The sequence below is a fragment of the Mesocricetus auratus genome, unplaced genomic scaffold (genome assembly GCF_017639785.1).
Source record: "Mesocricetus auratus isolate SY011 unplaced genomic scaffold, BCM_Maur_2.0 Super-Scaffold_100707, whole genome shotgun sequence".
In the NCBI taxonomy this organism is placed as follows: domain Eukaryota; kingdom Metazoa; phylum Chordata; class Mammalia; order Rodentia; family Cricetidae; genus Mesocricetus; species Mesocricetus auratus.
In genome coordinates this window covers 5952654-6015079 of record NW_024429269.1, presented here as the reverse complement: position 1 = coordinate 6015079, position 62426 = coordinate 5952654, and the positions used below count along the sequence as shown (strand labels likewise).

The 62426-nt window shown below is 44.6% G+C and overlaps 1 protein-coding gene across 1 annotated transcript; it reads right to left on the bottom strand.

Moving 5' to 3' along the window:
- Positions 1-9256: 9256 nt before the first annotated feature.
- On the bottom strand, positions 9257-50343 carry LOC101834990 (guanylate cyclase soluble subunit beta-2). Its single transcript, XM_013117241.3, has 13 exons — positions 50262-50343; positions 36099-36259; positions 31302-31401; positions 30243-30439; positions 28379-28487; positions 27083-27186; positions 25357-25573; positions 21394-21714; positions 17889-18037; positions 17172-17318; positions 15650-15804; positions 14166-14317; positions 9257-9568 (listed from the first exon to the last, which is right to left on the bottom strand). Exons 1-13 carry the CDS (start codon positions 50326-50328, stop codon positions 9423-9425), a joined length of 2025 nt encoding a protein of 674 aa, XP_012972695.1. The 5' UTR covers positions 50329-50343; the 3' UTR covers positions 9257-9422.
- Positions 50344-62426: the final 12083 nt, after the last annotated feature.

The window sequence follows — 62426 nt, the reverse complement described above, 5'->3', positions numbered from 1 at the left end:
CAAACTAACTGGCTCCAACCTTCTGTCTCCTGTTTCCCATTTATTTGTCTGCTATGTCCAGCTTTTACAGGGATTCTGGGAATCCAAACTCAGGTCATGAGGCTTGAGTGGTTAGCACTTCACTCACTGAGCCAACTCCCCAGTCCATGTAACACTTTGAATAGAAGTAATTGAGGATGGGAGTATAAATTGGAAGGAAAATGATTAAAGAGTAATTATTTTAATTTATTGTAGCGAACAACTAAGTGATATTTCTCCCTCTCTTACTTTCCTCCCTCTTCTGGAAATGTTCTTCATAAGCAAGTATAACTCATATCAAAACAGCTGAAAATTTCTGTTGGTTTTGCTCATGGCTTTGGTTCCTGGAAATGTCTTGCTCAGAATTTTTATTTTGACTCGAGTCTCATTTAGTAAGTTACTGGGAGAATCATGTGACACATACTTAATGCTTTATGCTTCCCACTCAAATATGTACCTAACAAATGCTATCAGAAACCAAATAGTTGGTCTTCAGCCCTGCAACTTTAACAGTCTCAAGAGGCCTTGGGTGTGATTCCTTGACCCTCTTCCTCAGTCAAGAATGTAGCATTGGCTTAGTTTGTGTCAACTTGCAGGTGGAGCCTGGGATTAATTTTGTGCTGAGGTTTTCTCCGAGCTTTAGAAGGAAGCTTTAGGCTGAGAGCCACTGCTCCTGACTACAAAGCAGAGTAGAGAAACACAACCAGCTCAGGAGAGCCCAGGAAGTAGCACTTACCTTTGCTGTCAGAAGTTACCAGCAGTTACTATTCCAGCAGATAGTAACAACATTGCTTTAGGATCTCAGCTCTCAGAGCTGCTGCTGCCTTGCTCCAAGGAGATCAATGGGGGTGAGTCAGGAGGCATAGTTAAGTGCTTTTGAAGTGATCTGGACCACTTGTGGAAGCAAATAAAATTGCATAATCCTATTGCACTTGATCTCATAGTTTGTAGGATTTGTTACACTACAGAAAATGTGTGAAGTTTCTGTATCCCTGATGTGCTGGGAAATCAGGCTCTCAAGAAACCAAGCTGCACTGGGAGAGGTAAAGAATTTGGTTCGTTAGACTATGTGGTGGTTTGAAAGAAAATGGCCCCCAAGGGGGAAGTGTGTCCCTGTGGAGGCAGGCTTTGGGTTCTCATATACCGAAGCCACACCCAGTGTCAAAGTTCACTTCCTGTTGCCTGTTGATGAAGACTCATGATTCTCAGCTCCAGCACCATGTCTGCCTGCACTCCACCATGTCCTGCCATGAAGGCAATGGACTAAATCTCTGAACTGTAAGCCAGCCCATTAAATGTTTTCCTTTATAAGAGTTGACGTGATCACGGTGTCTCTTTACAGCAATAGAAACCCTAACTAAGTAGATGGCTCATCTGAGCTAGTGCTCCAGAGAGAGACTAACCCAGAACAGCAATTATAGGCTTTCCAGTGGTGCTCACTAATTGCTGCAGCATTGTTGGGTTATGGACTTGGGAACATAAGTGTGGTGGTTTAAATGACAATGGCCTGCATAGACTCATGTATTTGAATGCGTAGTCACCAGGCAGTAGAACTCCTCGATAGGATTAGAAGGCCTTGCTGGAGGAAGTATGTCACTGATTGGGCTTTGAGGTTTCAAAAGTCCCTGCTGCCTACAGATTAGTATGTAGCTCTTGGCTACTTCTCCATCGCCATGTCTGCTTGTGTATCTCCATGCTTCCAACCATGATGATGATGGGCCAAACCTCTCAACCTGCCCCAAATGCTGCCTATAGCCCTCTTTCCCCTGGTTGGGATGTGCATCCAGCACACCATGGAATAAATATATATCCCAACTCCTTTGAGTTGTTACAGCAGATACTCAGCCATGAGAATGTCTTGGTTACCCTCCACACCCATGTCGCCTTAAAACCTTGTCTATGTGTGACACCCAGCGTGAAAATAAAATGGAAAGGACTGAGAGAGCCAGGGCCGTGTCTACCCAGTGGGACACCTAGAAGATCCAGAGCTATTACAGCTTACGACTGAGCTCTGTTAACTCACATAAGAATGCATGCTTCTGAGAAAAGCAAACAAAAAGTAGTTCTGGGAACCCCACACAGCCAAGCCCATCAGAGGCTTGTTCTCATAAAGATGGAGCTCCTGTACCAGAAGTGACTGTAGGGAGACATGAGCCAGTAACTTGGGTGTAAAGACTATAGTGGGCTTGCTGTTACCTCCTTCCCCATCATCTGCTCCTGTGGTTGTCCACTTTGGTCACAGAGTGACAGCTGGGTAAGGAGCAGGATCTGTGCTTCAGTAATGGTCATACAGTGGTCTGTGAAAGTTCAAGAAATCATAGCTGAGACCCCAGGCCTAGCCATGCTTCAATTATGTCAGGGGTGTGTTTGTATGACCCCCCATACTATCTCTATTCCCTTTCCCTCCTCCCCACACTCACTTTTGACAGACTTCACAAGATCCACACTTCCAACAGCACAAGTTTATTTGTGATATGTGTGTGTGCACACATGCATGGTACACTTGTGGGTGCACTCACCCACTCAGGCACATGTGAAGGTCAGAGGTCAACATTTCGATATCTCCTTCAATCCCTTCTCCACTTTATTTTATCTGTTTGTTTGTTTGTTTGTTTGTTTTTAGGCAGAACATCTCCCTTTACCTTGAGTTCAACCTTTGGGTTCACATGGGTATCTCCTGAGCCCTTGGAATGGACCCATCTCTAACCTCTAGCACTGGGGTTACACCACACACTGCCATACATGGCTTTTCTATTGGGATTCTGAACTCAGGTCCCGAGGCTTGCACAGCAAGCCCTTGCTTACTAAGCTAGATCCGCAGCTCTTGAATTTTTGAAACACTTCTTGAAGGTTTCTGGTTTCCTAGCTCACAGCCAGTAACCAGCACAAGCAGATGACCTCAAAGCCATGCCCACTGGAGAGAGAAAGTGCAAAGCACACCTACTCAGGAAGGGGCATTTTAACAATGGCTTAACATCCATGTTGTCTGTGTTAGCTTGGCAATATGTATACACATGGCATTCTTGTGGTGTGGAGTTAATTTATTCAACAGGCAAAGCTCTCTTCCATCTGCTCACCGTCTTCTCAGATTTCTCTGGACAAAAGAGCTGAGTGTGAGATAGATGGTCAAGGACTAATTGACAGAGCTGTGATCTCTCTGCTGTGTGGCACCCAGCATGGCTGCTCTGGCAATGGACTGTGTGCTTGGCAGCTTGGCAGTGACAACTGAGTGATGTAAGACTATGTAGGCCATCTTGGAACCAGGCAACATGGATGGAAATGTAGCCTTCCAACACAACAGTAAAGTCCAAAACAGAGCAACACAAAGTGGTCAGGGGAAGACAGGATCCCTATGGACAAAGTGAGACTATCTGAAATGAGTGGGACTCACCGGGAGGCCAGTGACATCTATTTCAGGGCACGCATTGGCCTGTAGTACAGTCTACTTACTGTTCCCCCACGCTTTGGAAGTAACAGTAATTCAGGAGGCAGACAATCTGAGCTTTCTGATTACACACTCTCTGGATACTTTTAACATTTTCTCTGCCTGGTGCTACAGCCTAAGCACACATTTAAAATTCCAATTCCAGTCATGATTGGGACAATAGTTGGCCAACTTGCCAACAGGGACACAGCCTGGTAGGCTGACAACTGTCTGGGGACCTTGACGTTGGACAGGTCTAGGCAAGGCGCGTTTCAAGTCAGGAGATTTCCTTTATTCAAGTGTGAAGAAAGGTGTGTCACCTTTAAACCCACACATTGCTTTCCACTCTTAACAAGGGGACAGAGTGACTAACGACCTAATGGAACCCAATTCCTTGGCTGCCCAACCCTCAGTGCTATCAACACAAATGCTGCCGTCTCAAAGTTTTGGGAATGTGCCTACGGTGCCCACTTCTTTCTGCTAACAGAGTTATAAGACCAAGAAAATCTGAAGACAAAAGAACTTCCCAGCAATGATTCTTGGGAAGAACATTTTGCTGTTTCTAAACATAAGGGTCCTGCACCAATGTCACCAATGAGCCATCAACGAAAGGCCAAAACCCAACATCTTTTCAAGATTGAATAAGAACCAATGTGTTTCTGTTTCCTTGCTTGCTTTGTTCTGTTTTGTGGTTGTTATTGTTGTTGTTGCTTTTGTTTGGTCAAAGTCTTGCCAAGTAGCCAATTAGCCCAGGCTAGGCTTATACTCAGGGCAGTCCTTGCCTCAGCCTTCAGAGATCTGAGAGTGAAGATGTCTGCTACCATGCCTGATGTGAATCTTTGGTTAGAGGAGATGTCTGGGTATGGATTCCTTGGGAATTCAAACGAAAGGTTTCCTGGAACTATTATCTTCATGTTTCAATAAATGAATGCTTCCCACTTGGAATGTGGCTTTCAGAGTGCTGTTTCAGTCACCATGGATGAGTAGTGGAGTGGATAGATTCATTTTTGTGAGTTAAGAGTCATGACTGGGGACTAAGTTAGTACTATGGGTATTAAAATGTCTTGGTTTAAATTAAATTACCCTGAGGATAGTATAGCAGCCAGGGGGACAGAGACCAGTAGTGTCTGGAAAGGCTACCATGGGTTTCACATGAGATAGGCCTACACACTACTGTATGCTTGTCAATGAAAGAATCCAATACTCACACCCAGAGAGGCCAGGATTTTAATTCTGACTCTGCCATCTTGAATAAGTTTTACCTATTATACCCTCATTTTCTGTGAGGAACTGGTAATGTATTTATCTCACAGGGATACTGGCATATATAAAGTTCTTAGCAAACAGTCAGCCATGCTATCATTTCTTAGGGCAAGCTAGTTCTCCTCTATCTATCTCAAGGCCCCAGCTTTTCTCCAAGCCAAACACCCCAAGCTTAAACCCCACCATTAGTGATCCATGTCTATGAGCTCAGCCCAAAATTGTCTACTGTGCATGTGTTGTTTAGGATCCTGTGGCCAAACTCCTCCATGGAAAAATGATGTCCAGAAAAAACTTAAGAGTTGGCACAAATGATAAGCAACATAATGCCTTCAATAGCTCAAACCCTCTCTAACACTTCACGGTATCTTTATGACCACACACTTTAAAAATCATCTCCCTTTAGCTTTCTAGCAACTCATGTGAAAAGTTTAAAGTCTTTATGTCCATGATTCTTACTTACGCAGATCTAGGAAGTATCCAGCAGACTGTGTGACCATCTCACTTACTGTTAGAAAATACTTTCTCTTGCCTTGAAAAGTTTTTACTTTTTTCCTTCCTTGAAATCACTCACAAAGAGACGAAGTCTTTTTTAAATTGTTTCTTTAGTTTCATTCCAGCAAGATTAGAAAATGAAAAAGCAACAAATAGAAGCAGTGTCTACACAAAACAGGGTAGCATCAGGTAAAAGAGGAAGGAAGGGTATCGACTGCAGAAGTCAGACCAAGTCAAGAGGAGCAGCCTGCAAACATGTGTGAGGTAAGGAGCAGGGTCTACATCCATGTTGACTCCAGTAGAAACAACATATGGACCAGAGCAGCAAGAGCTCTTCCACACCAACTTGCTTGTGGAAAGCAAAGGTGACAAGATTGTAAAACTTGCTGATGATGAGACAAAACCTTTCTTGTCAGACCCAGACAAAATTGGAGCCAAGAATTCATGAAGAAGGAGAGCTCATGCCTGCCTGTCTGAGACAGGTACTGTCTCAAGGACTTTGAAGGCCACAAGGAGTTCCTTCAGGGCCTACTTGCATGCCTTGCAGATTTCTGTAACAAACTTTACCATCCTTTGAGACAAAAGCAAGCCAGGTAAGATATTCTGACAAAGCACACGTTCAGAGGTGGTGCCGCCACCAAGAATCTAGAGTTATGTCTCTGACCTCCAGGCTCTAAAATTACAGACGTGTATCCAGCAGCCTATATGAGCACCTCACTTATTCCCACTAAAATCTTCCTCTTGCCACACCCTCCTTGACACAAAAAATTTACTGTGACGTGTGTACTCTCATTACAATGCCACACTCAATTAAATTAATTAACCTGTGGGAAATCTCTTTCTTTCCTTCTATCCTCCTTCCCCTCTGTCCTTCCTGTTTTTTTGAAACAGTTTACTAAGGTAGCTTAGTGAAAATCACCAAGCCTGACTATTTGAGTTGGATCCCTCAAAACCACTTGACAGAAGGAGAGAACCAACTACTGCAAAATGCCTTCTGATCTCCAGACCCCTGCTACGCAACAAGCACACATGAACACACAACACACACACACACACACACACATAAACTCGTGCATGCACATACACTCTAAAGAAAATTATACACATGCACAGTCTAAAGAAAAACACACACACTTTATAGAAAAGTACACACACACATACACTGGAGAAAAGCACACATACTTATCAGATCTGCAGTGATACAAGTCATGTCTCCATGGCAACAGAAAGACTGTTTTTTACAAAGCCTTAAATAGTGTCTGCAGTTAAATATTTTTTACTCTTTTCATCTGCTCTTTGATGTTTTATCTACCATTTCCCTTTCCTGAATGTTTTATTTCAGATCCTTTATCTTTGAACTAGCTTGGGATGACTCTCGGTAATTGAGTTTATGTTACACTGAGTATTTGTAGTCACATCTCAGCAAAGCAGTCTTTAGGAACCAGGGTTTTGAATGGGAATTTTAGATATATTTCTCCAAGACCAATGCAAAGACACTACCAGGATATTTGAAATGCAAGAAGTTGATACTAGAAGTTTATAGGAGAAAATAAATTAGGACAAATATTCAGGAAAGAGTATAAGACAAGGACTACTAGAAATATCTTTGCAATATCAGTGAAAGTCACTGTTTCAGTGACAAAGATTAAGAGTGTGATGCTGATATTTACTGACAAAGAAAAAAATCAGTTTTCTCCAGTGGAGTTTCACTGGGCATTAACCACACTCCACAACAGGTCCCGTGCCCACACCATATGGTGTGTGTGTGTGTATATGTGTGGGGGGGTTGCTTTTTTCTTTTTTCTTCCTGGTTTTTGTATTTGTTTTGATTTTTATTTGTTTTATGAGTGTGCATGTGTGCACGCACATGTGTGTGTGTGTGTGTGTATGTGCTCGCGCACTAGAGAGAGTGTGTGTGTGTGTGTGTGTCACATCGAGTGGAGCCTCCTGCAGGGAAATACAATGATTCAAAATGCAGACCCTCAGAGCAGCGCCTCCTCTGCTTCAGAGGGCATGGAGACGGATTTTTCTCATGCCACCTTTAAAGCATGACTCAGGCGGTTGGTTGATATATCATTATCACGTTTGGAAATTAAACAGCCACCGAATCTATGAATGCTCATCACACAGTTAATTATTCCTGAACTTTTCTGTGCTCTCAAAACAGATTCTATTTATTTAACGGTCCCTCGGGGAGCACCAGGTGCTTTTGTCCCGCAGACAGGGCCAGTTGTGTAAAAACCTCTGCATCTATCAGGTTCTCTATGTGGCACATAATTGCCTGATTTCCATTTGAAAGTGCAGCTCTGACGTTGAAGCCACAGAGACCCACCATTGCTAACAATGGCTTGCTGACACCTACAAGAGGGATGGGAGTGGAGAGAAAACGCATGTTCCCCCAAATGAACGCTTGCCTTCGTAGCGGCCAGGTCTGAACTTACAGCTGCAGATGAAGTGCTCCTGGCTAACAAACCAAAAAGAATAAAGAAAAAGAAAGCTACACATTAAGCACAAGTCTGTCGTGGCCAGATGGTCCTTTGCGGAGAACAAGTTCCTCTCCTTGCTTTCTAAGTCTCCAGGCTAAGGCATAGCACCGGCTCTCTGGGGACGACAAAGACCTCACCCCTCAGCCAGGCAACCAGGGAGTTGCTCTTTTTCGTTCTCGCACAACTTGAGCTGAAAGAAATCTGGAAGTGAAAGAAAGACACTAAGAAGGGACAGGGGGAGCCAGACATCTGTGAAGATTGAATAAGTCTTAGCCCGGGAGAGGGATAAGCCACCAAGCCTAAATGGAGCATCAGGAATTGTCACCATCTGGGCACAAAGAGGGCTGTGGAGGAGAAAGCAGCAGACAGAGACCCTAGAAGACTACCCTCTCCTCCTCAGTGCCCAAGAACTTTGCCCCCACCATCCAGGATTGTCATAGTATGCAGGACAGCAGGAGCAGGGGTGGTGTGTCTCTTAGAAACCCGGGTTTGAGCTCTGTGCCCCTAAGATGGGGCAGTAGAGACTGTATTCAACTTCTTATTTAGGAAACTGTCCCCTCCTTCTGTAGCTAGAGGCCACTGAGTCTGTCAGTCATCAGTCTGAGGACCAGCCATCTGCTACCATCTGGATAGGCCATGCCTGGGACAGTTGCCCTGAAGTGGAAGAAGCTAAGAGGAACTGGACCAAGGCAGGGTTATGGGGTAGCTGTAGAGGGGTGGCCCCTGGAATGTTCTGCTCTTAGAAGGCCTCTACCTGGAGTCATGCTGTCCCCCAAGCAGTCACTGTTTATGAGCAAGTCTCTTACTGGAGAGACAGCCCATGTCTGCTGGTAGCCATGAGGTAGACCACCAGATACTTCCATGGGAACACAGCATGTACAGGTGTGTGCTGGGGTGTAGACATTCCATGGGCTAGTCAGTTATGTAAGAGTTCATACAATGCTCCTGGACGATTCAAGACCAAATAAAGGTGCATTTGAGGAATGAGGGGCCCTATGAGCATTTTATCAGCTTGGTGAAGCTTCTCAAGTGTGACAGTTTGGATGAGAATGGGCCTCCATCCTCATGTGATGGTGATGGTCTCTTACCTCTCTGGTACCCTAAGCCCCAAACAAACCTTCCCTTGTGTAAGTTGCCTTGGTCATGGTCTTGTAACAAACACACCCAAGCACTGGGAAGATTGTCTCCAGCAGTGTTTAACAGAACAAATGGCAGCTCCAGGGTGATGTACAGAGCGTCTGGAAAGGAAAATGGCTTCCTTTCATCCCCGTGGCCCAGGGCCTTCCACAGTTCAGTTGTCTTGGTGGGTAACTTATAAACTTCAGGGCCTGGGTCTCTTTATTCCAACTTGTCTTCCTTTCTCCTCCCACTGCCAGTTGAGTGGCATGCTGGAGCCCAAGGTCAGGGTGTGAAAGTGGACCCTGGGGCACCTGTCCAGAGACAAGGATTGGGAAGTTATAGAGCCAAGAGCAAGCAAACAGAAAGAGACCACAGGCCAAGTCAACATCTAGAACAAATACAGCCCGTCAGTTGAGGGCTGGCCATGAACATGATTACAAAGCATTTTCCAAACTTTGCAGGCTTGTGTTTTATTTCTATCCTTTTTTTGTTATTCTCAAGGGGGTGCTGAGAAAGATACGCAATTGAAAACATTTCGAACTTCCAAATTATCCTAAGTTAATTGTCCTTTCTGCCATTGATTAAAAGAAAGGAATCCATAGGTTCATTTTTTCTCTTGATTACAATACAGCACAGAAGACAGATGGCACAGAGTCACTAGCAAGGAAACTTGTCTTGGTCGGATCTGGTGACGGCTGGTCATTGACTGCATCCCTGGAGTCTTGCCCTGCCGCAGGGCTCCCAGCAGGTGTGGCTTCATCAGAAGCTAAAACAAGACAGAAGTGTCAGTGGATAAAGCTTTGGGCTGGTTTCTCTGCAAGGGCACCCTGTTGGAGCCAGGCTTCTGGAAACACAATGTGGCCACTCCTTACAATAAGGTCTTCCCAGCTGCAAAGACACGCCCACACCCCCCACTCCTCTCTGTAATTTTGGTCTGCTGTGCTGTGCTACAATGTCACCACAGATCTTTTCCTCTGCACAACTCACATGCCCTTGCTAGCATGTCACTGTCTATGTGCCCTGACCACCACAGGAGATGAGGGTTAGACCTGGTGCCATGCACCAGAGTGTGTGCTTGCCTGTGACCGCCATGTTACTTACTCTCTGCATCTCTCGCATGCTTCCTCATCTGTAAAATGGGAGAGACTAATGATTAAATTAAATTGATGACTTGTATCAAGTGATTAATGCAATGCCCCACATGGAGAAAAAAGTCCTAACAACCAATTTGTCTACCTGTGGGAGGCCAGAGAGCAGGCTCAGGAACACAGCCGCCTCCGGGATGTGAGTCAGGAGAGGGGGAGTGAGTGGGGTTAGAGAACTCTGGCTGTAGGAGCCTGGCTGGCAGAGGCTGTCCCCACCCCTACTGCCTGCCCACCCTGCAGCATCTGAGATTCTGGTCACATGTAAAGTCCATTTTCTTCTCTATGGTAATCATTGTTCCAGACGCACTGAGGTTTAGAAAAGTTCCTGTGTTGGATAGAGGCTCACATACATCTAGAAGCAGTCAGTCAAATCTGCTCTCCCTCCTCAAACTCACAGAGTCAGCTTCTGTGGCACAGGATGGGGCTAGGGGCACCTCAGGCTCCTCCACAAATCTGCCTCATGATCAGTTTCTCTTTAAGAGCTGAAGAGCATTAGGCAGTTTCCAGCCACACCAGACTGTCACAAGCCCTGTTTGCTAAAGTATTTAGTGACTCCGAGGTGAGTCAGAAATCTGGGGCTTCTGGACCTGTGTCCAGTCTTGTGTCCTGAGACCCAGAAGCAAAGAAGGAGATCTGGACAGGCAAAGCTTGCCTGGGGACAACTCAAGTAGACAAGTTATGTGCAGAATTTAAAATGGGTCTAAAAGTGACAAGGAATGAAGGTTCACAGAACTCTCAAATGTACACATTTTTTTCGAATACGAAATTCTTATAGAACGTGACCTAAGAGGAGTGGCTACGTACAGATCCACAAGGTAAAGGTTCATCTCATAGTGTGTCCTTTCTCCTCTCCACAATCACCTGTCACACATGAGAGCAAATACTGAATCGTGTTCAGCCAGCAACTGTTATCTATTCAAGTATAAGGGCGCTTTTTCTTTTGTTTTTCTAATTTTATTCTTCTTAGTGCCCTTTATTTCTTTTTAATAATGGAGTTTATTGCACTACTAGGTTTCTTGGAAATTTGATAATTATCATAATTTTAAAAGTGATTAAATTTCTCAGAGATGGACTGTGCACATTGAATTAGAGAGTGTGTCTCAAAGGGTTTGGGTTCACTTTTATGCTAATATCACAGAGCAGAAATGCAGAACACAAACTCATTGTTTTGTCTGTTTGTTTTCTACTGAAAATGCTTGGGGTTTAGAAGATGACTCAGTAGGTGAAAGTTGCTTAAGTGTGAGGACCAGAACTGCAGGTTCAGTGAGAGACCATGTCTCAAAAAATAAGGGGGACTTCATCCTTTGGCTTCCACAATATATGTACTGTACCTGCACACAACACACACACACACGTGTGTGCATGTGCACGCACACACATGCACATGAGAGCACAAACACATGCACATGCATATGTGTTCGAACACACAATATAACTTTCTGATTAATTACCTTCCCTGATTCATTATGAGGGTTATCTTCTACGGATTACCTATATCCACCACCTGAGATAAACTAAAGAAAAAACTAAATTGAATGAACTTAATCTTTCCTGAAGGTTTTAGAGGAAACCTCATGATTTTCAAAATGTCAAGGTCACTGACGTTATACTGTAGATGTGCAGAGATATATGACCACTGGAATTTCCTTTTTATAGTGCAGGAATGTGAGCTTGGGTATGCAACAACACAAGTCATATGGGAACTAAGGTGCCATGTCAAGCACGCTGTCCTTTTGTTGAATTTCCATTCTCTATTTTAATATCTATTGCAGGGGCTGGAGAGATAGCTCAGCAGTTAAGAGCAGTCTGTCTTTCCAGAGGAGCAGGCTTTGATTCCCAGAACTCATATGGCAGTTCACGTCACTCTGTAACTCCAGTCCCAAGGGGCCTGACATCCTATTATGGCCTAAAATAAAATTTTTACTCAGTTTTCATTTTATATTTTGCCTATATGTATAAAATATAAAATGAAAACTGAGTAAAAAATTAAATTTATTTCAAGCTCTAAAGGAAAGTACAAAACAGTAAAAGATACTTATATGTGTGTATGTAATACTCCCATTTTCTAAGAGAAAGCATACACACATATACCTTTATGCACAGAACTCTGAGAAGATGTCCCCTCCACCATGCACACACTTTTTAAAACAATTGTCTCTCCAGGTGTTGAATCACACAGGGGAGTTCACTTCTTTTTTTTTTTTTTGGTTTATCAAATTTTCTGGTTTAAAAAATAAACATTTCTTCTCAAATATAAATTAATAAAGAAATCTTTGGTTAGACAAACCACATAACCCAGCACTAGAAGCAGCACAAAAACATTTGGAAATAAACTTAACGCACATAAATGGGAACAATGGCTGCAGATGATACATCCCATTGGACAGACATCCATTGTGTAGTGTGCACCATGCTGCCAGTTATGCAGTGTCTGCAAGGACAATAGCATTGATGTTGGGGAAATTCTGTTGCCTTGGGGAATAGAAGTTGGATTTGGACCACTGCTAGGTATTGGGGGCAGGACTCTGTGAGTGCCCTACCACCTAGACAGATTATAAAACTTGGAAGGTCTCACTTGGCTTCAACCCTGACCCTCTATGGCTGGGGCAGAAGGTTTGGGCCAAGTGTGGGCACAGACTCTTCCGTCTTCTCCTTCATCTGCAAGGCTTTGCCCACTTCAGCCTGACCCTAACAGAAGCTTTGCCCACTCTAGCAGTCAGCATGAGGCATACAGATGGCTCAACCCCTGGACCTCTGTCTAATTTGCCCAGTGTGGCATTAACCAGCTTTGACAGAAGGATGGGTGATAGGCTATATGCATGATTACTCATGTTCACCTCTGGATTGTTCTTTCTTGGCTCTGAACCTCAAGAGGATTGGATTGCCTACACCTTAGAGCCAGCTGAAACTCATCCACCATCCTCCTTACCACCACCCACCTTCCGATTCAGCATGTATGTCCCATGGAAACGTGGAAGGAAAGAAATGGGCTTGGGAAGAATAATCATCATACAGCAGTGTTTCTCCATCACTGGCTTTGAGAAATTCCATCTAACTGTAAGCAGATGGTAATGGTCACCGGGAAAAAAATGCCCAGCCCCCCTGCCCCCCAGGTTACTGTTTCCCTTAGGAATCAGACTCTGCATAGATGTCTCCTGAGAGCTCCAAGATTTTTCAGAGGCCTAACACTGTACTTCATACCAGGGTGCAACCCAAGAGACAGAAATGCCTTGACCTAGAGCCTAAAAGAGGGTTTATGGCAGGCAACCCAAGACTGCTGGGAGGGAAAGGGCCATGGTAGGGGCAGTGTGTGCAAAGAGAAGAAAGATCCCATCCGAGGACCCTTTACAGGGATGTGTTCTCTATCTGCATGATGCTACCTAAGCAAGGGGCTCAGGGAGGAAGTTGGTCCTCACCCAGAGGAAGAGATGTGCCGGAAGAGCCTGCCAGCAGAGAGAACTGGAAAGGAAACTTTTTAGTCAATGTTGAAAGGTGGTTGCTTAAATATCTAAGTAAACATACCTCAGCTTCTCTCTGGAAAGCACTAGGGGCCTCTGCAGGCGAGGGGCACAGACCTGTGCAGGGTCTAAGCCAGGCCATCCTCAGGAAGGCGTCTGCATCACACCACTCTCCCATTCACTTCACTCCACTCAAACACAACAAAGAGGAAAGGCAAAAATATTCTCTGTATTGTGAGAATGGCATGATGAAAGGGAGGGGTGATGTTGGTGGGAAGGCACCAGAATTTGTAAATGGGGCCCAAACAACTACGAGCATTGGTCGCAGTGATTTAAGCCAGGATTTGTTGTAGGGTTTTTTGGTTTGTTTTGTTGTTGTTGTTGTTAGATGCTTCCATCTCAGTGTCTCCTCCTAGAAAACAGTCTAAACCAAGCTCATCCCTCAAGGATGCTCAACTGAACTGCAGCCAGCACAGGAAGCACTCCGAGTAATTTCCTAGCACAGGAGTGTCTATGGGAAAACTATCTCTTGGATAGACAAGCACCATGGAAACCGATGCAGGTGAGACCTTGTCCCAGGATGTGTGTCCAGAGAAAGATGTCTGAGCTGGTCATTTAGTATGTCTCCACTGCCTGGATTGTAGCAGCATCCTGGAGGGTGTAATGCTACCTGTCTGACCCAAGGACCACGATAGACACCTCTGAAGAGCTCAGTGGGGGAACACCCGGCACTGAGGACAGGTATTGTGGCTTTGCTTACCCTTCTGATGGGTGAGAACTGTGGGTCGCCCCATGATTTCATCCTCAGTGGCGTTCAGATTCTGGATCAGAAAGTATGTGGTCATTTTCCCCTTCCCTTTCACTTCAATCTCACCTCTCTTGACAATTTCAAACCCTTTGTTTTCCAGGGCTCTACACAGAGAAAACCAAAACATGCCAAATATCAAAGACCAAGACAAGTCCTGGACCCACAGCAGAACAGGGAGGTGATGTCTAGAGCCCATTAGGAGGACATTGGGGAGGGACTCAATGGGGATGGGGGGAGGCATGATGGACCAAAGGGCACCCACACACCTTGTTTCTACCCCTTCTGCTTGGTCTTTATTCCCTAGAACCCCAGTTTTGTCTAAATCCATGTTCAAGATTCAGCTCGGGAATTTCCATAAAGCCTGCTTTTCTGGATATGGACCCCTCCCAACCTCCCATATCCCACACTCTGACTCTAAGGTGGGAGAGTAGAATGGTTACTGTGGGAGTCTAAACCTCACACAGTTCTTTCTGGCCTTCTTGGAGTTGAGGCCAGATGTTAACTGTTATTTCCTTTGTTTTGTTTTTAAGACTCAAAAGATTTTTCCCTTTGTTCTTCTTTTACTGAAAGTATTTTTTCTACAATATATTCTGATCAAGGTTTCCCCTCCCTCATCTCCTACAAAATCCTCCCCACCCACCCAACTCCATGCCTTATTTCTCTCTCTCTCTCTTTAGAAAACAGGAAAATTAAAACCAACAACAAACCAACAACAGAAACTCACTGGAAATTTTCTTACTTGTGTTTTATGTAAATAAGAGTGGCAGTGGCTTCTTATTCATGGAGCAGTTTATCAGTGAAGGAACTAACCAATGAGAAGGAACCCAGTTTAAGTGGGGCCTGTCCTAACCGCCCGAGAAATAGTGTACCTCTTTATATTTGTTCTACTTCAAAACCAACTATGAATTCTCTTTCCTCCTTTACAAGATTGTGTGTGTGTGTGTGTGTGTGTGTGTGTGTGTGTGTGTGTGTGTGTGTGTGAAAGACCAGGAAATGGCTGTTCCAAGCATTGTGAGCCACAGTCTCTGTCATGATTGCCTGACTCTGCCACTCACAGAGATACCAGCTATAGATAATATGTAAATAAAAGTGTGTGTCTTGTGTCATAGAGACCGCACCACTGAATTCTAGCTTCTGTTTTGGGTACCACAAACAAAACAGTCCAGCTAAGCACTGGTTTTTTTTTCTCCAAAGCCCTACTGTCTTGTCCCAATAAAACTATTTGGAAAAACAAGCAACGGATTGGATTTGGCCTGGGGGTTACAGGAAAAGACAAGTTATGGTAGTAGCCTCACACTATTTCCTGTCTGTAAATCAGTAGAGTCCAGAGGAAGAAACAACAGCTTCTTTTCCTGTCCTTCCCCAAGCTGCCGGGCAGGAAGTTGGTTTGGGGAAGCCAGAAGGACAAAGAAGGCAGGGGCAAATGGATGGCCAACCTGTAGGCTGTGGGGCTCAGATGTACTTTGTCAGGAAGCCCGTGACTTTCCATCCTTGAGGCTGTGTTTACAGTGTCACCAAACAGGCAGTACCGGGGCATCTTGTCTCCCACAACACCTGCTAAGACTGGTCCGGTGTGGATTCCCACTCTAATCTGTACAGAGAGAATGTCACTGAAAAGAGGGCATTGACTATTCTTGCCTTTGCTTTGAAGGCCTGGTTTAGCTAAAATGAAAATATGCCTATTAAAGCAGTTAGCTCCACAAGGTCTGACAAGTGCACATGTAACTGCGACCACCATCACAAGTGAAATGTAGCACAGCCCATTATGCTGCAAACTTATCTTGCGCCCTTTTCCAACTAGTTTTCCCCAACCTGCCGCATGGAGAACTAGAGCATTGTTTTCTGGGGGAGAAGAAGATCCTAAGTCTGAGAAAGCTAAAGCAGCATAAAAAGATAGTGAACCTCAAGAAGTTCTGAGGTTCAAAAGGCACCCCCCTCCCCAAAGACGGTAAATGCTGCAGGGATGGGCAACTGTCTTTGCTGTGTGCTGCCCTTGGATTCCGGGAGGTGGCCGCCATGAGCTGTCACTAATGCAGAGATGGGCTTCTTAGTGCTCCAGCTGTATTTGAGGCCCCTGTAAGTAACCCCAACAATCTCACTGGTTCACTAAGCTAGCCTTAGGCTCAGTTGCTTATTTGGTTTGTTGCTGGTGCCCCACATGAAATGATTCATGTCTCTCAGGAAACGTCCCACAACCTCACCCTTCCTCCAGAAGAGATTATTGATTTCTTCCTTATATCAAAGATTATTTTGCCCTCCCAGGGCATCACATGAATGAAATCAGAATGCTGGTTTCATTCATACAACGTATTGTTTTCAAATTTCTTCACAGTGTCCTGTATACCCATAGTCATAATTTGTATTGTGCACTAGGAAGAAAGTACCATGATTCATTCATCCTTTCTCCTCCTTGTGGGTATTTAGGTTATTTCCAGTTTGGAGCTGTGATAATTATGACAGCTATAAACAGTCTGTAGAGACACATTTGTGAACATGTTTTCATTCCTTCCAGGTAAAATACCTAAAAGTGTGAGCACCACCTAACTGCCCCGAGTTGTCCAAGGTTGATTCTCCAGTTCTCCATTCATATCAGTAATGGTACACGCCTCAGCAGAGCTCTAAGCTATCAGGGACATGCTGGGCATTCATTTCCCCAAGCAGGACTCTCTAGTTGCTCAGTAAAGCCATGCCACCTATAGTGATGCCTGAGCAAAAAAGCAGGAATCACAAATGAGGTGCACTCAGCACCATCCTATTACAAAGAGGAGTATCCAAGAGTCACAGGGAAATCTCAAGAGCCAACAGCCTGCTCTGGAGTCCGGGAAAGCAGGAGCGTAAACATTGATAGATGATGCAATGGACATGGTGCGGCATAACCCAAACCTGACCCGAGCAGACTAGAGCTTTACCCTTGTGTGTTCTATTTGGTCTCAAGGGAAGTGCTGCTTTGTTCCCTACCTGGATGGGCTCTCCAGTGACAGGATTCATCACTTCTTCTGCAGAAATTCTCATCCCCAGAGCAAAATTAGCGACTCTTTGAGCATGGCTCTCAACAGGCACTGGTACTCCACCTACCACCATGTAAGCATCACCTATTGTTTCCACCTGCGGGGGTGGGGGGGAGTGTTCAGCGAGTTTCCTTCAACCAAACACCTACACGTGCCTGCCATTTTCCATACTTTGACAACAAGAGCTTTTTAAGCTTTGATTCTTTGCTAGGAAAATGAGGAGCAGGAAGGAACATAGGGAAACGAACATAAGACAGCCAAGAGATCTTTCTGATTTTGTTTTGTTTTTCTTTTGGTATCAAGGATGGAACTCAGGGTCTAGGCAAACACTTTATCTCTGAGCCATACCCCCAGCGTCTTTTCTGCTTTTAGTGAAAATGAGTCCCAGAGAAGATGAAATTCCTGGGTAGTCATACGATGTCCTGTATTAGATAATGGAATATGTGGCTGAAACCCTGCTGAGCAGGAGACTGATACCCGGGGAAGTGGTGATTGCTGCTCCTGGGTACCAAAGCACCACCGGAGCATGAGCATCTAAAAGGGTTCCTATGCACTTCTCATTCCCCGTGAGCCTCTCCTTTTCAGACTGGTGTAGACGCAGTAAAGGCTCAAGTGCTATCTTCCTGGCCTGATTCCAGAAGCACCCCTCCCCCCCCAACACACTTACTTTGTAGACCTCATGAACATTGGTTAGCCTGTCAAACTTGGAGTACATGGCATTCAGCATATTCACTATTTGGATAGGTTCACAGGCCGCACAAATGTTGGTAAATGTCACCACATCACTGAAAAGGATTGTACACGTTTCAAATTCTCCTGCAACAGAAATGATATCAGTGGTCACCAGGGATACAGAATAATAATTCTATGAATTTTTAATTCAGTGCCTTTTGAAGACTAAGCCTGCCTGCACACTGGGGGAAAGGAACTGACGTCATCCACTGCTCCCCATCTAGTCAACAGATATGAGCACACACGTTGAGTCCCTGCTGTGAGATAGTCATCGTTCCACAGGAATCGTATTGCATGAAATAAGCAGAAGGAGCTCTGGTCCTTAGGGAGCTCCCCAGCTAGTGGTGGAGGCAGGGATGAGTAAGCAAATGCTCCCACGGAGAAGTGACAAGCACTGTGGGTGGAGAGAAATGGCCCCTTTGGTACAAAAGCAGAACCGGAGCTACAGAAATGCCAGCACTGGGTCTGGAAGAGTCTGTCCTGGTAGAGTGGCATAGCTGCCACATTCTCCTATTTCTTTCCCTCTTCCAGCCTGGTCCCCAATTACACCCATTTCCACATGGCAGACAACAGTCTTGTTAATACTCACGTTTTTATCCTTAGCATGCCCTACAAATGGGCCCCTGCTCTGTCCATGCCACCTCTGGCCTTATGTCTCCAGGACTCCTTGTGGCTTGCTCTAATCTAGCCATGCTGTCTTTCTTGGGGTTATCTCGCACAAGAAGCGCCTCCTGCCTGGGAGCCTGCACATCTGCTGTCTCTTCCCTGATGCACACTTTTCATCTCAGTAAGAACCAAGGCTGGAGACCATCAGTGCTGATACCTGCTGCATGCTAACATACAGAGCAGGGCTTGGCATGGGTAGATTCTCAGTAAATCTGTACTAAGCGACGGCTGAAACCCAGAATAGTGGGGTGCCTTCTGCACTGTTTATCCACCTGGCACTGACCCCCCCTTCTCAAGACTCCACCATTCCTTCCTCTGTTTTTTTTTCTTGTTCATTATGGCCATTGTTTTACATTAAAAGTAAGTTTTTTTTTCATACAGTACATTCTGGTCCCAGTTTCCCCTCCCTTATCTCCTCCCAGATCCTTCCACTTCCCTGCCCAGCCAAATCCATGTCTTCTTTCTCTCTCTTTAGAACCAAACAGGCAAATGAAAAGCAAATGAGCCAGAATAGAACAAAACAAGCAAACTTATTTTAGAAAACAAAGAACCCAGGAAACATATACACCCAGACACACTCACACACCCATAAAAACACAACATTAGAAACCATATTGTATAAGCAAAAGACCAGTGGGGTTGAAAACAAAAAGGGCCAAAGAAAGTAACATGAGACAAAACATCTCTGAAAATAGCACTGGGTTCATTTTGCTTGCTTCATGTCTGCGTCTGGTTTCCTCATTTTTTTTTTTTTGGTTTTACGAGACAGAGTGTCTCTGTTTTGGAGGCTGTCGGTCCAGCCCGGCCTCGAACTGACAGAGATCCGCCTGCCTCTGCCTCCCGAGTGCTGGGATTAAAGGCGTGTGCCACCGCCGCCGCCGCCACCACCACCACCTGGCTGGTTTCCTCATTCTTAAATGGTAGTCGTTCTCTACCATCTTCTCCTCTTACCTTGCAGTCTTTGTTTGCTTCTCTTTTGCTGTCATGAAACACCAACTAAGGTGGGAAGAAAGGGGTTGGCTCCTCCTACAATTCCCAGTTAACCATCTATCACTGAGGAAAGTTGGGTAGGAACTGAAGCAGGGGCCATGGATGAACACTGCGTACCTGCTTGCTTCCAGACTCACTTCCAGGCAACCTTTCTGAAACAACCTAGGGCCACATGTTCAGAGGTAGCACTACCCACAGTGAGCGAGGTGCCCTCCATTAACCAAGAAAACACACCACAGGCATGCCACAAGCCAATCTGATGGAGACAGTTCCTCAACTGAGGTTCCCTCATCCCAGGTGACTCTAGCTTGTGTTAACTTGACAAAAACTAACCAGATAATTCTACATCATACACAGGGTCTATGATTAGCTATCACCCACAGTTCAATAGATTCTAGACCTATATAGATCTATGTTAGAACCCTTCCCTTCAGGTCTGCCTACAATGCCTAACCACTTGCCACTCTTGGTATGTAAGTCCTGCAGATAATTCACACTCTCAACATTTCTAAACTGACATGACTGCCATTGCCTCAGGCCCAATCTTCTTTGCGGGGTGTGTGTGTGTGTGTGTGTGTGTGTGTGTGTGTGTGTGTGTGTGTTGCTTATGCATGAGAGTTCATCTATATGAGCCCACAGGCCAAAAGAAGGAATTGGCTACCTTCCTCTACTGCTCCCTGACTTACTGCCTTGAAACAAGGTCTCTTACTGGAGCATTAGTTCCCCTTTTCAGCCAGGCTGGCTGGCCAACAAGCTCTATCTGTCTCTGCCTCCTCCAACACCAGTGCTGGAGTTCTAGGTACATGCAGCAATGCCCAGCTTTTTATGTGGATGTTCAACATACTGCTTTTTATGGGGGTAATAGGGATTTGAACTCAGGTCTTCAAGTATGCAGAAGAAGTGCTCTTTCCAACTGAGCCATATTGCCAACTATCTATTCCATCTTGAAATAAATTGTAACATGTTTTGATGTTATGGCAACCTCAGAGCCCTCACCACTTACCCTCAGGATAAAATCTTGCTGGTCCCCTCTCACCCAGCCTCAGCATGGGCCTAGCTCAGGAGTCTCCCCTCCCCTTCTTCACTACATCACAATCAAAACCGGCATATGTTAAACTGACCATGCCACCTCTACCATAAGGAAAATGAATTTGAGAGTAAGGAGATGGCTAAGAGGGTAAGACTGCTTACTGTGTGAGCATAGGAGCCCAAGTTCAAACCCAACACCCACATAAAAGCCATAAACAACTGTCTAAATACCTGAATGTGGTGAGGGGTAGATACTGGAGGATTTCTGAGGCGTGCTGGCCCCTAGCATAGTTCTAGTATCAGTGAGAAGACGTGTCTCAGAGGAATAAGACGGGAAGGACTAGAAAGAGACAGCGATCTCTGAACTCCATGTATACAGGCACATGTACCAACATGCACACATGCCCATACAACACACATACACACACACTTCAGCGAATCCTCACTGTCTATAAAATAACAAACAATTTCATTTTCTATAAGAACCCAGAATCATCACTACCCCCCAGAGCCTCCTTGTCCTTCTCCTGCTCTGGAAATAATCTGCAGTCCACTCAATTATTTTCATTATTTTCAGTATAGAGAAGAGAAATGAAGGAGATGAGTGTTGACCACTTGGTCCAAGGTGACACCACTTCTAAATGATAAAGCCATAAATCAAGCCCATATCTTCCTAGGTTCAAAGTCCACACCCTTTAGCATGAGCACGACTCTCCCTATACTCCAAGGTCACTGAAGAAAGAAGGGTACCTTACCTGCAGCCACCTTTCTGCCCTCCTTGAGCTGGTTGGCCACATGTTCAGGCAGCATGGCATACAGCAAGGTCTCTGTCTTCTTCTTTTCGATGGCCAGGTGCTTGGAGAGGATGCGCAACTCCTCCTTCTTCATCTCCAGCTGGCGGGACAGCTCCATCTCTGCCAGTCTCTGTTGGTTGAGGAGGATGAGATCCCTGGTGGTATCGTGGGGAGCGATGTCAGAGAGATGCATCTTGCTCTCTTCCAGCTCTTGAAGGCTGCAGAGCTTTGGAGAACACATGAAGATCATGCACTGCAGAGAGTCCATCCAGATCATCTGGCCTGTCCATCACAGAGAGGAACGTGATGACACAGAGTGCCCAGCATGGAACGAGATGCAAGCATCACCCATACATTCATTCCACATGCCCTTGGCCTCTGCACAGCCTGCTCTCCTCTTCTCAGCCATGTTCGTAAGAATCATCTATATTCCTGTCTGCACTCCCTCATCTGCCACTCTATGCACAGCAACTCTTCTGTGGTTCTGTCTGAGCTTGAGGTGCCAACCCCAGATGCTACATCTCTTTTCTTTGCTCACCTACTGTCTTAGGTATCAACCTAACCTTCCCACAGGAAATGTTGCTTCCTGACGCTTTCTACCACTAATGATTTCTCTCCGGTCTTTCCCTACTTATTTGAAGTTTTTCTTTGGTCTGTGTCCACCCACTCCCCTTTTCTTACTTTCTTAAATGTTACGTTGTCTAAGACTTTGAGTTAAGGTTCTCTCTCTCTCTCTCTCCCTCTCTCTCTCTATCTCTGTGTGTGTGTGTGTGTGTGTGTGATTTTGTTTGCATGTAGGTATGTGTGTTTGTGTGCCCAACCTGAGTGTTGATGTGTTAGATGCCCTGGAACTAGAGCTACAGCCAGTTGTGGACCATCTGGTGTGGGTACTGGGAACTGAACTCAGGTCCTCTGGGTTATCTCTCCAAACCATTTATTTATTTATTTATTTATTTATTTATTTATTTATTATGTCAGGACATAACTCTGTAGCCTAGACTGGTCCTTCTCTCATGGCGATCCCCCTGTCTCAACCTCCCAAGTGTTAGTATTATACATATGAGCCACCACACCTGTCTGGGATTTTTCTTTTCATTATTCAGCTGTGTCCTATAGCACAATGACAATAAATCTGAGTCTCCCAAGAAATTTTGTTTCCCAGGCTCAAATTGTGCATTTCTTTAAGAATGTATATGATTATTAATGTATCATAAAAGCAGTGCCCATTCATTACATAAAAGGAAAAAGCGTAAGAGAAGAGAGAATGTCATCTATAATAATCATATTGAGATACATATTGACTCTTAATATTCTGTATTAATCAAAGAGGGACTATAAGCATAAGAAAATAGTGAAAATAATGACTTAATATTCTGTATTTCCCAAAGAGGGACTATCTGGTATCTATTTGCAATCTGAATTTTTCACATAAAATATATTTCCCTGCGGTATACACAGCACAACTTTTGCTGGCTATATTGGTTGTGGTGTTTTATTTAAATTATAAACCAGCATTGATTACATTATGTGTAGTGTATCTTTCTATAAACAATACTGCTACGAACAAGCTTGACACCTGCTTATGTACATCCGTGGCTGTTTTGTTAAAGGATACACTCATGCATATGATATTGCTACTTCTTAAAGCTCTTGATACTCGTTTACCGATCGCCCTTCGTGATGATGTGGCAGCCATGTTGGTTGTTTCCTCTGCTCCCCGTTAGATGCTTGTCTGTGGATGTCTGCATCTCATTTTCCATCATCTCTACCAATGCTCTCTATCATGGATTCTTTTGTCGCTTAAGTATGAAGTACCTACCATTGACCTGGGACACTTTAGGCATCAGAATACATGGTAATGTGAACTGACAAAATTCTTGCCCTCAGGGATTTTAGTCATGTCATTTCTCAGTTCATCACACATTTTTACCAATTCCCAAGCAAGAAAGATAGTACTTGTCCTAAATACTGTCTCATAACATCTAATAACCATGCCCTGCCTTATTATGTTGTAAGTTTGTCCTGACTGTCACCCCTGGACTCCTGCCTAAGCTAATCTCAACCTAACCTTCTCGCCTGCAGCACAGCAATGGCCATCACCCTGCCACACTCCATTTCTCTAAACCATTCTTTGATACACTTCTAGTTTTGCCATTCAAACCTCAAATAGTATCCACAAGAGAGCTTTGAAAGTGTTTCCAAATGCATGGCAGAGTTCAAGTCCTCATCTGACTATGAAGGGGCTAAACTCTCCTACTCTCCCAACTGAGTTTAGGTTTCAGTTCTCTGGGAAGGGAAAAATAGGTGTTTTTCACACAAAGGGTCATTTATCCACAATATCCTTGAATTCAGGACAAGGGAGAAAACAAACACAGTCTTAAGTCAGGTCAGCTCTACAGTGTCTCAAGGACAAGTCCAGCAGCCCCTTCTGAGACACGTCCAGACTTACCCAAGCTTGAGCAAATACAACCAAACATGATAAGACTAAATCTCAGCCAGTGGAAAGAGTACTAATGTAACTACTGTTGCTTAACCAGTCATACATGAGATGACCTAACTGTCCCCGAAACTCCCCTTAGCTGTGCTTAAAAGGAGCTTACACGCTCCTTTCCATGTTGTTACCATTTTGTACAGGTGAATGGTCCCACATATGCTGGTATAATAAATGCTCTTTGCTTTTACGTACTATTTGAGTCTGGGATCTTCCTTCAGTGTTTACTCTGGACCCTTGCAGCTAACTATGTCTCTTATCACTACACTTTATGATTAACTTGAGCTTTCAGAATATCTTTTCCTGTGGCTTTTTCCTCAGCTCAATTTATATATGCGTTCAACATATATACAGAGTGATCATGAGTCTAACAGGCAACTCAAGGTGCCCCTCACAGCAGGTACAAAAATGTACTCACACTGGACTGAAGACCTAAGCATAATAGTAAAACTATGAAATACCTAGAAGAAAACAGAGGAAAATGGCTTTGGTTGTGTGAATAATTTTGTGATTGTGACACTAATAACATGGTCAGGAAGAGAAATGTAGATGAATTCGACTACACTAAACTTTAAAACAGACTCATAAACCCTAGTGAAATAGAAGTAGCCACTACAAGTCTCCCAATAACAACAAAGCACAGGCTGGATGGATTTGGGGTAGAATTCTATCAGACCATCAAAGAAGAATCAACACCAATACCTCTCAAATAATTCCACAAAGAAAAAACTGAAGGAACATTTCTTAATTCTTTTTGCTAGGTCTCTAGGACCTGAAAGCAAAACCTCAGAAAAAGCCAACGTAAATTATTGGCCAATTTACCTTAAGAATATAGATGCAAATTTTCTCAATAAAACGCTTGCAAATCAAACCCATAAACATATCAAAAAGATTATCTACCATGATCAAGTTGGTTTCATCCCAAAGATGCAGGGATGGTTCAACATGCACAAATCAGTAAATGTAACCCACCATATAACAGGCTGAAAAGCAAAAACCACATTATAATCTGGTTCAACACAGAAAAGGCCTTTGACAAAATCCAACATCTCTTAATGATAAAAGTCCTAGAGAGACTAGGATACAAGGGACATAGATACTTCAACATAATAAAGGCAGTTTACAGCAAGTCCACAGCCAACATCAACTTCAACAGAAATTCAAAGCATATAGTGTTGGAATATGTATGTATTTCTACATAGCATGTTTATGGGCATATACAGTCATTTTATGTCTAAACCAGAAATGACTGAAAATATAAAATCTTATTAACTGATCAGGCCAAGTAAAAAATCAGAAAATAAAAAAGCAAACAACCCCCCCAAAAGACCTTGTTCTTAATGTAGTCCCTTTGCTGGCTTGGGGGAAGTTGAAAAGCTGTCCTCCTATTCTTGCTTATCTAACAGGCAGAAGGGAAAGACATGTACGCTAACCTCTGAGCTTGAGTGTTGGCTGGCTCTTCCATGCTTTAGGCATCATTTCTCTTCGTGTCTTCAAGACAAATTGACTGTTAATGAACTTGCAGATGCTGGAGATGCTGAAGGTAACTTGAGGGTGGATGATGGAGAAATATTCATCCATTCCAAACTTCTGTGTTAGGAGTCCAGGGACATACTTCTGAATATTCACTCCAGCTTGCTTGACCCTTAGCTATCCATAAAGAACACATGGCAGTCTGGGGGTCAGAAAGCAACTTCCACCATTGACTTTCCCTTAGATAGGACATTTGGTCTTTGCTTTGTGACTCATTGGGGAGAAGGAGAGTCAATAATGGAGTAAAAATAGCAAAACTATCATTTTCTTAAATAGTCAAATGAGCAGCTGATATTGGAAGAGGAATGAAATAGCACAGGGCTACTCAAAAGCATATTCTGACTGCCAAGAGACATTGAAGCTCTCAACACGACCAATAGTTCTTTATTCTGTGCTATTTCTCCCAATCCCTCACACAACCCCTGACCCCTGTCACTAACTAGCAAAATTCTGGACCTGTCACCAGTTCATCCTGGGATTAGGGCAATGTTTCTCTGCTCTCTCCAGACAATGTACAGATGGAGCATGAAATGGGAACCTTAACATTCCATGTCTGGCCCCAGTACAGTGTCTGGGAGCCTTTACTAACCATAAGAACTCAGGTAAGCTGCAGAAATCAACTTCATGTACCATTCAGTTTCTGCTATTCTATAGCCAAAAGCTGAAAGGGAAGGGAATATTTAGAGAAGTTTGGATTGAAAACAGTGGCATGAGTAGCAATAATTCTGTGACACTGGAAAAATGTTGGCATTCATTGGCTTGTAATTCTGTTTTCCACTTATGGGTGTTTATTTACTGTCGTGATGCTGTCACTTCTCTGAGGGAAGATACTATACTCAGGTCATAGAGTTCATGCTGAGCAGTCAGCTGGCAGGCGACATGTATATGAATATCAATAAACACAAGAGGAAATTATAATGTCTGACCATTTTAGCAGATATTTATGTCTAAATTCATCTTGCTTCCGTGCTCTTTAAGTGAATAAAAAAAATCAACTCGGTTCACATGTCCGTGTCCTCTCTATCTTCATCTGTTTTTGTTTTGAGGCGTTATCTCTCTCCAGGCTGACCTTGAACTTAACTCTTGCCTCCGCCTCCTAAGTGCTGTGATTATAGCTGTGTGCCATCATACCCAAACTCCAGTTGAAAGATATTTAATCCTGGGAAACTGATGGCAATCAAATTTAAATGGTGGTGCTCACCGCCCCCCCTACACAGAACACAGCAGGGATTCTACTAAGATGCAGGAAGTGAAACAGGACAGGACTGAGAATCAGCTGTGCCCGCAGGGGGTGGCAGGTCACATGTAGGACCATGGCCACAGGGTGTATTCCAATGCCCCTTTCTGGAGTGAATTTTGAAGTCATCCTCCAGCCTTTCTTTCTGATCATAAACTTTCCCATTTACTCACTGGGTTCAACTTCCTTGCTATATTTACCCGAAGAAGAGTGTGCATTTCAGAAGAGTCTAGAACATGGAATGAAGTCAGTGGACCCTCTAGGGAGAAGTCTAGTCTCTTAAGCCCCATGAACTCAGGGATCTAAATCGTTACTAGCTATAACGAATTGAGCTCCCCCATCCCCGACTTAACCCCAAGCCCAAGCTTCTGAGGGAACGGAGCTCTTACTGTTTCATCAAAAACGAGGTGGAAAGGAAAAGCATTGCAGAACACCTCCTCTTCAACCCACAGTCTCTCTGGATAGATAGGCTGGAAGGTGTTCCCGAGGGACCCTAGACACACAGAAAGAAAGCCCTAGTGACAGGCCCTAGCAGAGCCACTTGGACAGGATTAGAATCTTAAGTGTGTCACAAGCACAGTGTGATTCCCACTCCTCAGCCCAGGCTCCCTCAGCATCTCCAGATGGCCACAGCAATTATCCTCCAAATTAAAACAAACAGAAAATGTGTGACCAGGTTGAGAAGCCCTCCTGCCCCCTGCCAAGTTTCTGCCCGCTGCTGAAGAGTTAGTTTCTGGGCCAATTGAGTATGTCTCACCATGAAAACAGAGCTGGCATTGAAATGGTGACAAGCAGACAATGAGCCAGCAGAGGAGTGAGTGTGTGTGCCCGGCCCGGCATCAGGGACATTTGCCATGGAGCTTTTTAGACTGACAGTTTAGGGTGGCACATGAAAATTTAACCAACAGTCCTATTTGGCAGGGGATGCAGATCCTCAATGGAGCCTTTTTGATATGAAAATCTCCCAGACAAAGGATGTCAATTGTGTTTGCCACAGCTTGAAGGACTCAGAATGCAGCTCTTTGAGCCCTGCAGACCCTCTCCCAGATGCCTGTCATTTGACCTACCAGGCCATGACAAGGAGCATCTAGCTCCCTTCTTCCACTGGGTCAGAGCTCTGACTCCATCTGTGTGTCAGGTGCTGGGGGCCAGGTTAACTCAGTGCCCAGGGACCCAATGTTTCAAGCCTACCATCTTTACTCTGTAAACAGAAAGCTGGACAGAATTGTCCCATGTCACAGCTCCTCAGAGACACACAGAAATGTGCTTTCTTGATTCTTGCCCTCTGCCTTTCGTGGTTGACCACAGATTTCCAGTCCAGAAACACACCCCAGTTAAGAAAGCCTGGGTCCAGAAGGGACTAAGGGTTCGCTGTGCCTGGGACATCTGTGCCTAGCCTCCTCTTCACGGTAACCTCCTGGGACTGAGTTCAAACCAGTGGCTTTCCTGATTACAGAGATGATATCATTTCCATGCTACCCAGCACAAACGAAAGAGCTGTTGTATGACGAGTTAGAGACCGATTTTTAAAGCTGAAAACCACAGATGCCAAATCCAAGCTTTGAGGGAATCAGAGGTCTGGAAATCATGGGGAGCTTTGCCCTATTTGTGTATCGGGCTCTTCCCCTGCCAACAGGACAGCTGTTCCCATCTAAAAGCTGGGTCCAGGAGAACATCACACTTACCTTTCCCAGACATAACAGATGCCCTCACATCCCAATGAGATTTCCCCCCAGGGCACACAGAGCTGCTCAAGTCTGTCTCCTTCTTCCTAAGGAGCGAAGTCTTGAGAGCCTGTAGAGGGCAGGAAGGAAGCACAGGCACCAGGTCACAAGACTGGAGATGAACAAGCACTGCTGACTGCTGCTGGCCCCATCTTTGTGTACTGAGAACGCTGGCTCCCGGAGGGACAGTGTGAGGGCTTGCAAGATCAGTTCTACCAAGAGCCTGGAGCTCCAAGGTGTACCTGTTAGTTAATCCTCAAGCCATTTCTCCATCAAAGGAAGCAAGATAGTCTTACAAGACCTCCGGGGAATGCTTAGAGGGTCGTGATTTCCTAAGTGTTTCTCTGACACTATGTCCCAAGGTTAAATACAAAATGCAGTGAAAGCAGGCAGAGGGATGCTCACCACAGTGTCCCTTTATGCTGCAATCAAAGAGGCACAGCCGTGGGCTAGTTAACTCTGACAAGAAACATTTCCCAGGGGGAGATGTGCACACACAGAATGGGCAACGGCTTGAGACAGGAGATGTCTCTCCCTAGTCAATAAATGCACGGCTCTTGTGAGCTGATCACACGGCACACATAATCCTCCCCTAGACCGGTGAGTCACTCTCAACGTGGGCCAAGGGATTGTGCGGAGGGTTGTGAACTCCTTACTGATTCAGACTAGTTGGTACATATAAAAATGACCAGGTCCCATAAAGATAATCCCAGCATCCAGTTCCCACCGCAAGATCTAGTAGGCAGGCAGTGTATGTCAGTACTCCTCTCATGGAACCCCTCCCCAATTGGAGGGGCTCTTTCTCATGCTTCCTTAATAAACCTGTGTTCATTCTGTTTGCCCCTTATCCACAGTTTCCCTCTTCTTCTCGGGTGTGAGATAACAAACTCAGAAGCTACGGGCTCATTGGTGGCTGTTACTTGTCTGTGACCCTAGAACCTGAGGCAAGCTCACCAAGATAGAGATCATCTCCATCACTTTCAAAGAACCCACAGCACGCTTCCTGGGGTTGAATACTCCTATGTGTGAACCCTGACAGTTTTGCATGTTCTAAGATATAACTCCAGGTATTACAGTCTTAACTGTGGGTTTGAACAGGCTACATGGATTCAGAGAGATTTTAATCTAGCACACGTGGCATCTAAACTGACAGTGATCACCTTATGTGCTACAACTGTGGTGGTCAAGGATGGAATCTTGGTTGCACACTGAATCTATAACTGGTTACACCTGCTAAGTGGGTACCGAAGACCTGAAAGACCCACTCACAGTAAGAGGATTGCAAAGGAAGACACCAAATCCCAACTTCAAATCCTTTGTCTTGGTTTGCTGTTGTTGAGGTTTTAAGAGAGGGTTCATATTCTTCATCCCAGACTGGCCTCAAACTCATAGAAATCCTCCTGCCTCAGTATCCCTATATCCAACCTTAACAATTTTATATGTGAACATTTTACAGGTTAAGGTCCGACCTAGAAAATCTGCATTAAGTTAACCTTGATTTTTGGCTCTCGCTAGAAGTGATTTTTACTCTCGCCTCTAGTCTAGGGACATTGGTGATGCCTGGAAACAATTTTGATTGCCACAACTAAGGGGCAGGGTTCTAGTTATATTGGGTAGATAGAGATGTGTGGTGAAGGATAAAGTGCAGCCCATCACAATCCAGAATAATCTGGTCAATGGTGTCGATAAAGCACATCCTGGGAAAGCTTGCCTTCAATGCTGCTATTCAAGGCCCATTTATTTGTGCTGTTTTCAAAGACTGTTCCAGGACAAGTAGCCCATCCTGGGGAAACTATGCCCTCTGAAGACACAGCAAATCCAGTACCTCTTTATCTGTCTGGATGTCCTTACTGTCCTGTGTCCTGTTTGCCTTTGTCCTTCTCATCCGTCTGTGAGCCTTCTGTACGACCAGAAACACGACGTGTTCTTTTTTCCCTGTCCTCTCCACCTCTTCATTCATGTCAAGGATACTCATGGCCACATCAGTGTCAAAAAAGTCCTTGGCCACAGCTTCAATGATGCCTGCAGCAGTATGACACCCGTGGGTGAGGGATGGCAGAAGGCAGCACACTACCAAGCATCACTAACATACCCAGTCATGCAACTTCGTGATTTTTTTTCCTCAATTTACTACACCCGTGTCTCGCCTCAAGATAGTCATCCTATGATGGCTCATGGGAAAGAATATGCAGGAATTTAAGTTTTGAGGGTCTGAATATTAAATATGTCCCTGTCGTTATAGTTCGTACTTCAACATCCATTCATGCTTTTATTCCAGGAAGACATCTAACTTATTAGACAAATTTTGCGAGTGGAAGGAAATTCCACTGGAAATGCATTACAGCTCATATGTTCAACACTGTTGTTCTGGGAATCCATCTAGGGGTGAAATATAAAATATGAAGAAAGCAAACTTAAGCTGCCCACCACGTTATCTCCATTAGCAACGGATCAGCAACAGCTACAATCTCAGCAGTGGGAGCAGTTAAGGGGCGTATGGCATGAAATATCCATCTGCCTATACAGGGCTTTAGGGTAGGAGATGTACTTCCATGGAGGAGTGTGAGCATTTAGAGTACAGGAGGCATCGGGAGCAAAGTAAAACAACATAAGCAGACTAAACACCAAGACTTTTCTACAATGCTGAATTCCTTAAAAGACTCGATAGATACAAAAATATCCACAGAATTATCACAGCTATGCAAACACCTGTGCAGAGTGTTAAGGATCATATCTTCTTCTGGTGTTCTGGAAATTATTCTAAGAATCTCCAGATCCTCAAGATCATGGCAAAGACGCTGGTGGCTATAGGAGGTGTAGTGCCGTCCTCACAGCAGAACATGGCCACCCAGAGAGCTCTGAGATGGGCTGATCCCTTTCCTACCTGGTACAATATGGCACAGGCCACTTCTGTCTGAGTAGTAATGGAGAAGCATTACCCCATCAGCTCCGCCCTCTACACGAAAGGATGGTGCGTTCATTTCCTGATGAACAGACAAAGCACATTTCCACAACAGGGAACACATTGTTTATATTATGATTTATAGGCTCATAATCATTTTATTTTTCTAGGTTAGCATACACAATAATGAGTTTAACCATAGCATCTTCATATGCCATGATTTATTCTTATTCAGTCCCCATCCACATTGGCCCTATACCCCCTCCAGATGACTCCCTTTCTACCTCATTTTATACCCTTTGGTTTAATTATCACATGTAGTCCATCAGCTCTACTTGACACCTCTATTAAGATCTCTTGCTCCTCTCATGATCCCCTTTCTATCCTGTGATAGATTAATATATATACATATGTGTACATGTACACACATACATAATTTAAAAATATTTGTTACTTACATTTGTTTTATGTGTATGAGTGTGTGTGTGTGTGTGTGTGTGTGTGTGTGTGTGTACCTCATGTGTGCCTGGTGCCTGTGAAGGTCAGAAAGGGTATTGGAACCTCTGGAAGTGAAGATACAGATGATTGTGAGCTGCTGTGTCAGTGCAGGGAGTGAGCCCAGGTCCTCTGAAAGAGCATATGCTTCCTTAATCACTTTGACATCACTCCAGCCCCTCCTTGTAAATTTTAATTTTGAGACAGTCTCACTATGTACCCAAGGCTGGTCTAGTATTCACTATATAGACCAGGCTGATCTCAAACTCACAGAAATCCTCCCACCTCTGCCTCGTGAATGCTGAGGTTAAAGGACAACACCACCACACATGGTCTCTATATGTGTAATTTTAAGTCAAGGTATGCATTTGGGAGAAAACACATAGTATTTGCCTTTCTGAGTTTGGCTTACTCCATGTAACATATTCATTTCCAGTTGCATTCATTTTCCTGAAAATGTCATGATGTTATGTTTCTATACAACTGCAAAAATTTCAGCTGTTTCCTTCGTCCATTGATGGGCATCTAGGCTGGTTCCATGTCTTGACTGTTTGCATACTACAATAATAAACATGGATATGCAAGTATCTCTCTAGCTGACTTAGAGCCCTGGGGAAAATGCCCAAGAACAGTATAGCTGTGTCATAAACTACGGTTTTTAAAGAGGTATGAAGCAACAGTATGTACCCATTAGCACACACAGAACTACAATAGTATGTATCCTTTAATATAAACACAGAGAGCTACAATAGTATTTACCTATTAGCACACACAGAAATACAACAGTATGTATACATGACCACACATAGAACTATGTCCCCGTCATCTCTACAGCCACATAACACCACCATTTCAGCTCCCATTGAGGAAGCTTACCCTGAGTCTCTGTCTCTCTCTGTCTCTCTGTCTCTGTCTCTGTCTCTGTCTCCTATTCCATTTGACAACTGGGTCTTTCCCAGGGAAGTTAAAAGGGAGATTAATGAGAAAACTACTGCTAAGCCTCCATGATCCTTAGCACCATGCCATGCTGCTTCTATAACCCTAAAGGGTTATTTGTCACCATACTTGGCCTATGACCAAGCCATGTGAACCTTTTCACTTGGGGAGATTAATGGCTCAGAGACCTCGCAACTGGAAATAATCAACTCATTTTTGTTCTGAGGGTTGATTACACTTGAAAACCAAAACCCCCAAGAACACAAAAAGAAACATTATTTTTCCAGAAATAACTCTAGACACTTCAGCACCAACACCACCCTCTTAGGATAGGTGAGGAAAAGGTCACTGGGAGGTTTTCTGAAGAAGTGAATAGGGCGGAGGGTGGTCCCCTACTGACTTTTCAACAGTAATTCAGCACCCAAGACACTGGGCTTTGGTCTAAACCAGGGGAGAAGTGGAAGCCTCTCAGCAAAGGGACTACAGTTCTTCATGGTGCAGGGCTGCTGGAGAAAATGGGTTTCTTCTTGAATTTCAAATATTTGTTTTTTATTTCTAAAAGTACATTGGTGCATGTGGATTATCAGTTACCTCCCATATTGAAAGATTCCATCCTTCAGGGAAGCTTTTTAAGCCAGTAAGTGAACAACTTAAAGTAGCTTTAGGAAGTTCCTGAAACTGACCAGACTCACTAGGCTCCTCCCTCCCAGAGTGAGCCATAAAGATGGCTGAAGGTCATTCTCAGACAAGTCCTGCTACAGCTGCCTGGAATAACTGAATCACTTGGAAGGGACATGATCCACCCTTGAGCTTCCTGCCATCTGTGCAGTATGTTCCAGATTCCCAGCTTTTGTGAGCTGTCACCCATGCTGGGTGGGCTTTGGTGATGTATCTGTCTGTGTGTCATTTCAGCTCCTGTAAATAACCTCTCACCCAGATTCTAGTAAATAACCGTGATAAAACTAATTGGTTTACCAAGTCGTACTTTGGTGGTACCCATGCTTTGGTCTGTCATGGGATCCCAATCTGGGCTAAGTAGATATGTGTTGCATCTCCACAGGAAAGGTTTTGTCACACAACAACAGTGTGTATAATGTTGGTGTGAACTTGTGTTTAAATCTCTCTTCGTGTGTGTGTGTGTGTGTGTGTGTGTATGTGTGTTACATGTGGTGTATGTATGTATGTGCACATGTGGGGTTAGGAGGATAGGGTCTAACTATTCACACCTTCCTAAGTGTACTTTGGTAAAGAAATTTGTCAGGGTTGCCATGTAAGTTCTTATGATGTTGGAACTAGACATCTCTGTTGAACAGAAAGAAGTAAGTGCAAGGAGAAGTAATTGTTTACAAAAATGTCTTTTCTGGGTCTACTCCAAAGTTACAGACCTTTATGTTGCCTCTTTCAATCCACACATCACAGTGAGGGGTTGTTTGGTTCCTATTTTTGTCTGTGTCAAATGCCTCTTTAAAAAGCGCTTCATACATAGTAGGCACTCAAAAACTATTTAGGAGCTGTCAGGATAACTTAATGAGAAAACCCTTGCTGTGAAAGTATGAAGACCTTAGTTCAAATTCCTAAAATCCACTTAAAACCAGGAGTGCTCTTTTTATAGTAATCCCAGGAATCCTATGGCAAAATGAGAGGACAAGGCAAGCTAATCCAGGTCCAGCTAGCCTGCCTATGCAACGGTAAAGCACAAGAGACCTTGTGTCAAACAAGACAACATGGAAAGTGGGAACTGACACCTGAGGTTATCTGATCTCCACGTGCCCATGCCCCAATACACACACACACACACACACACACACACACACACACACACACACACACACACACACACACACACACACACACCACACACCACACATATACCACACACAAAAATACATTTACATATCACACACAAACACGCAAACACATACCACACACACATACACACATACAAACATATACCACACACATACACACAAACACACACACAAAAACGTACCACACACAAACACATTTACATATCACACACAAACACACAAACACATACCACACACACATCACATACACACACTGCACATATCATAAACATATCACATAAACACACACACACAATGCTTTTATACTGTCTTGATCTGGAAGATGGACAAAAGCGTGTTCCCCTTTACCATCATAACAGTTGAGGGGGCACATTAGTAAGCACAGCCCATCTTATTCTTATGGCCACCCTCCCAGAGTGCCTATGAATACAAAATATAGAAAATAATGAAAAATCTTGGTCAGTTATAAAGGGCCATACAAATAAAATGTTTAAATCAAATAAGTGAGACTTATGGGGGCTCACAGAGACTGAAGTGACATTCACAGATCATGTATGGGTCTGAGTTAGGTCCTCTGCATATACGCTATGGTTGTATAGTTTGGTATTCTTGTGGGACTCCCAACAGTGGGATTAGGGGCTGTCTCTGAGTCTTTTGCCTGCCCCTGGTACCCCTTTCCTCCTCCTGGATTACCTTGCCCAGCCTTGATATGAAGGTTTGTGCCTAGTCTTATTGTGACTTGCTATGCCATGCTCAGTGGATGTCCTTGGGAGGCCTGCTCTCTTTTGAAGGAAAATGGAGGAAGAGTAGGAGGAAAGGATGGGGAGAGCTGGAAGAAGTGAAAGGAGGGGAAGCTGTGGTTGGGATGTAATGTATGAGAGAGGAATAAATGAATAAATAAATAAACAAGCAAAAAATGAGCTTCTTTTCAAGTTAATAAATTATTTATGCTATGGATGAATAACACATCTTTACAATAAAGCATTTTGATGTATAAAAAGAAAATCTAGGCATTTAAATTTCAATAAACTTTACCAAGACATGAACCCCAGTTGGGAATTTAGTTTTCCAACACCCCAGTCCATCACCCCAGTGGGTTAATCAGTGTTGGATGGCTACCAATTCTGGCTTTTGGCCCTGCCAAGCTTTCTCCCTCTGGTACTTGCACAGGCCTAATCTGGCTGCATATGCTATTATCAGCTCCACCCAGGCAAAGCGACCTGAAGCAAGAGTGCAAATCCACCCCAACCTGTTTTCCAGCCCTTGTTCCCACTGGGTTTGACTTCCCTGTTTCATTCCAAGTGTGCGTCCAACCTTCAGAAGTACCAACCACAAGACTAGAACTCTGACTTTCTGTTGACCCATTTATAAAGGAAGCCAGTGGGTATTTATCCTCCTGCTGTCCTTCTAGACAGCTACAGGGCCCACGAATGCCAGACTCCATGGATAGTGCAGCTTCTTGTCTGAGGACACCAGGGCGGGGAGGACTTTCTGTTTTTAACTTCTCAGGACTATGAAGGCAAAGCACAGATGGCCTTACCTGATAAGACAATGCCAGATAACTGTGGAGGGCATCTAGGTTTTCAATAAACTCTGTGAGATTTCCTCCCAGTGTCCGCAGCATCCTGTCATAGCCAGACATCTTGCAGAACTTGAAGAAGTAGTCTCCAAAGAGCTTCAGAATGGCTTCCATGGATACATCTGTGGGATATGAACCCCAGTAAGATCCCTAGAAGGTGGTGTTATCCCGTGAGTAGTCTTTATCCATATCAAAAGTGCTCAAGTCCTGCTGCTGTGATGCCTACTGTCTAGTCCATCACCTTCATCACCAGTGGCACCTCAGGAATCACCTCAATGTCATAAGGCATCATAAGAAGCCAGGAGCAGTCCTGGTCAACCATGAGTCCCTCCGAAGCTTACTCACTCTGTTCTGTAACATCTAAGACAGATATCTCCCAGTGATTGAAGAGAGAGCTGTAGAGCTAATGGAATCCCTTGACCACTGGTCCTGTGCCCAGATCCAGGTTGACTCAGGGCAGGGTGGAGCGCAGCCCCTCCCTCCAATCTCTCCCACCGCCATGCACACCTTCACACAACAGCTGGCTGTGGAATTGAAGGCTGACATTCAGAACTAACACTGAAATGCAAAATGATTTTGCCCAAAATTCACTCAAAAGATGAGAACAGAAACCTGTGATATTGACACCTTTCTCTCTCAGCTTCACCAGGTCTCTGTCTCCCTTTATGGCTGTTTTCATATGAAATTCTCCATAATGATTACCCTGCCAATCTCCAGGCTAAAACCAACTGTGTTCTCCCTGCGTGTTGCATTTCTATCTTCCTAAATATCAGGGAATTCTTGTGGGCAGCAACTGAGTCCTGATTGGTTTTTTGTTTGTTTGTTGCTAAATACAAAGTAAGTGACGACAAATTCCTGAGGCATATCTACAGTATGAGGTGAGGGTATGGCCCATGTCTTCCCATTTCTCATCTACATGGTGGGGACAGGGAGCATTTTTAAGTGTAGTCTGGAGGTCCTGCAATGTTCAATAATCGATTATTCTTCTCTGAGCATGCTAGGATCTTGGAAATAGATGATCCTTTTAGTGTGTCTCTCTTTGTCCAGGAGATCAGTGGAAGCAAGCTGAAGGCCAGATTTGCTGCCATGTCTCTGAATTCCATGTACTCTGTGCCACATCCCACAGCAAGACAAGGTGAAGGCTGCTCTCACTGTCATTGTGGACCCAAGATCTCATTGCTGTGGCCAGTCTGGAGTTCCCTGAGGCCCTTCTCCCACTTGGGGTAGAGCTCTGACTCCTGGTGAGGCTGAAGAATATCCCTGGGAGGGAGTTCTACCTGAGTCACAGTTCCTGACTACATCCTTTAAAGACTGCTTCTCCCGATGAACCTGACGTCAGAGTGGCCGCCAAGCCCTTCAGTACAGGGTACTACAGAGTGGCAGATAGGCAAAGTGGACCTTACTTCCAAGGCTCCACTCACTTAAGATGGCCAGGACAGCGAAGCCTTATGGTACAAGCTTGTATGTAGCTATAAGATACTCAGGAAGCTGAGGCAGGAGGATCACAAACTTCTGGCATGTCAAGGCTACAGAGTCAATTCAAGGCTAGCCTGGACACCCTAGTGAGACTCTGTCTCAAAGTGGAAAATAAGAAGAAGGATGGAGATATAGCTCAGTGAGAGGGAGTCACTTAACACACATGAGCCCCTAGACTCAGTCTTTAATAACATGTGCATCTATGAGTGTGCACACACACACACACACACACACACACACACACACACACACACACACACACCAGAACAACAGATCCCTTACAGTTCTCGTCTATAGCCAGATCTCTGGGAAGATAGGAATCTGAGCTTGCTTAGATCAATCAAACATAGTTTGCCAAAACTACGGGCCAGGTCTTCTGAGTCTAGACAATGGTCCGGATAGGAGGGTGGGAGAAAGCTGTGGCCTATGCTAAGTGTCTCTTTTGTCTCTCCTAGCTGACAACAGACTTGTCTATGCCAGAATTCAGGAACCACCTGCTCAGTTCTAAGTGAACTGAACCACATTCTATTCAGGTCTTTCCTGACCCAGGAAGCATGCAGACAGGTGTGGGGCTGCCACTTTCTGCTCCCCACCCCTGCTCCTTGCTGCGTGAATCCCGTTCATTCGAGCCAGGATGAAACAGCTGTGCCGTGCAACCGCAGCCGGGAGCTCTGTGCAGGTGCACTCTATTACCTGCCAGGAAACATGAAGGGCTCCCTTCTCCCAGGGGAACCGTCTGTCTGTCTGACTTAAAGCTGCAAACCTGGAGGAGGGGGAACCCACAGTACTGACTGATTTCAGCCCCAGCTGCTTTGTCTCTGGGTGCCCAGCACTGCCAACAGAAAAGAACTCCCATCTGAGACTGACTTCCTTAGACCACAGCCTGGACTTGCGTGGGGAGCTGCCATCTGTGCTGGCCTCGAGCTGCTTCTGGGACTCTTGGTGCAGAATGCCTGCCTGACGGAGGACAAAGGCCTCTTCTTACAATCAACAGCTGTCATACTTTTTTACTCAGTTTCACCTCTGTGAATTTAGGACCCCGAGAGCCCTCTGAGTCACAGGGCACGAGGGACATATGGAAAATGGGAGAGAACCCCAAACACAAGCCAGCTTCACACTGCTGTTATTTAGTGGTGTGAAGAAAAATCTCTACTATGTGAACTTTTACATCTTTATCAATGAGAGGGAATAAAAAGGAGGCATCTCCCTGTTTATCTGTAGAAAAGTAAAGCCCAGCTGTATAAAGCAGGGACTGTTGAGGCTACCTAAGGGACCTTGGTGGGAATTGGGCAGAGACAAAAGCCCTGAAGGGTGAGGAGTTAGCACTTCTGGGAGCAGAACCCCACGAACAGCTGCAGCATTACAAACCATGTTACTGACTCGTGTGCTTGTTCTAAGTAAGACAACGATAGAGGAGAGCTCCGAGGCAGAAAACCAAACCAAATTAACATTCGGCAAATAATCTCAGCTATTCGGGGGACTGAGGCAGGAGAATCACCAGTTCAGGGCTTGACTGAACAATAAAATTAGTTAGCTCGAAGCCACCCTAGACAACTTAATGAGACCTTATCACAGCATAAAAGATAGAGGGTTGGGGACATGAGTCAGTAATAGAGCACCTGCCTAACCAGTGAGATGATCTAGATTCAATCCCTAATACAAGGAGAGAAGGGCATCTCTCTCCCTCCCTCCCTCTCTCTCTCTGCCTCTCTCTCCCCCTCTCCCTCTCCTTCTCCCTCCCTCCCTCCCTCTTTCTCTCTCTCTCCTTCTCCCTCCCTCCCTCCTTCTCTCTCTCCCTCTCCTTCTCCCTCCCTCCCTCCGTCCCTCCCTCCCCTCTCTCTCTGCCTCTCCCTCTCTCTCTCCCTCTCCTTCTCCCTCCCTCCCTCCCTCCCTCTCTCTCTGCCTCTCCCTCTCTCTCTCTCCTCTCTCTCCCCCTCTCCCTCTCTCTCTCTCTCACTATCCCACTCTCTCTCATTCTCTCTCTCTCTCTCTCTCTCTCACACACACACACACACACACACACACACGCATGCACAAGATGGAGAGGGAGAAAGAGAGAGGGAGAGTGCATGAACATACACAAAGAAAGGCAAAGAAGTCATCAGAACAATATTGCAATAGAAATATTTGGATAACATAATTACTCAGGAAAAAAATTCACCTATCTGGTCAGAGATGGTTCAGTGGTTAAGGGCATGCACTGCTCTTGCAGAGGACCCGAGTTCAGTTCCCAGTGCCCACGCCAAATGGCTCAGAACCAGCTTCAAGGGATCTGATGCCTCTTCTGGCCTCTTAGGCACCAGCACTTGCACATGCATATCCAAACACAGACATAAACACAATTGTAAAAATTCATTTTGATCCTTAAAAAAATCCAGTAGCATTTAAACATAGTCTTTAGGCTGCTTTGTCCTAAGGCTAAAAACAGAACTTTGAAAAAATATCTGGCTGTAATCTGAAGGCCTTGTTATCACATCAATGTGTTAGCAATTTTGAAAGTACTTTCTAAACACTTAAGGGCTGGGCACATAGGCAAATGCATTGACGATAAGTAGAGTCAGGTTTCTCATGACCCAAGAAGAAGGCTAAAATTACAGAAAAAGGAAGAATACAATGACTACTGTGTCATTGGTTAGACACATGTGCGTTAATAATAAGCTGACGAGAGGCTCTGTGAGTAGGCATGAGTCCTGAGTTCTGATGTCATCACCTGTGTAAAAAGCAGGGTGTGGTTCTGTATGCACCTGCAACCCTAGCATTATGGAGGGCAGAGACAGGAGTCAGTGGGGCTTACTGGCCACCAGTCTAGCTCCAGGTTCACTGGCCAATGCTGTCTAAAAAGAAGGAAGTATAGGTTAGTTAAGACAGGTTCAGTGGGCAAAGGTTCTTGCCAGCAACCTTGTCATCTGAGTTTGGTGGGGATTGCATGGTGGAAGAAAAGAACAGACTACCCAAAGTTGTCCTCTGACCGCTACATAAAAGCCATGGCAGGTTCACATACACAATATAAAACATCAGAAATATACAAAAATAGTAGAGTAAGACACTCTCATATACAATGTACACACATATCACACACAAACACACACAAAGATATGACATAAGACATATATCATAAAATATAGATAGCTAAATGGTTGAGGATAGAGAATTGATGGATAGAGAGATAGAGGATGAATGAATAAATAGATAGATGATAGAGATAGATAGATAGATAGATAGATAGATAGATAGATAGATAGATAGATAGTGTGTACATGGCTGCCCACTAGGAGGGTTTAATAGAAGTCACTCTATAGGAGCACTTAGCTCACCTAGTGTCCAGATCATGTATTTTTTAGATGCTATCCTCTACTGAACAGAAGCAGAGCTTCTTTGAGAAACAGAATATTCCCAGGTTGTAACAAGGAAAAGAACAAATTGAACCTGTCACACCAGAAAATAAAGAGGTGTTAAAGAGTGGTAGAGGCCTGAAGGTATTGGGGCGGAACTTGCCTCCATTAGTTAGGTCTTCAATTTGAACATTAACAGAAATAATGAAAGCAGTGTGACTTGTTTTTAAAAATGAGAATCAAGATCACATTGGTATAAACAGAAAAGTAGGGAAGGGAGGACATCTTTCCTCATGGAAGTCTAAACAATAAATAAAAAGGAATAACACACACATATACATGTATATGTATATATATATATAGAGAGAGAGGGGGAGAGAGAGGGAGAGAGAGAGAGAGAGAGAGAGAGAGAGAGAGAGAGAGAGAGAGAGAGAGAGAGAGAGAGAGAATCTCAAGTACCGACTCACAGAGGTCACAGGACACAGTGTCCATGAGAACTAAAATCATAAAAGAGGGAGTTTGAGAAGCCACCAGACACCTGCATGATCTGACAGCAACTTCTCATGAGGTCCTAATTACAGAGAAGTCGGTGGCTTTAGAGTAGAGAAATCTAGCAGCTGCCTGCTTCAGCATGTGATCAAAGGTCACACAGCCCACAGAGGGATGCAGTACACCTGCTCCTCCTAGCAGAACCAACTGGGAAAGACAAGAGATCACTTTGTAATTTCCCTTCCAGGAGGCATTGCCTGCAGGACATGATGAAGAACTATTAATGATCACCTAGTAGTGGACTCTACCAAGCAGCTGATGACAACATTTGCAAAGACATCCATGTGATGAACTGTAACAGACACAGGCAGTCTTCCAAACTAGAGAAGCCTGATACAACAGGACACTATTAAAGGTTTGTCTTTTCTTCTTTTTTTTTAAAGGACTTTGTAGGTCAGTTGGAATATTTTTGTTAATGTCTACAGGACAGATAACCAAACTGTCTCAGCACTCACTTCCTGAGTTTGATACTTGTACTTTCCTGAGAGAATTCTTAGGGACAAAGAGGTCATTTTTATCGCGACACACTAATAATCCAGAGGATATGCAGATCTGAGCTCAGAAAAGGGTGGAGATGGTCGCATGTGGGGAGGGAACAGACATGTAAAGGAAACATTTTTGGTAGTATTCTAATAAACTTGTAATTGGGTTGCATTTATGTCAACGTGGAAAAGTTTAGCTGATAGCCCTGGAAAGACCTGAGGAGATCATGTGCAACACAACCACAAAAACCATGTGTCGGATGCCACTAGAGCCACGCTCTCCGGAGTTTCATTGTATGGTCAGAATGCTGTCATTGCATTTTAAAATGTCTTTACTGTGCTGAAATATTTATGGCTGAAATTATAAGAAACCCAACACTTGTTTGGGGACGTTCCAGCAAAAACAAAATCAAAAAACAATGGAGGGATCCAGACATGAAATAAGATTGGCAAAATCATTTAATTAGAGAAATTGGGTAAAAGACATGTAGGCTTCAGTCTATGAGTACCTCTGCTTTTGTGGATGTATTAAGTAGCTATTAAAAAGTGGTTTGGTTTGAATGAAAGATTTCTTTTTTTTCTTTTTCAAGACGTGGTTTCTTTGTGTAACAGCTCTGGCTGTTCTGGAACTGGCTCTGTAGACCAGGGTGGCCTTAAACTCAGAGTTCCACCTGCCTCTGCCTCCTGAGTGCTTGGATTACAGTTGTGTGCCACTATGCCTGGCTAAGGACAAAAGATTTCTTTGTTAGCAGGAATATGGCTGCTATCAAGCGTCTATGCTTGGCATTCCTGGAGAGGCATGGAGTCTTTAAACGGGATCTTAATTTGGACGCTGCATGGGCTTGGGAGAGTTGACTTAACAAGCTTAGCTCATCTGTGCTGCTGTATTTACTTCTTGTGGGGTTATAGCTGTTGGGAATTGGAAAGAAGAGGTGGACTGTCCAGGGCTAGGAGAGAGGTCATCTGCTGAAATCAGGGCGAGGGCTACAATGAAGCCTCTACCACCTGGACCATACTCCAGGGGATGCCACACATCCAGGAGTGTATGGGTGGCTCACGTTGGATTTAATGGGTTGGTTTAAAAACAAAGCACATGGAAATAAGCTTGGGGGTGGGTAGGGAGGTGAAGGTAGGTCTGGAGTTGGGGGAAGGAGTAGGACCATGAAATTCTCAAGGAATTAATAAAAAATATTTTAAAATTATATATTCTTCTAGAGCAATATCATTTAGGTCAGGCTTGGACTAGAATGTGGGTAGGAGTCTGATGAACAGAACGAGACACAGCTATGCACACTGAAATGCACTCTGCATGGAGGGCTGGTTTCAGAGGTGGCAGGAAATTATTTGGGCATGGGAAGAGAAGCATCTGGGAAGCAGTTGAAGGTAGCCCAGGTTGACAGTTCTGCAGGGAGGAAGCAATTGGGCTAAATCTGGAAGATACATCCCTGCCTGCTCCTCCTATGTCCTTGGTAAGTAGAGATGTGAGCCTAACGAGGGCCCTAGCACAGGGCAAGTGGCTACAGAGTGATGGTGGTGGTGGGGGAAGGATGTATTCTGCCAAGTACCAACTTTGCTTCATTATTTGAATTCATCTCTTGTACAGTCTCTGACGTCAGGGGTGTCAGTGGAATTGACACTAGGTTCATCCTTAGGAGACATAGAGCCTAGCCCTCCTTTGACTCCTAAATGCACACCAGGGCAGTGTATATATTTCCTCTAGCCTGAAAGATTCTTCACTGACCTTGGGATATTGAGATCCTAGTTCAGATCTCCATCTTCTGCTGACTGTGAATCCTGGGCTGCATGTCTGACTTCTGACTTTATCCATTCTTAATCTTAAATTTTTCATTGGTACTCTTATTTTGAAGTGAGTTCAGGGAAGGGCTGTTGACATTTTCTGATAGCTAACTTTAAATGTATTTTACTCTGGATTTCTTAGCAGGCAATGTCTAGACAGGCATAGCTGTGCCAAATGGCTGTTGGGCATTGTTTTGCATGTTTTTACTTCGAGTCACTAATAACCTATGAACACACTAAGTAGACACTTACTCTTATGCAGTGATTCCTTGTCCAATGCTTAACCTGACATCTGGTCCCATCCCAACTACTCTAATTAGACAGCAGAGTTATGCAGTTCAGAGAGTTGTGGAAGAATTCCAATAATCAAGGCAGGCGGATGGCACGCTAGAGGCTACTTGGAAGGCAAAGCTCTGACTGGTGGTGATGAAACATGCTTTTCTCTTTGTCAAACAAAGGAGTCAGTCCCAACTGTCCAGCAGATTTTCTTAAACGTGAAAATGCCTCTCCTGGCTGGGCCTCACTCTTTCTGACTCATGGCAGCTGTGCAAGTAGAGAGAAGTTGCAAGTTTCTCACAGCATCATGATTCCAAATCACTCGTGTTTGATTTAGAGACAGAGGTGTGTGTGTGTGTGTGTGTGTGTGTGTGTGTGTGTATCCATGCATCTTAACGCCAGAGGTCTCTCAGTGAACCTGAATGTCCTTGGTTAGGCCAGGCAAGCTGGTCAGTGAGTCCCTGGAACCAGACTGTCTTAATCTCCACTGGTATTGTAGCCTTATGTAGCCAGACCAGCCTTTACTCAGGTCCTAGGGATCCAAAATCAAGTGTTCATGCTTGTACAGAAAGCATTTCACTTCCCAGCCGCTATGTATTGGGATTTTATGATCCCAGCATTCTATTTTCTAGATTATAACAAAGAGACAAAATTTTTAATAGTTAAAGTGAGTCAAAGAGAAATCATTGTGGTAGAGGCTGACTTTGGGTAGTGTCAACACATGGGCCTAGAAACTTGTTGCTGCCTCCAAATGTATAAGTTGGGTTGGAAACAGGACCAGGACAGGTATGTGATGACATCTCCCCATTGAAACTGCTGCCATAATAAGTGTTCTATAGCACCATTGCCAAATACACAGGCTGAGTATGCTACAGCATCTTTACCAAATACACAGGCTGTGTGTGCTACAGAATTGTTACAAAAATACACAAGGGCAAGAACAGATGTCCAGAGCGTTCATTTCTGAAGATCTAAAACCTTGCTAGAGATTTTAACTCACAAGGATACCTGTAACAACATGCCACAGACATGCCCTTAACCACAGAACTTTATTTTGGGACTGTGTAATCAAGATGCTAACCTGGATGGTTTTCTGTGAGGGGTCTTCCAGGCTCATGAATGGCTGCTTTCCTGCTCTGTGCTCTGTTCTCACAGGAAAAAGGAGACAGGGGAGCCTCTGGTGTCAATTCTTAGTGGGGCACTTTACATCTAAACTTAGTTATTTTCTAAATTCCATCACCATCATCCTGGCAGTCAACACCTCAAGATAGGAATTTTGTCAGGACACAGTTCAATCCACAGCAGCTCTTAGTTATAATCAGATTTTTTTTACCATCAAAAACAAACAATTTGCCAGAAATCCATTCTGTAGACTATGAAATGACAGACTTTTTCTCTAAAAGGAACTTGTGACACACCTTAAGCTTCATAACCCATATGGACTCCATTGGGACAACTCGATTCTAACAATATACCACAAAAGACAAACAGATATGAAAGTGAATGGGCAGAGCTGTGTTTCAATAAAACTTTATTTACAAAACTAGATAGAGACCCGGATCTGGCCCATGAGCTACATTGCAGACAGTTTACTAACAACTGGCCAAAGGATTCTGTGGTGATATATTATTTACGATTTATTAAAGCTTGCCTGAGGATTCAGAAAGCAAAGCCAGCCTTAAGCTATAGTGGTCAGGCAGTGGTGGTACACATCTTCAATCCCAGGACTCAGGATTAAGAGATAGACAGGTCTATTATTTCAAGGCCACACTGACTACATGAAATTAATCCAGTCTAAAATAAACAACTCACACAAAGGTGATCTCAGCACTTGGGATCACATGCCTTTAATCCCAGCATTAGGAAGGTATATAAGACAGCTTTCATGCCTTTAGATTAACACAGAAGACATGTTATAGCATTTTCCCATGTTTTAGGGGTTTCCCTCACTCTTATTCCCAGCCCCCTTAAAGAATCAATGTCTAAGCTGCACATGGTGGCTAATGCTTACAGTCTTAGTACTTCAGATGCTAAGCCAGGAGAATCAACATGAGTTCAAGGCCAGCCTGGGCTACATGGTAAGATCCCCTCCATCTTAAACTAAACAACACAATGACAAAAATCTAGAAGCTCTCCTTAGCAGGTGTATCCAAGATGGCTGAGAGGCTCGGTCCTACTGTTGTGTGCCCAGCAAGGAGCTATGGGAAGCAGAACGGATACCAGAGGTCAGGTTCCCAGTGTCCCAGCCTCACAGAAGGGAGTACCCGTCCTGAACCAGGACTGCATGTAGAAAGGCCCCCGTGTGTCTCTGTGACTCCAACACAGACTGATGAACCAGTGCAGCAGGTGTCACAGAGCTGATAGGGAAGGAGGGGACTCGGCCTCACACACACCCTTCCTTCCCTCTCCTGGCCTGACCAGAGGATGACAGCCTCTCCCGGATGCAGATCCCCAGAAGGATCTGTGCCCAGGAGATGCTCGCAACCATGGGAAGATATGGATGCCAATCAAATTGTCATATGCAAGTCAAGGAAAGAGGCCTCTTCCTGTTAGTTCTAGGTGCAGGGCTAATGTTGCCAGCCTAGTTTTATCTTTAAGGTTCGTTTCATATATGTTCAAAGTCTGCTTTAAGCTTTTTCATATACTTTGTGTTTTAAGGGAAAGATTTCCTTAAAAATAATCTTATTAGTGTTTTTTCCTTGACAAATTTATCCGTGGAGACACAGCGATATGGTTATTGTCACCCTCCACCGCTTACCTCCCTCCCACACTCATCAACTGCCCTCACTGGTCGCTTTCTGACATTCACACATTATTGTGTTTTGTCTTGTGTCCTACTAAGTTTCACATGGGCCTCCTGTGGGTTTTGAACTAGTGGGCTTCCCCTGTGACCTCTCCCTCAGAGTCTCTCAGTAGCCAATTGTTATACAAGGTGAGGTATGGGTCTCACGAGTCCCTCCCTGACCCAGGATTGGCTGGTGACAAGACCAGTCTTGTGGAGACTCAGGGCATGCAACTGTAACTGCTACGAGGTCACAACGGCAATGAGTGTCCAGACCGCTGTTTCTTAGTCCTTCTCTTTATTTTCTGGCTCTCATATTCTTTCGGCCTCAACCCTTTTCATTGTTGTTTTTTTTTAAGATTCAAAAGAGAAGGTAACAAGTTTAATACCCTGCCTGCTACAGACCCTGAGCCTCACAGCCATGTGCTGAAGAAGCACCTGCTGTGGTGGGGTCAGCCACAGCTAGCTGTCTGGGTTCTTTGAAGGCACCTACAGGGCAGGTTACGGTGCTGCCTGGAGCTGGATTTAACCTGTAACTGTTGTACACTCATCTCATTGAGATTCTAGCTACTGTTCTGGGCACCCAAAGATTCAGTGAAACTGTCCCCAAACCACAGGCCCCGTTGTTTGGTCAAGGGTGAACTACACAGGAACCAGTTTGAAGGTTCTGAGTTGCAGGACCTACATAACCAGATACTTGTGACAATTTTGTCCTTGGTGAGTAGTCAGATACTGGGCACAGATGCCAATGTTTCTGCCTGTAGATGACCCTACATGCTATCTTGCATCCTCACAGGAACCCACATTGTGAGGAAATGGTGACAGAGGAGAGAAAGGGCTCTTGAGAGTCATTCTGTGCTGAATATCACCCTGGATATTTTCACAGACACTACCTCACAGCTTGAAACAAAACTACAGGGTAGATGGTGCTCTTTTTCCTTGACCACTAGAAAATTGTGGCTGCTTAATTAATTTGTCTTAAACTTTAGTTTTGGTTATTCCAGACAGTTTCCTCTGTGTAGCCCTGACTGTCCTGAAACTTGCTCTGTATACCAAACTCACGGAGATCTGTCTGCCTCTGCTTCCTGAGTGCTGGAATGAAAGCTGTGAACCACCCCTCCTGGCTTGCTTTTCACCCTTAAATTAGAGGCAAAGTTGAAATTTTCTTTTGTCTTGTACTTTTCCCCAGAGACTGGAGGTGGAGCACACAGGTAATTAGAATAAAAAGCCCCTTGCTGCTGTCTGCCCATAGGAGAACTCATCCTACAAGGCATGTGCAGTGCAGACAGGACCATCCACATGAGATCATAACATGAGATCATAACATAATCCTGCCATGTGCAGGCAAATGGACAAAGCAATCCAGGTAGAGCATGGAGCAGAGGGCGGCCACCAGCACATTACGTCACATTTTGGTAACTCCCAGATAAACACAGGTGGAGTTGGCACAAGGGGTTCTCAATGTTGCTTTTAGACATCCAGTGGGAACAGTAATAAACCACTTTTCCAAGGTGTCACAAAGCCTAACAAAACCAACATCAAAGTCAAACATATTGATTCTGTGGATGATAAAAGTAAAACTCATGAAATCCAAGTAGGAAATCAAAGGCTGCCTGTATTGGAAAGATCACTCGGGGGGGGGCATCTGGGTTGAACAGTTCCCTGAAAATTCACGTCGGCAAGGAACCTGTGAATATTAACCTTATTTAGAAAATGAGTTGCAGCAGATATACTCAAGATAATAAATGAGGCTCATTTAGGAGTGGTCCTAAATCTAATCTGATTGGTGGTGTCCTTATAAGAAAGAGAAATTAAGACATAGAGAGGAGGTAGCCATCTGAAGACAGAGACTGGAGTTACATTGCCACAGGCCACTAACTCCTGGGGCCCCCAGAAACTGAAAGAGGTAAGTATTCTCCCCTTGTGTCTCCAGAGACAGCACCGTGCTACCAGTAACTTGGTTTTCAATCTTTTACCCTGGTACAATAACAGAACAAACTGCTATTGTTTAAAATCCCTCCGTTTATGATGCAACACAGTTGGCCCCATTATTTGCTACTCTTAGTGCCTACTGAAAGAGGCAGTGCTAAATGGCCTAGAGCTATCACGGTCATCAAAAGACCTGAGACGAGTGATTAGAATTTTGCAGCATCCTGTCCTGGTTAGGCTTTCTTCAACTTGACACATGCCAGTGTCACTGAGAAGGGAGACCCTCAACTGAGAAACTGCCCCTATCCGATCAGCCTGTGAGGTACGTCTGTGGGACATTTGCTTGATTGGTGACTGATGAGGGAGGGCCCAGCCCACTCTAAGTGGTGTGACTCCTGGGCTGAGGATCCTGGCTTGTTTAACAAAACAGCCTGAGCAAATCAAGAGGAGCAAGCCAGTAAGCGGCACTCCTCTGTGGTTGGGGTTTGTAAGCCAAATAAACCCTTCCTTTCCAAGTTCCTAGGTAAGATAAACAAGATGCTGTGCAATGTGCTTGTCTCAACTCTCCTGATCACATGACCTCACTATAGTCTGGGCTCACAGTTTTCTGACTTTTGTTGGTGATTCTGTTGCTTAAAGCACTCAAGGGCACTGTCAAAGAGCTCTCTAACATCACTGAGCACAAGAAAGCTGTGATGTGCTGATTTACAGAGAATTTACATTCTTTCAGACATAATTTTATAATGCTGTCCATACCTTTTCAACATTGTACTTGAATGTAGTAGATTTCTTTAAAATTTTTATTTTCATTATGTGTATCCCTGTGTGGCTATATGCACATGAGCTCATTGCAATAGGAGGCCAAAAGAAGGTGTTAAGACTCCCCCAGAGCCAGAATTGTAGCCCCAATGTGCACTGGCATTAGAACCCCAGAGCTGGGATTATGAGCCCCTAGTGTGTTTGTGGGAACTGAACTTGGTTCCTTAAGAGGAATACTATTAATGGATTAACCTATGTTAGTGAATCATGTGTCTGTGTGTGTGTGTCAGTGTGTGAGTCTGTGTGTGTGTCTGTGAGTATGTGTCTGTTGGTGTGTATGTGTGTGTCTGTGTGTGTATGAGGATGTGTGTCTGTGTGCATATGGGGCTGTGTATCTGTGTGTATATGTCTCTGTGTGTCTGAATGTGTGTGTATGTGTCTGTCTGTCTGTCTCTGTGTGAGTGTGTCTGAATGTGTGTGTATGTGTGTATGTGTGTGTCTGTCTGTCTCTGTGTGAGTGTGTCTGTGTGTGTGAGTGTGTCTGTGTGTGTGTTTAAACAGAAGCCCACATAAACAAATCACACATTGATTGCTTCTCAGAGATCGTGACTGGAGACTTAGAAATGGAGCTCTCTATTTCCCCAAGGAGTCCAAAGTCAGTATTTACTACTTCATTGTCAGCAGCATCTTCACAGCAGAACAAATGTGAGGAAAAATATATATAAAGCCTTTTGGGACTTACCCAGAACTTTGCAGGCTTCTTGGATGAGCTTGATGGTGATGATGTCATCATACACAGTGTAGGTCATGAAGGCATCTTGCACTTCTGCAGACACCCTGAAAGATGCACCAAGTGCAGTTGAGCATTGGTCCATGGAGCTCAGTCCCAAGAGAGTCACTGACCCAGTGACTTATGGTACAGCAAGAAATCACTCCATTCAGGGCCCTAAGCACTGTGACTGTGTGGGTGTTGGCTCCTGCCGTGCCCATCCTCTGGACCCCAGTTTGAGCCTGAATAGGCTCTACGTTCTTCATCTGAGACAGGATGGTTAGTCTACCCACCACCACCCCTGCTGGACTCCTTGAGGGTGACTTTGGTCATTGCCCTTTATTTTTGAATCTCAGAAAATAATGCTGGGCCTGGCACACACATTCTGGGGATCCTCAAACAGACCAGGGTTACTTGTGCCTGCATTTGAATCTCTGGAGCTCCTTCTGCCTATGGGATCTGTGGTTTGGGTCCAACGGTTTCCAGGAATTAGCACATGCAGCTGGAACAGATGGGGAGGCTGCAGCAGATGTGGAGCGCTGCCAGCCCTCATGACTGCCACCCAAAACGGACTGGCTTCTCTACTCATGCCGCAGGATGCCTTAGGAACCAGAAACTAGCAGGCAAGGCTCCAATTTAGTTGTGGCCACAGTCCCAGTGAAGGCCCTAAGGGAGGCGGTGTGAATCCTGGGGTCCTTCGGAGTATGATCACGTGGCTGTGGCTGTCCCCCATCTCACCTCCAGTTCACTGCCCAGGTCACACAGCCTCTTCTCTCCTGAAGGCTGAAATGATGACACTGTAGTGTCAAATATTTTTCTGGGTTTGCACACATGCTGCACATTGCTGGGGCAGCAGACACGCTGACCACTAGGACTTCCAGCCCTCTTCTGAGTCTCTAATGCCGCAGGCAGCGGTCACCACAGCCACTGCACACTGGGACACATAAGCTTTCTCACTGCTTTGGGGACAGTATGCTTACCATTAGCTTATTTAAAAACTTAACAAATTGACATTTTAAATGAAATATCAGCACTTCTGCTAAGAAGGGAGAGAGAAAATGACGACACCTCAGAGAGACCAGGACTTGAGAGAGCAAGTGGTGAGAGACATGCATCGCATAATGTGAATGCCTGTCCACACGCGCAGGGGCTCGCCTCCATACATGCAGGGGTCCATCTACATATACAGGGGCTTACCTCCACACATGCAAGGGCTCATCTCCACACACACAGGGGCTCAACTCCACACACACAGGGGCTCGCCTCCATACATCAGGGGCTGACCTCCATACAGGCAGGGCCTCATCTCTCTAGACCAAGGGCTCACCTTCACACATTCAAGACCTCAACTCCATACATGCACAGGTCCATTACACACACACACACACACACACACACACAGAGAGAGAGAGAGAGAGAGAGAGAGAGAGAGAGAGAGAGAGAGAGGCTCCACTCCCCTCTGCACTCAAAGGCTGCTGAGTAATTGATGTTTCATTGGAACATAAAAGGTTCCTCATTAGTGAATAACACCTATGTGTTATCCAAACTATCTATGTGGTAAGCCAGGGGTGACTGGTTAGTTCCTCTTTCCCAATTCTTTCTAAGAATCTCTGCTTCCTGGCACCTGCAGCACCTGCCTGAGCATGGACCATTCCTGACACACCTATGAACGAATCACCCTGTGATGCTTCCTTCGTCACCAAGTCTGAAGGTCGCGGGTGTATCCCTTGATTTAATATCTCCAATATCTGACATTGTTCCTGGCACACAAAAGAAGCCTGATAAACCCTTAAAAGAGAAAATCTAGGATTTTTTAGACAGGGTCTCTTGTGACTCAGGATGGCCCCAAACTCAATACATAGCTGAGCATGACCTTGAACTTCCGACCGTCCTTTCTGTACCTCCTGAGCAGTAGCATGTGCCACCCTGCCTAGTTTATGTGGTGCTAGGGATGGAACCCAGGACTTCCTGTATGCTGGGCAAGCACCCTACCCACTGAACTACAGGGCCATCTCAGTCTCAGAAGTTTCGATAAAAGATACAAATCAACAGAGGTTCATTTCCTCGCTCTGAGAGCCATTAAGTGGTCCAGCCATCGGGGAGTTACTCTGACCCCACCACACTCTAGGTGATCTTAGAGACTTGTAAGGTAAAATGGCTTCATGGTAAGATGAAGCATTACTTGCCCTTTTTATTGGCTGGTATTTGAGTTAATGGCACAATTGCATGAGTGTGGGTAATGCTGCCCGTGCCTACCATGAATCATTTAGGGGGACAAGCAACTGCATTCTTCCCTCACATTCTTTTCGTTGCATTTTTCTATGTGTGCAGGGTGTGGGGGGCTGATTTCTGTACGCATTTTTGTGGTGGAGGCAGAAAAACTATCCATTTTGTTAAGTTGACTCGCTTTGTGTGTCCACATCTTGGGAGCATGGTGTACGATGAAATGGAAGGCATATGGACACACAAAGATTTTCAGCTGCACACAGAGTGTCACAGGCACCCTCAGGACAGGTACTGATGTGACAGTGACAGCCTTCAGGAAAGACACTGATGTTGCAGCCTTAGGAGCCCAGTTAGCCACTTTTCATTAGAACATCATTTTTGCTTGAGAGAACTACTGAGAAGTAAGTGAATTCTACTTGGACTTAGTTACTTGGCAGATATTTTCTTAAAAAAAAAAAGAACAAGTGTTACTTTTCCCCAAACCCACTCCCGCATTTATATTCTTCTTGTTTTTTTTTTTTAAATCTTATCCATTCTGACTGGGGTAAGACAAAACTTCCAAGTAGTTGGTTAGTTAGTAGTGGAAGTTGGTGTGAAGATTCTTCAGAAAACTAGAAATTGATCTGCCACATGGTCCAGTCATATCACTCTTGGGCATATACCCAAAGGATTCTGTGTCTTCGTATAGAAATACCTGCTCATCTGTATTCATTACCACCCTAGTCACAAGAGCCCTGAAATGGAAACACTCTAGATGTCCCTCAACTGATGAATAATGAGAATGTGGAACATTTACATAATGGAATATTAATTATTCCACTGTTAAGAAAAATGGAGTTATGAAGTTCACAAGTGAATAGATAGAGTTGGAATAGTCATTTAGAGTGAGGTAACCCAGACCAGAAAGACACATGTCAAATGTTTCACTCGTGGATGCTAGCTTTGAATCTCCATTTAGAAGAGGAAATAAGTAAGGGGATATGGGGATGGGGGCTTTCAAGATAGGGGAGATAGAATGTAGTGGTATAAAGGTTTAAGGAGGAATTCCATTGAATAGGAAGGATTAAACCAGTGTAGGGCATGGGAGATCAGGAAAGATGAAATACAGGGAGGGATAGCACCAAAGAAATTTTGAAAAAGTGACATGGAAAAAGCCTACTACCAGAGGAGCTTCCTAAACATATACATACACATACAGAAAAAAAGAGTTTTTAAAAAAGAGTTTAAATGGAGCTACCCTACTAGACCCCACAAGCCTAAATAAAGATCTCAATGTCAGGAATGGGTTATCTCTTTTGCAGCTCTTTACTAGTAAGGTCCCATCGACCCACAAACATTATTGGCTACTGCCAATGCTCCAGAACTTGGTGGTAAATCTCTATTGCTGAAGATGCTACATGCTCGAGTCATAGAACGTGGCAAAATCAGGTTGGTACATACCTAGAAGCTTCATCTCTACTGGATAGCTTCCATAGTACTCTAAAGTGCTAGGCATGCTAGCAGGAAGAAAACAAATCATCGGTTTTACCCAGTTGTGAGCCCAGTAAGCTACAATAATGACCAACCTAGCAAGACACACCCACCAGCATAACAGCGGCAAGAACATCATGGGAGGCTCAGGGGTTAGTAACCCTTGCGCACCAGAAAGACACAGCAATGCCTTCCTGTCTTCTACACATGTGGGAAGTCTGGTCCCTAAAAGCCTTCTCTCCTTTTACCTTCTACCAGACAGCACATGTGTGATACTCCAGTCACACTAGTTGCTCCCCACCAAGCTCAGCTCATCCCAAGCCATCTGAACCTGCTGTCCCCTCTTTCTGGAACACACATACACTTCCCTGACTCAGGGTTGGCTCCTTCCTCCCAGCCCATAGAGTCCCTCTACATGGGGGCTGTTTCTAACCCCCACAGGGAAACATGCATCTTTCGTCAACCTCTTTCAAATGCTCTGTTTGCTCAGCTCTTTGAGCAATCAGAAAAGGTTTTATTTCCTTGTTCACTTTCTGTTCCTCACACTAGAATCCCTTCCCTGACACAGTCCCTGTGTCTCCTCATCACTGCCCTCCCCCACGCCTGTACCTGCTTGGGACTGGCAGGCACCTGCCTAGTGGGGGAAGTGTCTCAACTCAAACAGCCAGTGAGCAATCTGGGCACAATGTGGAGGTGAATCTCATCCCAAAGGTCTCACTCTTCCCAGACTATTAGTGGCCTCCACTGTTGAGATTAGAGCCAGGAGATTACAAAAGGGCAGCTCAGAATTAGAAACTTATAAGTCTAGACTGTGTGAGAGTGAAATCAGCAAGGCAAGTGGAGGAGGACATACATCTGTTTCTGATTATTTCATATAAAATAAAATCTATGTCATAACGTCTGGAGACATAGTTCACTTTGCCTAATCATTTCTTCTTAAATTTTGTATGGGAATTGATGGCTTTTCCCCCCTTTTCAGCAAAAAATTCTGCTTTAAAGACACTGGGGAATTTGTTGTTTAAACATAGCTCAAAGTAGATCCTGTGGTACAGCAAATAATCTTGGCTTAGTTTCAATTTATGTTTATAAGCTGAGTTTTCTGTACCATGGAGTTCTTTTTAATAGTATTCCCTAAATGAATCTAGTTTCATAGCCAGCTGTGCTTATTAGGTAGACCTCACTCTGGGCTTTTCCAGTCACAGAAACATCTAGTTAGTGCTGACCATGTGCACACATCCTCAAGTCTAGAGGAGGTAGACTCTCAAGCTAAAACCTGGTGACACAAACCCTGAACATTGTCTTGCTAGGTCCTCTGCTCTCGGTGGTCTTCCTTTAATACCCCTGCAAACATGTGCTCTGTTTTGGTAATTTTTCCCATTGCTGCGACCAAATGCCCAACAAGATGTAGCTTATCCTAGATCATCGTTTGAAAGATGACAGTCCACCCTAGCAGGGAAGGCATGGCAGAAGGAGCTTGCTCACATTTGAGAGACGCAGAGGGAGATGAATGAAGATATTTAGGCCACATGCCCCTTTTCCCTTTTTATTCAGTCATTGTCTCTATCCCAGGAAAACAGCACTGCCATTGTTCAGTGTGGTGCTTCTATCAGTCAATCCTCTCTGGACACACACTCATAGATACACCCCAAAGTGCCTGAGATACACCCCTATGCCCTCTCTAATACAATCAAGTTACCAATCAACTCATTATCCCATGCTCCTCTTTTAATTTCCTTTCTCAGTTGGAGTCGGTGGCTTCCTGATGCTGGGGAATGCTAACCCCTGTCCACGTAGAGTCATGTGGGAAAAGATGACACAAAGAAATGGCATGATCCTTTTAGTGAGGTCACACCAAGGATCCAAAGAAGGAATGTCCTTACTGTATCTTTGGCTCAGCAGTTAAGAACACCTGCTTCTCTTTTGAGGAACCTGTGTTTGGTTTTCAGTGCCCCCAATGGAAGGTTCACAGCCACCTGTAGTCCCAACCTCAGGGGATCAAATGCCCTTTTCTGTCCTCTACAGGTGACCCCCACCCTGGAAGGCAAAACTGACACTGATATTTGTGACCTAGTCCAGTCTCTGACTTGAAGTTTGGTGTCAACCAAATCACTTAACCTTTTAAGCCTAAGGATTTTTGGTTTTTGTTTTGTTTGTTTTGTGAGAGTGAGAGAGAGAGAGAGAGAGAGAGAGAGAGAGAGAGAGAGAGAGAGAGAGAGAGAGAGATTTGGACTAAATAATTGCTATGGTTTGGATCGGAGATATCCTTCAAAGACTCCAATGACGGCAACCACAGGGCCAGGGTGTGGGGATGTGCCTGCCTCTCCCTCAGCTTAGCCCATCCTTATAGGTAACTTACTTCCTCCTCAGTTCTACTTTATTTGAAACCAGAGGTAGAAAAAATGCATTAAACATTTTATGTTTGTTTAAATAAAGACAATAAAAGCTTACAAAAAATTAATAGGAAAAAGGGAAAATTTGTTTCATAGACATTGAGAGAAAATCTAAATTAAATTATTACTTGTTTTGAGCCGGCTGGTGGTGGCGCATACCTTTAATCCCAGCACTTGGGAGGCAGAGGCAGGCGGATCTCTGTGAGTTCGAGGCCGGGCTGGACTGACAGCCTCCAAAACAAAACAGAGAAACCCTGTCTCGTAAAAACAAAGATATATATATAATTACTTGTTTTGAACTTGAACTTCCTCTTACATTTTCGTTTGGTTACATGATTTATCTGGTAGTTATACTCATTTTGTTTGTTTCTTTGGTTTTTTTTTTAACCTAATAGTGTCACACAATTTCACAGTCTACCTCACAGATTTTGCAAACATCACATGTAATGGGACAAATTTTGTCATTCTGTTTGTGGGTTGATTTGTTTTTGATGTCCGAAGGATTTAATTTATTTCCTATAAGTATATGGTGACATATATCTCTTCATATGTATGTGCATATATGTGATGCAGGACGAGATTGCATGCTTTCCAGAGAACAGACTGTCACAAGCTGGCTGTCGGTGTCAAAGCATGAATGTACTCATCCTCACAGCTTTTGGCGCATGGGGCTGCACCGACAGCCTGTGCCAAACAGCTCCCACTGTTCTGCTACTTAACCAGAACTGGCCATTGCCATGAAAAAAGTCTGGAGACTTAATAAACACAGCTGTGCCTAATTGTCTTAATTTACCTGGTATTGATTAACTGAAGAATCCAATCATCTTTCATGTTTTCGCACTCATTTCTCTCCTGTAGGACTAAGTGATTTCTGAGACCCTTCAGACCCCAATTTATAACACTGGGAGGTGCGGGGCCAGGAAGATTACAGAAACCAAATGAGAGACTGTTTGGAGATGTAAATGATGGAAAATTAAGAAATAAAAGAAACGAACCAGGAAGGGAAAACTGAGAATTATCTAAAGAACGTATAAGGAGAGAGGTTATAGCTAGTGTCAGCATGTTTGCCTGGCACACTCAAGACCCTGGGTTCAATTCCTAGTCTTTCCCTCTCTCCCTCTCCCCTTCTCCATTTCCCTGTCCCGCTTCCTCCCCTCCCACACATGGTTTGCTCTGGCATCAATGATTACGAACAACAAAGGAATGGGTGCAGGACAGTGCTAACGACCAAGCCTGGTCCAAGGCCCTAAGTTTCATCTCTGTTATTAGGAAACAGAGGTGGGGAGAGACAGAGAAAGAAGGAGACACAGAGAGTGCAAATGGAAAGTCCGTTCATGAAATACATGCTAAAACCACGTTTTAGAGCTTATTTTAGGAATTAGAGACAATAGGGGGGCTGGGAAGATGCTTCACTCAGTAGAGTGTTTGTCACACAAGCATGAGGACCTAAGTTTGGGTCCCTAACACCTACATATGACAGGGCATGGTGCTACATGGCAGTAACCCCAGCAGGGGCGTTGGGGGAAGACAGAGGCAGACAGATCCCTATAACCTGTCAGCCACCAGTCTAGCCAAATCAGTGAGCTCCAGGTTCAGTGAGATACTCTAGCTCAAAAAAGATAGTGGAGGGAAATTGAGAAAGGCCCCTGTCGGACCTCTGGCCTCTACATGCACACAAACACACATGTACCCACATAACCACATGTACATATACATGGACATGGGTGCACAAACCCCAAATATGCTTTAAAGAATCTTCTCTGGGTCCAGTTAGTGTGTTTAGGGAACCAGAGTTGGTCTCCAAGTCACTAATCCTCACTGAGAATTAGAATAGTAGTTATCCTCTCAACTAACTCTCTCATCAAGAAGTCAGTAAAATGCTGGAACTCTTTAAAATAAAACCAACAGCAGACCATGTGGAAACTAGCAAGTCCTTCACCTTTCTTTTGATACACTTACTTGAGTTTTTCCCACGTCTCTTCACCAAATTTCTCTGTCACAAGAGACTGCAGACAGGTGTTGATGAATCCATACTAGAACACAAAAGGAGGGAAAATTTGGAGAATTCTCTTCTTTAACCCTCCCATGCTTTCCTCAGTAATAGCTACAAATTTGCTAAAGGTAATTCGAAGTTACACAAATGTCCCATTTCTGCTGAAACCCCTCCCCACTCCTATCTCCTGGCAGACCCTGATTGTCACAGTTGCTACCAAGTGATCAAATAGTGATTTCCTATTTCTCCCATTTCTGCTCATTTTAGGATTCTTCTTGAAGAATTGACTTTTTGTTTTTTGTTTTTTTTTTAGTTATAACAATATATGCAGGTTAGGTGGACAAACAGAACTTGAAAATGCAAAATGATGCTGTGACTACACATAGTGAGAGCCAAGCAGATAGCTTGACCTTGAAAAGTAATAGACTTAGGAAAGTAAATAGTGTTTATATGAGTCATAAAGCTTGCTTGACTTTTACCTTTTTATTCACTTGAAGCTGCAATCAGTTTTCTTTTGAAATTCCAATCTAGACTTTAAAAAAAAAACTAGCTACAGTCATATTACTTTGATGATCATTTTTGTCAAAATCTTGAGTAAAGTTACCTACTCCTGGGTCCAGGGAGGCTCTGCCCCAGCAGGAAAGAGGTCACCTGGAGCAGCTTACCATGATGTCCGGCGATGTGCCTTCAGGCTGCACACACCCGATGCCACAGCTGGCTCACCAAGTCTTTGGAAGCTGTTTTACAGCAGTCAAGATATTCCACAGTTGAAGTTAGGAACTAACCATGGCCTTCCACTGAACCCTTCCCAGTGGGCAAAACAAAGGCTAGGCTGTCTCTGTTGGCAACAAGTGGGACCTGCCACCTGGCATCCCAGGGGTCGCACATCTCCAGTGCTAAGCTCTCAGGAGTCAAGTGTGAAGCCTGAAGCATCCCCCTGAGGGGTCCACACAATAGACTGTTCCATGTGGTCCCATGAAGGTTGTAGCCCATACAGCAGAGACCAGCAGAGCTCCAGGAGGCTGGTCAGACTCCCTTGCCACCTTTGTGTGGCAAATTAGGGCACTTGAAGAAAAAGAGTGCCCAGTCCTGGCAGCCCCTCAAGACTGTGGTGATTCTTCTATGCATGTCCTCCCCTCCACAGGTCTCTGGTGTCTTCTTCTTTCTTTCTTTCTTTCTTTCTTTCTTTCTTTCTTTCTTTCTTTCTTTCTTCCTTTCTTTCTTTTGAGACAGGATCTTTATGTAGCCCTGGCTGTTCTGGAACTCACTGTGTTGACCAGGCTGGCCTTGAGCTCACAGAGATCTACCTGTCCCTGGCTCCAGGGTCCTGGGATCAATGGTGTCCCTGGTTTATTCTGAGAAACAGATGCAGAAATTCCTGCCTGCTGTTTGGCAAAGCCCCTTTTCACACTGCATGTTTGAGGCCTGAGGAAACTAGGGGCTCAGTGCAGCAGCGCTGCTTCTGGAAGCCAGGTATCAAGTGCATTCCCAGAACCCTGAACTTGGCTTCAAGAGTTCCCCTACACCCCTTGGGAAGGCTGCCTCTTACAGGAGATTGTCTACCGGGAGACCTCTAATTAAACCCCTTTGGATGACATCCAAGAAATGCCTGCCTCGACCAGCACTTAACCCCATAATGCTATCAATGCGGAGTCCCCTGGGGCCTGAAAACGTTATTCTCCTGCTGAATCACAGCTACACTGAGGGCCCAGGTAAGCTGTCTGAAGTCTACTTTCTGAGTATTTCTTGGGGTCACAGATGAGAAACCCAGCCACTAACAGATCCCATGAGTGTCACCTGTGGCTGCTCCAGCAGACCTGGCAGCTGTGGTGCAAACACAAGAGTATGAATTAATAAATGCAATAAACTGAAGGAAGAGGGTGGGCTGGACTCTCCTGGATATGGTATGGAGGTCCAAGGCAGTCCCTAAAATGTGACTCGTGGTTAAGACAGCATCTCACGACCTTGACCATGAGGAGGCAGAGAGGTTCACTGGTGTCTGTCCAGATGCACCATGGATCCTGATGCTCTCCTTAAGTCCCCTTGCCATTGGTCCTAGGAGCTCCAGCTCAGCAAAGGGGACCCCTCCCATTCTCCTCTCCAGAGCCCTCTCCCACCCAGATGCAGGTCCCTTAGGAAGCTTCCCTGGCATCTCCATCAATGCCCTTCTCCAGTTCCTTGTTCCCCTCTCTTTGCTCATTCCATCTCCTCTGTGGAGAGGCCAGACCCTAGAGATACCAGGAAGAAGCCCCCTCTTTACTCCAAAAGGGGGATTGTGCATATTTGCAAAAGCCAGAAGAGCCTGTGCTGATCCTGTGTGAGGAGACATTCGGTCATGAGAAGCAGCCTCCAGAATAGATGATTTCCATGATTACACTACCCAAACCCTTCCCACCACATTCAGCTGACAGCTCTTACGGCCCTGCCAAATGGGCTTCCTCTGGCTCCCCCTTGCAGCCTGCAACCCCCACTCTGTTTTTTTTTTCAATCACATACAAATGCTCACACTTCACAATAAGTAAATGGTTTAAAAAAAACAACTCCCCCTTTCTTTTTCATGAAGCAGATGGTAGGTCTCAGGAACTTGGTGGAAATTAGGCTTTCTGATTTTCTAATAAATTTTAGCATCTCACACAAAAAGCACAAGCTCATTTTCATTCTGATGTTAAGTACCATATGGCCCATCATCCATGGAACACGGGCAGCTTCATAACCAGAGTAATGTGGAAGGGAGGAGCTTTCTTGCGAGGCCAGTGTGTATGAACCAATTGGATTCCAGGGTGAGTACCATTTGATAACAATATTGTATATGGCAGAGGGCTAATTATCCCTCTTTTATGGTATGTGTTAATTTTCTCTGCCAGTTTCCCTAATTACAACTGCCACCCAAAGGACGACTCTTTGTAAATACTCTGTAAACATTTGAAAAGACACAGACAGTGTGTGCACGAAGAAAACCGTCCCTGGGTTTCGAAGCCGTCTGGAAGATTAGCTGACATTTCATATGTTTTTCAGTTGCATAAGCAGCCAAGAAGGACTTGTTACTGTATGGAAAGACCCCTTCCTTTCCCATGACATCATGGGCTTTCCTGCATATTCTGGGACCACTGTTTGGAGGGACAGTTTTTTTTATGGCTGTCTTTGTTGCTCTGAAGTGAACAGTCCCAGGAATTCTGGCAAATGTGTATGCCAACGTCACTCACACCCCAGTACAGACAAAGTATCTCTATTGTCAAGCAAAGCTCCCTCGGTGCCCAATCCCAGCCTCTGCCGTTCTCTTCCCTGTACTTGTAGATGTTTTTGCTTGCTCCCAAACTCCACACGGACACGGGGTCATACAGCATTAGCTCATCTCCAGACATCATCCTTTCAGTTAGACAGACATTTATGAACGCAGCTTCACCACGTGAACTCCTGATAAGATGTGTGCCGACCCAGCACCGCAATCTTAGAGCAACGGGAAACAAACTTTCCTTGTTCACAGGACAATGGGGAAAAGGAAGGTAGCCCACACTTAAGAAAGCTTTAACTATTGTTTGAGGACATACACGATAGGGATGTCTCAGGGGCAAGGATCAGCACAGAAAAACCCACCAGTAGCTGGTTTTGATGAGAGTTCTGCATTTGCATCTGTGTAGCATTGCGTGCTTCTGGATTTTCATCCCTGGTGTGGCTAACATCTCTAGGTGGTTTGGGTGGGGATGACTAGGCTGAAGGTCCAGCTGGGGTTAAAGCCAGAGTTTTGAGCCAGGCACCGTGGGACTGGCTGGTAGCCCTAGCCAGGTGGGGAGTTGAGGTGGGAGATTGTCCAACAATAGACTGGGGAGGTAACAAGAGTCTGTCTTAAAACCAAAATAGACTGGGGAGGTAACAAGAGACTGTCTCAAAACCAAAACAGGATGTGTCAGAAGGTAAGTGTTGTGATTGGTGCTTGTAATCTCACTACTAGGATGGCTGAGGCAGGAGGATGGGGAGCTCAAGTCAGGAAGACCCTCTCTCAAAAACAAACAAATGAATAAAAACCAACAATCCTAACCAAAGGCTCCAGATTTCTTTCAG

What these genes read in the sequence shown, in the direction of transcription:
- LOC101834990 (XM_013117241.3), bottom strand. Translation starts at nt 50,328, where the DNA reads ATGACCTACACTGTGTATGATGACATCATCACCATCAAGCTCATCCAA. An exon ending in AGAAGCCTGCAAAGTTCTGG is followed by an intron (nt 36,260 to 50,261) that starts GTAAGTCCCAAA and finishes CATATCCCACAG; the next exon opens with ATGTATCCATGGAAGCCATT. An exon ending in TCACTGGAGAGCCCATCCAG is followed by an intron (nt 15,805 to 17,171) that starts GTAGGGAACAAA and finishes CTCTCTGTACAG; the next exon opens with ATTAGAGTGGGAATCCACAC.